Source organism: Stegodyphus dumicola, chromosome 2, assembly GCF_044657685.1.
Source record: "Stegodyphus dumicola isolate Sdum_Otavi_A_Nest chromosome 2, ASM4465768v1".
Lineage (NCBI taxonomy): Eukaryota > Metazoa > Arthropoda > Arachnida > Araneae > Eresidae > Stegodyphus > Stegodyphus dumicola.
Genome location: NC_140769.1, coordinates 80,250,072 through 80,322,160, shown reverse-complemented (window position 1 = coordinate 80,322,160; position 72,089 = coordinate 80,250,072). Strand labels below are relative to the sequence as shown.

General features: G+C 33.3%; 1 protein-coding gene across 1 annotated transcript; it reads right to left on the bottom strand.

Moving 5' to 3' along the window:
* Positions 1-23,594: 23,594 nt before the first annotated feature.
* On the bottom strand, positions 23,595-66,412 carry LOC118205139 (uncharacterized). The gene is made up of 14 exons (XM_035377427.2): positions 66,256-66,412; positions 60,864-61,077; positions 54,472-54,568; positions 47,767-47,900; positions 45,714-45,779; positions 45,486-45,627; positions 41,141-41,301; positions 40,842-41,014; positions 40,715-40,760; positions 40,446-40,510; positions 40,256-40,317; positions 33,323-33,382; positions 25,260-25,496; positions 23,595-25,170 (listed from the first exon to the last, which is right to left on the bottom strand). Exons 1-14 carry the CDS (start codon positions 66,285-66,287, stop codon positions 24,146-24,148), a joined length of 2,514 nt encoding a protein of 837 aa, XP_035233318.1. The 5' UTR covers positions 66,288-66,412; the 3' UTR covers positions 23,595-24,145.
* Positions 66,413-72,089: the final 5,677 nt, after the last annotated feature.

The following is a 72,089-nucleotide window of genomic DNA, read 5'->3' as shown; positions in this document are numbered from 1 at the left end:
TTGCATGTCCTTCCTCTTGCACTTTGAGCTCCTGCCATGGGACAAACCATCACGGCAAGACTGTACACTATTGCAGAAAAGTGTGCATTTCTTGATGCAGCTCGAATGCACGGGATAAGACATTTCCACGTGAAACCTTTCGTGAACTGAAGTAATATAGCAGGGCTGTGTGTTCAGCTCCCTTGTCCATGCAAAGTTTTTTGAAAAGTTTGGCTTTCAGCGCCCTAGTTCTTATGTAGTCTACGTCTCTGATACGTTCCAATACCAAATTCAATTCACAGCTCATCGATTTCGATGGAAGTCTATATAAAATGCAGTGCTTTACCTGCGAATAAGGGCTTGCAGTCCTCCATACCTGTCAGATATTGATCGAACGCCGTCAGCACACACATCGGTACACTTTCTCAATCTAATTTTCTATTACAAACTTGTCAAGAATTGTAAATAAGTTTTGAGTCTTTTAACCTTAATTTATGCTTTGACAGAAAAGGTCTTCAACAATTATATTATTACCTAGTGTTAAATGTTCATCTAAAGTGTCTTTTCCTCACTAGAGGGAGCCAGGAGTTCCATTAGTGAGAGAAATTAAAACTTTGTTTTTTATTATTCTTTTTTGTAAACAGAAGCTAGTTCCGTTTCGAATACGTGTGATGGACGGATAAATTGTTTCGTACAGCCATAAGAGAAAGAGAGGCTGTACAAGAAAATGTATTTAAATACTAATTTTTTTCCTTTTGAATGTTTTATGTAAATAAAATGTGATGTCAAGAAATAGAATTGTGGTTTTTCTGTAAAGAAGATTGCCAGCTGAAACATCACGTCAGATTCAATGAATTTAGTACTTGTTTTTTAATCATTTATATAAGTAGAACCTGTATACATCCGTGAATTCTGACAAATTCGATCAACAGTAGTTGATTAATTACGTAATACCTGGAAAACGTATAGCAAATAAGGGTATGCATCTTTATTACTGTCAGTAGCCTCATCACGTTGTAGACAAAATTCCTTGCCTTTCATTCTCTCTATTAATTGGTCATTCTTCGACTAATAGTGTTGTTAGATAAAGGTATCTTTGTAATTAGTTTTCCCGCCGATTCTCCTATCAGAATATTAACCATATCGAGAGCAGCCGTAAAATATGTTCTTCTGCGATGATGTGAGGTTTCGTGCACTTTGCCACATTGAAATAAAGATGCTAGCAGTGCATTGCTAGATGCACGGTTTTTTTGTTTTTGTAAATTTTGCAACTTCCTACTAAAAAATTTGCGAGATTTTTCAACCATAGTTAGGTGAATGGTCTCCAGATTTCGTTTTAGTTTACTTGGGAGCACTGAGGTTTTTTCATTATTTATTTCTACTGAAATAAAGCCAAAAAGGTATTATCATCGTATTTGCGATATTTCCACCTTTTTGCTTCTCCAGCCACTTGTCGAGGGTTGATCACTCTCACTTGAACTATCGACTTGCTTATTTAATAAAAATCTGTCCATTTTGTGACTAACATTTTACAAAAATACAAAACATACATTTAAAACAAAGCAACTGAACTGCCCACATATATATGTTTAAATAGATATTATAACGCTTATCTGTACTAGGTTCGTAAAATCACAACCTTCTGTATCACTACTAAGAGCATTTTATTACTACTTCTATTTACCTGCTTACGCTTACAATATACTAACTTGGAAATGCGGCCTACGGTGACTTATATACTACCACAAATGAGCGTTCGCGACAAATCCTGTCGATGCGATGTGACGGTCCATTGCGGGCTTCTCAAAATCCCTCGCTTCGGCTAGCAAAGAATTCGGCGTTCGTATGTGGGAGGAGAGCGGTGTTGTCGGTTTCCTACGCAATGAACAATTTATGCAGTGCACGCGATTTGAATTTAGATTCCGTAAAAGAGTTAACAGGAGCGTTCGCGGCGCCCACTTTGGGAACCCCTAGCTTACACTAAAAATATGATTTCATTACCTCCATGGGTATCCAGTGGACAGCTTCACCCATGGAGTTGTTAGGCATAACTATGAAGTTAATTTTTTTACACTAATAAATACGTTGTTAAGTGCATATTTACTGGCACCCACTTCCTAGGTTTTACATATAAATTACGTTATATTGCACTTTATATCTGATATTATATAACCACCATTATATGATATTTGAGCAAACAAAATAGATTTCTATTTTTTATGCGATTCCACCATAAATAAATTACCCCCCCCCAAAAAAAAGTTACTTTACACAAATATGATAATAAAAAAAACTTTTTTTAAAATTTAGATACGGCTAAAATCAAGAAAGAATGTGAGAAGTACAAATTAGCAAGACAGAAACGGAAAAGAGAATGTGAGAGAAGACGTGAACGTATCAAAAGCGACCCCAAGTTAGTATATGACGAAGCAAAGAGAAAAGAGCATTACCATGCTCGAAAAGAAGCAGGCAAAATAAAATCTATTCATGAAATGACATCAGTCCGAGAGCTAAGCGAAAAGGTTAGAAAACATGTTCAAAGAAATATCGTGCAGCCCCCTCCCCCCCCAAAAAAGAACAGTTACTGATATTAAGTGTGCATTAGCCTTGCCTTCTAGTCCTATATTACCTGTAGTACTAAATGAACCTACATAACCTCAAGACAAATTATCCTTTGTCGCTAGCTTAAAAACTATTCATTTTCTCAGCTATGAACCAAGTACACAAGATCGCATCCAAATGACGTTTATTTAATCGCCACACACTTTCTATCTGTCCTCTCATCTGTGATGGAAATAACCTGGAATTACAGTGGCATGAAAAAAGTGCACCAGATGGGCTTGGGAGGAATTTGTACTACTGATGTGACAGGGAAAAAGACATGCCATGCTTCAGTCAACTTGTCTCTGAACTACAGAAAAAAATTAAAAGTATTGAAATAATACCCATAAAAGAATACGAATTCAGTACACTTCGTGAAAGTCTAAAAGAAAGAGTAGAAAAATTTATAGGTACAATAGGAGTGTATCAAGTTTTGTGGGCCAGAGCAGAACCTAATGTTCTGCGTTTCAGAAGATTAAGCTGTTTTCAGTGTATGCCAACTGATATCTGTTCACACAGATATGATAATGGAGTCTTATTGGTATCTCCAAAACAACCTAGATATTCCAACTTAAATCAGCCTAAATCCTTGTGATAAGGTCACATAAAAGAAGAGGAGACTGAAGATTAATATGTACAAGGATGTCTCGTGAGAATAAGCTGAAAATTATTATTTTTAACTTACAAACACGTTTTCAATAGTTGTTAAAATAGTCTTTATTAAAATAATTAAATCGTTGGCAATGTTAAAAACGCAAGCTCGAGAGCCACGAATTGCTCTCGCACGTAAAATGTATAGAATTTGATTTTTGAAAAAGATAGGTTTTTCTCTGCAGAATTGTATGTAGCCTTTTTTTAGCATTCAATAAATTTTATTGTGCTGTGTTTTGTTTTCAACCTGATGTCACAACCCAGGGTTTGCATAGCAGTTTCGGCCACTACACCACAGCAGTAAATATTAAGAGTTGGTGGCAGCTTTTATGGATTGTTCCTGAGAGTAAATTTAGGAACGGACTTTTGCGCCTGTGAACAGTCAAGACTTTCTTCTCTTCAAGAACGATCTAATTTTGCGTGCAAGGACAGTTCGCGTGGTGAAGCCTCTTCAGTGACAAGTGACAGTGTGTCAGAAGGGAACGCCGGAGGAAGCGTGATCTAGTGCCGCAAAATAGTGAAATTTCCCGGAAGAATATCCAAGTAGTGCCAGAGAGTCAATCGAAGGCGTTTTCAAAATTGGTGAGTACCATTTTTGTGATTTTGGATAGGGGCACAGCTTTAGTATAGCCCACCCGGAATTTTAAACAAAAAAAATATCGCCAAGAGCGGCAATAAATGATATGATCTGGTAACCCATACTATTCGCCAAACGCAATGTAAACAAGAGTATGGAATTACGGTTACAGCTAATTTAGTAGTCAGTTACATTTATTCAATTTCAATACAAATTACCGACATATCCGTTTACTCAAAGTTTAATGCACGTGCCCTGTATTCTTACTTTTCCGGTATAGATTTCTCTTAAAATTTGTCTCACGCTGCGTTACAGGAGGAAATACAACATTTTAAATTAGAATTCTACTAAAAATAATATCTAAATACACAATTCGTAACACTGTTATTGGCGATTGTTTAACGCTCAGATACCGTGAATACTATTTTGTATATATATTTTTGGCTACTTGAGGTGATATTTTTGCGTTTAGTTATTGCTTGCTCTAAAACTGCTGTTAGTGATGTTGTAATTAAATATCAGGAGATTATAAAGGAAAATTTAAGATGGGAGTTTTCAAACAAGCGTAAAATTTTGGAAACAGATATTTTATGTATGAATTAACAATAGTATGAACTTTTTAGAGGATTTCTGATGGATTGTCGATTATTGAAGGATAATGTTTTCTGTGAAAAATGTAAGATACCATGCTGGTTAGTTAGTCTGAAAAAGTCATCGAATGGTAGTATTTGCAAGAAATGTACGGCTCAGAAATCAATTAGGCTAGGATCTTGATTCGCCTGTAGTAAACTCAATTTTTCTAGAAACTTTATTTTTTATTTTTTTTTTAACGCGAACCATTGGAGTTGCTTATGCGCGAATTTCTGCAATTCTCCGATTTCTTTTAAGTGAAAGCAGATTTCTTAGTATATGAGCAATGCAGAGTTTATTCAATTTCTGATTTTTAAGTAAAAAGAGATCGCCATATACACGGGCAAAGCCAATGCAGTGCGCAATGCCGAGGTCGTGCGCGGTGCCTAGTTTGTGCAATTCTAGGATGTTTTTTAAGTGAAAATAGATCGATGTGTACATGGGCAGAGCCAATGTAGTGCGCAATGCCGAGGTTGTGCGCGATGCCTAGTTTCTGCAATTCTAGGATGTTTTTTAAGTGGAAGTAGATCGATGTGTACATGGGCAGAGCCAATGTAGTGCGCAATGCCCAGGTTGTGCGCGGTGCCTAGTTTGTGCAGTTCTAGGATGTTTTTTAAGTGAAAATAGATCGATGTGTACATGGGCAAAGCCAATGTAGTGCGCGGTGCCTAGTTTGTGCAATTCTAGGATGTTTTTTAAGTGAAAATAGATCGATGTGTACATGGGCAAAGCCAATGTAGTGCGCAATGCCGAGGTTGTGCGTAGTGCCTAGTTTGTGCAATTATAGGATTTTTTTTAAGTGAAAATAGATGGATGTGTACATGGGCAGAGCCAATGTAGTGCGCAATGCCGAGGTTGTGCAATTCTCTGATATTTTTAAGGTGGAAATAGATGGATGTGTACATGGACACCGAGCTTTGATGTTTTTCGGGCGAATACGGATCGTTGTGTACAAAGGAAAACGAGATAATGTGTGATGATGAGCTGTAATGTAACGTATTTTATATGCAACGTTTAACATATCGTTTGTGTATTTTAAATTTGTATTGTTGTTTTAATTGTGAATTATATTTAAGACATCATTTTTCATTTAAATTGTATTTTTAATTTTTTGGTTTTGATATGTTTATAATGCTTTCCGACTTACTATATATATCGATAGCCCGACGATCTACTCAACAGTAGCAAAACTGTAAACTTTGACCCTAGAGGTAACTTTTACCTCATTATTATAATACGTAGTTTTTGCAATCGCAATCGCACTTGATAATATGTGTTCTTTGATAATACAGTGTCACAAAAGTGATGGGACACTTGTGCTTTACAAAAGGAAACTGTAATAAAATAAATTAAAAAAACATGTAAACATTTTTGTGGGTGTGTTTCATACTTAAATTTAGTAACAATTATTACATCACATACATTTTCTCAAAATATTAATTTAATAAAAATTTAGAACGGAGCAAAATATGGTTCACATAAGTGATGGGACACCATTAGATACTACTACGTACTATGCAACAAAAATCGTCTGAAGTAAGCAATAAAAATATTTTTTGGGTTTTTTATTTTTACTCAAAAGCAATTGGCAATAATTTATCGCTGTCGTCTGCAGTATTTCTCTCCAGTTTGTTTTGGAATTCTTGTGTTTTTTATCTCTGTGCAGCCATGAATGCTAAACGAAAAGAAACTTTGCCTGAAATTCAAAAATTAGTTATTAATTTGCATATTGAACGTGGAAATTCTATTAGAGAAACTTCTGAAACCGTTAACCTGAGTCATTCAACAGTTTTTAATATCATTAAACGATATAAAAAGAATCATATGATTCAGGATAAAAGAAGACCTGGCTGACCATCAAAGCTATCCAATGGACTAAAGCGAATTATCGTTCGAAATATTAAAAAAAATCCAAGAATGAGTGCTCCCAAAGTTGCTGCCTGATTTACAAGCATTATATGGAGTAATTGTTAATCCTGAGACTATTGGAAGAGTAATTCGATCTGCTGGATATCACGGTAGAGCAACCAGGAAAAAATTCTTCGTGAGTGAAAAGAATAGAAACCTCAGACTGGCTTTCGCAAAATACAACATAAATAAGAATTCTGATTACTGGAATGAAGTTATATTTGCTGATGAGAGTAAATTTAATATATTTGATTCTGACGGTAGAATCTTGGTGTGGAGAAAACCCAAGGAAGAATTTCGCAAACACACCATTTCTTCAAAACAACAATTAAAATCGGTGCTTCAAGAAGAATGGGGTAAAATCACTCCAGAAATCACAAAAAAATATGTCGAATCCATCCCAAGAAGATTAAATCATGTTTTAAAAGTAAAAGGAAATCCAACAAAATACTAAAACCTTTTATAAAGTAAAATTTTTGGATAAATATTTGAGGAAAAGTAAGTGTCCCATCACTTATGTGAGCCATTTTTTGCTCCGTTCTAAACAATTGTATTTTTATTAAATTGATATTTTAATATTTTGAGAAAATATATGTTATGTAATAATTTTTACTAAATTTAAGTATGAAACACACCCACAAAAAATTTTTACATGTTTTTTTAAATTTATTTTACTACAGTTTCCTTTTGTAAAGCACAAGTGTCCTATCACTTTTGTGAGACACTGTATGTGTGTGTGTATGTTAAGCATTGCTTAGTGTTCCTAATTTGTAGTATTTATTTTCTTATAATATTTTCTTTCATTGCGGGAAATTAAATTTTTTATTTATTTATGTGTAGAATTCTAGTATGCCTGCCTACAGAGAATATAATATGATTTAGAAATTTAAGAACCTGTTTTTCATTAATGTGAAGTTTAAAATTTTTAGAAAATAATGAAAATTGTCTACTTACTGGTATATAAGGGATTATGTTGTTACGTAGCAAAACGCTAATTTGTAAATATGATAAAATTGATATGTTCCAGAGTATTAATTAAAAAAAACTTTTCTATTTGTATAAATGCTAAAGCTTAAAAATCTTTGAAAATATGGAAGCTGTATGAAATACAAGTATGAGAGACTGCGACCTTCTTTATCGTTGTAATAACTGGTAGAATTCGCTTACTGTATCATGATAATTTTAAATATAAACAATTTATTATACTTATTTTCAGTTACGCCTAAGAAATGTAAATTTAAAGAATTTGATGTTAATTTACAATAATAAACAATTCATTATTTTTTTAAAGAGAAAATACAAATTACGCGTAGCATGGAGAATACATTTTGACGTCACACCAAATTATTTATTAAAGGTGAAATAGCTAAAGGTTTCCGGTATTGTTTTTAAAATTACATCCTTTTAACCTTAATCATTTTTATTAATCATTTCTTTCTCTTAAAATCGTGTATAATAGTCGTGAACTTATTTCTATTATCCACGATTTCTGGTGAAGTCAAGATGACCGCCATTTTTTGAAACACGGAGTTTCGTCGAAAATCTGGATGGCAACCATTTTTCAAAACAACGTATTTCATGTGCTTTGGCGCCAAACCAAATTCACCAAACTTTGAAGGTGGGCTATACTAAAGCTGTTCCTGGATAGGTTATGCCAGTTATTCGAGACTAGGCTTATTTTGGATATAGAGCAGGAAAAGGTTGCCTTTTAATTAGCATTTTTTATATACGCTTTGTTTGTAGGCATAGGTATTATCATTAAGTGTTGTAAGGCAATTTATGTTCAGAATTGTTAGGGAATTATTCAGTTTTGGAGAGATAGACTGTTGTTGTTTTTGTGTTATTGTATTTCGGGGTAGGTTATTTTTCTTTAATTTTCCATAATGGGTGAGTTTATGAGAAAATTTACTAGCGGAGGAGTTTGAAACAAATGTGTCTCAGGCAAATAGAGTAAGAGAAATTAGGCAGGCTATTATAAATGCCAAGGACTATGAAGAAGAAGCTGCGAAAGAATACGCGGCAAGAATTTGGGCTGCGGCTGAGCAGAGAAAAGCAGAAGAAATAGCCGAGCGAGAGAGAGCAGAGCGGGAACGTGAACAAGAGAGAGCAGAACGGGAAAGTGAATAAGAGAGAGCAGAACAGGAACAAGAGAGAGCAGAGCGGGAACGTGAACAAAAGAGAGCAGAACGGAACGTGAACAAGAGAGAGCAGAACGGGAGCGAGTTTTTGAATTGGAAAGGTTAAAACTGATGAATGTGGTTCAGACTAATAGCCTAGCTTCCACGGTTTCGAAAGTTGAACAATCTAGAGAAAAAAAGGCTAATTTGAAAGATCTAGTACCGCGTTTTGAACCGAGTAATATAGATATTTCATTGTTCTTTATGCTATTTGAGAAACAAGCTCAAAAAGAGAACGTTAATCAGATTGATTGGGTCTCGCAATTAATTCCTTTATTACCTTACGATGTAGCCCAGTTAATAGTGAAAGAACCAGCGGCTAAAGGGGATGATTATCAGCATGTTAAGAAATTACTCATGCAGAGATTCAGCTTAGTTCTTGGGCACTAAAAACAAAATTTGAAGAACATTCTAGAAAAAACGGAATGTTATGGGTGGATTTAGTGTATGAATTGAGAGTGTATTTAGAGAATTGGTTGGATTCAGTAGAAGTTCAAGATTTTGAAAGTCTTAAGGAACTTATGCTCACTGAGCAAATTAAGCGGCGAGTCCCTCTAGAAATAAGAGAGCACTACTTAGACAATTGGGAAGAATTTAAAACAGCTTCCATTTTAGCAGAGAAATGCGACAAGTATGAGGCTTTGCGAAGAGAGACGAGGAAGTTAGAACAGAGAGCGGGGTTAAAGAAACCATTTGAGAAAGATAGAGAGCGGTATATAAATTTTAACTGTAGTTATAATCAGAAAAGTAGTGGTCGTCAAAGAATTAAATCAGAGGAGCATAGAAAAGTGGAGGCTCCTAAAAAAAGCAAGTTTTCAATGAAGCAGGTTTCAAGAAACAGCGGAAATAAGGTGTTCCCAATGTGGAAAGGACGGACATATCCGACCTAACTGTCCATTGCTGGAAAAGAATAGGGCTAATCTGGTGAATAATCTAGGAACGGAGAGTTTAGGAAAATGTTTTGAGCCGTATTTCAAGAAAGCAGTAATTAATGGGATAGAGAGAGAATATCTGAGAGATACTGGAGCTGGTATAGATCTGTGTAATAGTACTTGGATTAATACTAGTGACTTATTAGGGGAAACTGTATGGGTGAAACAGCCTTTGGACACAGAGTGTAAATGTTTACCTTTGGCGAAAGTCACCATTGAAGGTGATTTTGGTGTGGTCACCACAAAGGCAGAGGTTACTCAGGTAGAGTTAGATAAAGAGTACTATTTGTTAGGGAATAAAAATGCACAGTTGATTGAGGAAATTAGGTAACGACCGGTTCTCTTGAATGCTGTGGAGACTCGTAGTCAGGCGCATGCGCGCAGGAGTCTAGAGAGAGCGAGTGCAAAAGACTTAGATTCCAGATCGGAAGAAAAGAAAGAGATAGAAAGTGAAAGGGCCGTCAATAATGAGCATTCGGAAGAAAGAAAGTTAACCAGTAATACGGAGGAGGCAATTAAAATTGCAGACATCAGTTTAGAAGAAAGGTCTAACCTTCCGGATGTTTCGCCAGCAGAATTCTTGGAAGCACAAAAAACTTGCGCTAGTTTAGCGATCCTGTGGAAGAAAGGGGAAAGCGAAAATGAAAAAGAGTATATAATAGTCAAGGAAAGACTATTCAGAGTGGCAGGTTCTAAAAAAGGGGGAGATAAGCGTCAGCTGTGTGTGCCTCTCGTTTTTAGGAAAGGGATCTTGAAGTTATGCCACGAGGAAATCTCTGGTCATTTAAGGGTAACGAAAACCAAGGATAGAGTTTTGACACACTATTTATGGCCTAATTGCTACCAGGAAATTGAAGAATTTGTGAGGACGTGCGATATTTGTCAGCGTGTAGGTCACAATAAGGATAAAAAGAAAGCCCCTATGAAGATTGTGTCTGTTATATCAGAAGTGTTTAGCAGATTAAATATTGATGCAGTAGCACCTCTGATCCCTAGTTCGCGTGAAAATAAATACTTAATTACGTCTATTTGTGTTGCTTCCAAATATCCAGATGCCATTCCTGTACAGAATTTATACTCTAAATGTGTGATTCAAACCTTGATACAAATCTTTCCTAGATCAGGTTACCCTAAGGAAATTCAGTGTGATTTGGGTAGATCGTTTACCAGTGAACTTACATCTGAGTTTTTTAGCAAATTCGGAATTAAGGTGTATCATTCTTCTGTGTGTCACCCTCAAAGCAATTCTGTTGAAAGGTTGCATTCCACCTTGAAAAGGGTATTGAAAGCTTTGTGCTTGGAAAGCGGGAAGGACTGGGAAGAATGTTTGCCATGTGCTTTGTTCGCCCTCAGAACTGTTAGACATGAGAGCACAGGTTTTAGTCCCTGCGAGTTAGTACATGAAAAAAATTTGAGAATGCCTCAAATGATTGTGTATGAAAACTGGCTAGAGGAAGAAAGTTCAGACCCCACTATGGTCGAGTATGTTCTAGACTTAATAAACAGATTAAAGAAGTGTCAGGAGCTGGCTGTAGAGAGGATGAAAGAGTGTCAGAGTAAAAGGAAACTCTGGTATGATCGCAACGCTGTTACGAGAAGGTTTAAGGTCGGAGATCTTGTGCTTGTTTTAGCCACGTCTAAACCACACAAAATGGCTCTGAACTGGATAGGGCCAGGTAAAGTAACTAGTGTGATATCCGAAACCAATTATACGGTAGAGATTCCGGGTAAGCGTAGCAGTGACACCATTCATCACGTAAATTTGATGAAACCTTATTATTAATTTGATTAACCTTATTATCTCCGAGTTTGTGAATCTTGTGATGGAGGAGGTCATGGAAGATATTGAGGGAGAAGTGGATATTCCTTATCCCTTGGCTGATCCAATTCAGGTAGATTTTTGGGAAATAGTTGGAGATAGTAAGCTAGAAGAAAGAGCTTCGGCAGAGGAAATAGGAAAATTCCGAGAAGTTATAAGGAAGTATGGAGCGGTGTTTTCGTCCGATCCCGGCTGTACGTTTTTGGTCGAAATGGATATTAAATTGTTGGATGAGACTCCAGGCCTAATCGAATGTCGGCGAGACAAACCGACATCCTAAAAGAGGAAATTAGGCGGTTGCCTGAGTTAGGAGTCATAGAAGTCGGGAAATCTGATTATGCTTCGCTATGATCTTAGCAGAGGTCACAGGTAAAGATCCTCGTCCTTGTATAGACTACAGAAAATTAAATTCAAAAACTGTGACCGAATTTTTCCCTCTTCCCAATATTGAAGAAGTGGTAGAAAAAGTCAGCGCAGCTCCATTTATCACAATAATGGATCTATCCAAAGGATACTTCCAGATACCACTCACAGAGCGTACACGGAGGTATGTCGCATTTGTGACGCCTTTTGGATCTTTCATCCCGAAAAAATGATGTTTGGGCTTTTAAATGCGCCTTTCTATTTTTGTAAATTTATCGCTCAAGTTTTAGGAGGGCTGAACAATTTTGTTCTACCGTATATTGACGACATCGCAGTCTTTTCGCCGACTTGAGACAGGCATATGAAGGATTTGGATGTGGTTTTAGGTCGCTTTCAGGAGGCTAAATTGACTGTTAAGCCCTCGAAATGCAAATTCGCACAAAGACCATGTGAAATTTCTGGCTCATGAAGTAGGGTCTGGGAAAAGGTCGCCTAGTGAGGCCAAGATTCAAGCAATCAGAGATTTTCCGATCCCCACTACTAAAACACAGATACGTAGCTACCTTGGTACTGTGGGCTACTATGCAAGGTACATAAAAGACTACGCCCGTATTGCGGCACCTTTGACAAACGCTTTGAAGGGGAAAAACAAAAAAAGTTATTTGGACAAAAGAGTGCGACGAGGCTTTCAATAAACTGAAGACCAAACTAGTAAAAAGTCCGGTTTTATTTGCATCAGATTATTCTAAAGAATTTATTGTGCAGACAGATGCCAGCTTATATGGTGCGGGTATTATGTTGTCTCAAATTCAGGATGGGGAGGAACACCCTATACTGTATCTTAGCAAAAAGTTTACTAAAGCGGAGCGAAATTATAGCACCATTGAAAGAGAACTAGCAGCCATTATTTATGGACTGAAGAAACTAAGTCATTACTTAGACGGACAAAAATTCAAGATCCAGACGGATCATAATCCGTTGACTTTCTTAAACAAAATGATGGGATCAAATTCTCGTTTGACTCGCTGGGCATTGTGTCTCCAACAGTACCACTTTGAAATTTTTCATAGGCCAGGCAAATTACACGGTAATGCAGATGGCTTCAGTCGTGCCCTAGTCTAGTGACTGAATATCACTAGTGGATACAAAGTAAGGTAAAAAGTAATGAAAATGGGTGAAAATGATTTTTGTAGAGTTTTGGAATTATATTTTTGTAGATTCAAAATTGTTTGCATCGTGTGTTTCATTTTCAAAAAAATTGTTAGAATTAAATGTTTTATCTTAAGTATTAGTATTGTGTAAAATTTGAGGAATGTGGCATGTTCCGTACTTGTAACTTTATCGTTTGGCTAACGGAGCACTTTCCCGTCGCATTTTTGTTATTGTGCATTTATTATGTTAATCTGTTACATCTGGTAACGATAAATAATGTAAAGTTTAGTCTCTGAGAATTGGCAACTGAGATATATGCTTCTTCTACGCAGTAGAACGCTAACGCAACATGTATTCGCTGAATTAACGCTGTCTCTGTTCTCTATAGAATAAATAATTAAATCATATTGTTAATTACGCATCTCATTTCTTACTAATCCAAACAACGCTCACTACATCGCACATAAGTGGTCCGTCGAGCCGTGAACCTATGGATTAAACGCTATTGGTTTGAAACCAAAAGTAAACAATGACGACGGATATCGCAACGTTAAAAAAATCGCAAACGCGGAAATTTTAAAGAACAATTAACAAGGATTGCGAATGCTGTAACAGCAGCAGAAAAGGAAAATGAACTAGATATCGCGCAGCTACAAGCTCATTTGGATACAGTGGTAAATATTCATGAAAAATTCGAACTGCTGAAAAATGACTATTACAGAATACTCGAGGATGATGAATTTGAAGAAGTGGAGGCTTTGCTGGCTCAGGTGGATGAGGATATTCAAGAATTAGAGGTAAGTCTAAAAACCTCTATTAATAAACTTAAAAATAACAGCTATGAATGTGTAACAAAAAAAAAAAAAAAAAAAAAATGCTGACAGCCCTACACACGAATGTTATTCCGTATGTAATGATCAGTTTAAAGAGGGCTTTAGTAAAACTGCCAAAAATTCTACTTCCGAATTTTAGCGGAAAATTTGAAGAATGGAATTTGTTTAAGACTCATTTTAATAGTTTAATCCAAGAGAATCTAGAACTTTCCGAAAATGAAAAGCTCCATTACTTACGCGCGGCTTTAAAAGGAGAAGCTAAATCATTAGAAACATCGGACGATAACTTTTCTTCACTTTTTAAAGCTTTAGAACAAAGATACGAGAATAAAAGAATAATTGTAGATTATCATATTAAAAATATTCTAAAAATGCCATCAATAAAACATGAATCTGTTAAAGAGCTTCGCATCATGTAGAAAATACTAAGAAAAATCTTAGATTTCGCAAGAGATAAACTATCGAATGTTTTATTATTAAATGTTATTCTTGATAAATTAGACCGCGAAACACGAAAACAGTATGAACTTACACTAAAAGATAACGAAGTGCCCGATTTTGATACATTTTTGGAATTCTTAGAGAGAAGCTATCAAATTTTAAATAGTATCAGTGCTAATATTCCATCTAAATTTAATTCGGAACGATCCAAGTCTCTTTTGGTTAAATCTAATAAATCGCCTAAATTGTGTATCGCTTGTAAATCTCAATCTCATGCGTTGTATCACTGCGATAAATTCAAACAGATGAAATTATCTGAACGAGTGAGTTTGGTGATAAAACATCGCCTTTGCAATAATTGTCTGAGCGAACTTCATTTATTATCTCAGTGTAAATCGCATAGTGTTTGTTATATTTGTAAGAAAAAATCCGATCATCACACATTGTTGCATGTATATTCATCGCCGTTGAAAGGTCCAGACATCACGGGGGCGACAGAGCTTCAGGAACCAAATAAACAAAACATAAACGCGTCAAGGTCAATGGATTCGCATTCGCCAGAAAATGCGCGTATTTCTTTCTTCTCAAACGGAAATAGTAAAAGCATTTTGATAAATACTGTAATAATTTATGTCAAAGATGCAGCTGGTGAAAGCAAACCGTTGAGGGCTATTCTAGATCCGGCCTCTGAAAGTTCATTTATGACAACAAGAGCAGCGGAAGCGCTGAGTTTGAAGAAAGAAAAAATAAACATTCCGATAAGTGGATTAAATGACACATGGCTAAATATTACAAAAAAGGTTTCAGCTTTCCTATCGAATGAAAGTAATGATTCACACTGGGAAATTGACTTATTAATTGTGCCTAACATAACTAATTTCACACCCCCAAAAGAATTAATGTTTCGAATTTTTACATTCCAAGGAAAATAAAACTTGCTGACCCATTATTTTTCGTTCCTCAAAAGGTCGATGTTCTTTTGGGCGCTGAATTATTCTTCTCAGTTTTGGGAGATGATAAAATAAAATTGGGAGACAATTTGTTCTTGCAATCAAGCTGTTTTGGATACCTTGTTTCGGGTAGTATTTCAGACAATAATTTGTGTTATACACAAAAACACTGTTTCTTGTCTAAAAATTTAGAAACTCTCAATAAAACCCTCACAAGCTTCTGGGAAATCGAAGAAGTAGAACCACGCAAAACTTGTAATGTCAAATTAAATTATTGCAATGAACACTTCGCGAAAACACATTATAGGAAACCAGACGGTAGATATATGGTTGAAATGCCACTCAAGCCAGAATCTTCGGAAACAATGTTAGGAAATTCTAAAGAAATCGTATTGAAAAGACTAGATCAGTTGTGGATACGCTTGGAACGGGATCCTACTTTGAAAACACTTTACGTAGAATTTCTTAATGAATATGAAAATTTTCATCATATGGAGGAGGTGAAAGAAGATATACTTATAGATGACGGGTATTATCTACCACACCACGGCGTATTGCGTCCCACCAACAAAACAACTAAACTACGTGTGGTCTTTAATGCGAGTTCGAAAACTTCTAGCGGGCAGCATTCCTTAAATGATTTATTGTGCAAAGGAGGAGTGCTTCAAAAAGACCTCTTCTCGATTCTAATTAGATTTAGAAAACATATTTTCGCCTTTACTGCTGATATCAAACAGATGTTCAGAATGAAGTTAATCCTTCGCAAACTAAGCTTCAAAAAATCGTATGGAAAGACAGTAAATTCGCACGGGTTTAATGTTTACCAGTTACGAACTGTAACGTATGGAACCGCGTCTGCCCCATACTTAGCCACTAAAGTTTTACAACAACTTGCCCTAGATGAGGGAAAGGACTTTCCTTTAGCTTCAAGAACAGTCCTTCAAGATTTCTACATGGACGATTGCCTTTCTGGTTCTTCAGTCATCAACGAGTTAGAAAAACTGATGTTAGAGTTAAGGCAGCTTCTCCAAAGGGGAGAAATGACTTTCCACAAGTGGTGCAGTAACAAGGCACCAACTACCGAACTGCAGGAGTTCACGCTTGATCGAAATTCTGAAGAAATAATAGTCAAAACTATAGGAATGTTTTGGAATAGTTTAAGAGATTCCTTTACATATAAAGTAAGCATAAGCGCAAATTCTAATTTCACCAAAAGAGATGTACTATCTCAAATAGCACGCATCTATGATCCACTCAGACTCTTGGGTCCTGTTATTGTTAAAGCAAAAATCTTTATGCAACAATTATGGTTGCTTAAGCTAGACTGGAATGAAACACTACCTCCACTTGTTGCCGAACAGTGGGAAAACTTCATTAAAACACTACCACATTTGGAACACATTCATGTACCAAGATGTTTTTTAAAAACCGATACCAATTTGGTAGTACTCCAAGGTTTCTCAGACGCATCTTCAAAGGTTTACGGTGCAGTGATATACATCCAAACTGTGTCCAGCACCGGTGAAGTAAACAGTACACTTCTCTGCAGCAAATCACGTGTTGCTCCTACAAAATGCATTACAATTCCACGTCTGGAGCTTTGTGCATGCCTTCTTCTCGCAAAATTAACGGAAAAGGTCCTAACAGCTGTTAAACTGCAAATAGACTCTGTGAAATTGTACTCTGATTCTACAATAGCACTAGCATGGATCAAGACTCCTTCAAATCTGCTTAAGACGTTTGTAGACAACCGAGTATCACAAATCCAGCAGATATCTAAAGACTTCGAATGGCTTCATATACCTTCAGAGTTCAACCCAACAGACATGATCTCCAGAGGACTGGAAGTTAAAGCACTTGCCGCTTGTGAACTTTGGTGGAAAGGACCAGATATTTCAAAATTAAATTTACCTATACCTCAGACTTTGCAAACTCCCATTAGTTCAACTGACAAACTTTATAGAGATGAACTCAAGACTGTTTCAAAAGTTACATTAAGTTTAAATAATGACTCTTTTTTCGATAACTTACTTAATATTAGTAACAACTTTCATAAACTAATTAGAATTTTAGCCTTTATTTTTAGATTTTGCAGAAGGTGTAAATCTCCAAAAACGCATACAGGAGAGCTCACGTCCGAAGAATATGAAAGAGCAGAAAATTATTTGATAAAACAGGTAAAGTATTTTCCTGCGGAGATATCAGCTTTAGAAAGGGGATCTTCAGTTCCACCTACAAGTAAGCTTAAATTTTTTAATCATTTTTTAGCTCCATCAAGCGGATTAATAAGAGTTGGTGGTAGACTTTCACATTCAGATTTAAATTTCAATCGTAAACATCCGGTTATTCTGCCAGCTGGAAATAAATTAGTAACTCTAATATTTCAATACTATCACAAACGATATTTTCACGTAGGCCCTCAAGCCCTACTAAATACTGTTCGTTTTAAATATTGGCCACTTGGTGGCAGAAGTACAGCACGAAAAGTCGTCCATGAGTGTTTAGAATGCTTTAAGAATAAACCAATTGTTGCAATCCGGATTAATAAGAGTTGGTGGTAGACTTTCACATTCAGATTTAAATTTCAATCGTAAACATCCGGTTATTCTGCCAGCTGGAAATAAATTAGTAACTCTAATATTTCAATACTATCACAAACGAGATTTTCACGTAGGCCCTCAAGCCCTACTAAATACTGTTCGTTTTAAATATTGGCCACTTGGTGGCAGAAGTACAGCACAAAAAGTCGTCCATGAGTGTTTAGAATGCTTTAAGAATAAACCAATTGTTGCAATCCAGATTATGGGAGATCTTCCCGCAGAACGAGTAACGCCTAGTTCCCCATTTTTAAATGTAGGAATAGATTTATGTGGACCCTTTGAAATTAAATACAAAGGTCAGAGAAAGGTACTTTTTTCAAAAAATTTATGTAGCTATATTTGTATGTATGGCGACTAAAGCTATTCACATGGAATTTGTGTCAGATCTTACTTCAGCAGCTCTAATCGCTGCTTTAAAGAGATTTTTTGCACGACGCGGCAAGAGTTCAATAATTTTTAGCGGTAACGCAACGAACTTCACTGGAGCTTCCACAGAGTTAAAACGTTTATATAAATTAATGTTAAACAGTGAGGACATTTCGAACCTGTTAGCCTCAAAAGGTATCAGGTGGAAATTTTTGCCTCCCAGAGCACCCAATTTTGGCGGCATTTGGGAGGCGGGTGTAAAGGCCTTCAAGTACTATGTAAAGATAGTCGTAGGCTCCGCTAAGTTAACTTTAGAAGAATTTCTAACAGAAATAGTTCTAATCGAGGGCATCCTCAATTCGCGACCACTCTCATCCTTATCTACTGATACAGATGATTTTCAAGCATTAACTCCTGGACATTTTCTGATAGGAAAACCGATAAATGTCATACCAGAACAAAATTTAATTGATAAAAGAGATAATCTTCTAAGTAGGTGGCAGAGAACTCAAAAATTAGTTCAAAACATTTGGAAATGCTGGCAAAACAGCTATCTAAGCCATCTGCAACAAATCTCTAAGTGGGTGCTTAAAAAGCCAAATATAACTCCTGGCATGCTCATTTTACTAAAAGACTCTCAACTTCCCATTTGCAATTGGTCTTTGGGTCGAATTATTAAGGTGATCCCAGGTCCTGACGGAAATGTCAGAGTCGTAGACGTACGTACTCCAAAGGGTGTTTTCAGAAGACCAATTTCGAAAATTTGTATTTTACCTATTATAGATAACGATATTTCTAGTGTTGGATATTTTTTTTTTGTTTAATTGAATTATTAATTAGTGTATTTGTTGTATGTTGTGTCATTATATGTTTGTATTCATACTTTTTCCTTTAAATTTGAGATAATGTAACATTTCAACGCCGGGCGGGATGTTCCGTACTTGTAATTTTATCGTTTGGCTAACGGAGCACTTTCCCGTTGCATTTTTGTTATTGTGCATTTATTATGTTAATCTGTTACATCTAGCAACGATAAATAATGTAAAGTTTAGTCTCTGAGAATTGGCAACCGAGATATATGCTTCTTCCACGCAGTAGAACGCTAACGCAACACGTATTCGCTGAATTAACGCTGTTCCTGTTCTCGCTAAGAATAAGTAATTAAATCATATTGTTAATTACGCATCTCATTTCTTACTACGCTAAACAACGCTCACTACATCGCACAAGGCACATATCAGGAGTAGTTTAAATTATTTTTGTATTTGTGCGGTTATTTTATCTAGAAATAAGTGCAGGGTAATGTAACTGGCTACTCTATTTTCACTTAAACGGTTACCACTTGTGTTTTGAAAGCAGTGAAATGTATTTAGAATTTTTCCTTCCATAGTCAAAATTTCTTTATGAGGGGAGGAGTTGTGATAAGGTCACATAAAAGAAGAGGAGACTGAAGATTATTATGGACAAGGATGTCTCGTGAGAATAAGATGAAAATTATTATTTTTTAACTTACAAACACGTTTTCAATAGTTGTTAAAAATACTCTTTATTAAAATAATTAAATCGTTGGCAATGTTAAAAACGCAAGCTCGAGAGCCACGAATTGCTCACCCAGGTAAAATGTATAGAATTTGATTTTTGGAAAAGATAGGTTTTTCTCCGCAGAATTGTATGTAGCCATTTTTTTTAGCATTCAATAAATTTTATTATGCTGTGTTTTGTTTTCAACCTGATGTCACAACCCAGGGTTTGCATAGCAGTTTCGGCCACTACACTACATCCTCTTTTAAGAGATTCAAAGTCAGTGATGTCTCCTCTGACACATAACAAAATTCCGAAAATGGATGAATGCAGTACAATGAAATTACATTTGACAAAAGATAGCTTAATAAATACATATGAGGTTGCAGAATTCACAGGCCAGGAAAAAAAACTCATCACTTTGTACAGATGATTTTAGAAGGTGACTGTCATCATGGTGACTTCATGTTTAAAAATGCAGACCTTTTCATTTTCATCTCAGAGATACTTAGCTTGGGTTTACTCCAGAGATAAAAAAAAACATGTGTTAATGGCCCTGTGCTTACCAACATACATATTTCTTTAAAGACTTATATTTTTAATTTTTTCCCAATTTGGAGTAAACTGTTTTAAAAAGATTCCCCCCCCAAAGCATCCATTTTCTATTTAAAAATCTATTCTGTGTTTAAATTGCACTGTAATATTTATTTATTAGACTCTATAATGTGAATTTTAATTAAGACATTTGGTTACACTGAAAGCGATGTTAAAGATGCTTAGTTTCATATTTTAATCCTAAATTTCAACAATATTCCATTATGTGTCTACTCGAGCAATGAAAGCATAATTTTTTCCTTGAGAAATATTTGTCAGCAATCTCGGCCACAAGCTGGAATGTATTAAGAATCATATATGAATTATTTAAAAATAAAAAAATTGGCATCTAAAAGTATTCCATTTTTGGAGAATGACCCATCTACATCAGAGAAAATCCATTACTAACTGCAAAATTTTGAAGAAACTATTGTTTTCTTATTCAGGCAGTTTCGAGGTTAATTGTGAAATTCTGTGGCCATAAAAATTAGTTTTTAGTTTTGAGAAAATGTTTGCAGCTATACAGGATTCACACTAAAATTTCTCGAGGGAAATCCACACAATACTTGGCAATCATTGAAATAATAATGCATAATTAAATATTAATTAAACTTTTTAACTTATCATATTTTGGTAAGGTAATCACTGTGGTTATTTAAGATCAAAGTTTGCACTTATGCAGACAGTAACTCAATGTATTTATCCTTTATTTTTTCAATTTAGAAAAATTAATTTAGTAAATTGTTTCCCCCTGCAGAAAAGCAATGTGTTTTACTTTATATAACAATCAAAAAGTAAGAATAAAACTCTCAAATTATTACCTCTTACTTAATAATATTAAGAGGTAATAATTGAAAGGTCTAATGTGGATTTTGATATAAAATTGCTTTCTTAAGACTTTTTTTTCACATATTTTGAAGGCAGGCAGCATTAAAATAAGAACTATAACTACTAAATTAAAAAAACCTCATGTGTACACCATGATTTCCTTATATGGAATATTAAATTATATGCATTTTTTCCTGCAATTCATTTAAACTTATTGATTTGAATTAAATCTACTTTATTGATAGCGCATAAACCACAATAGAATATATGCAGTTTTTAAAATTCACTATATTTACCATAGCACCACTCTGGTGCTAGATTCAGTTAAGAGCATCTCATTCATTTTATAACTCAGAATTCACTGGAGGTGCACAACTTCATATTATAGCAGTAATAAATACAAAATTTCAACGTTTTGAGGCTACTCATTTTAAGTTATGCAAGATGCATACGTACGTACTATGATTTATTTGCAGAAAAAGAGTACATTATTCTGTTCTCACACAGATGTCATGCAAAAACATCATTAATTTGCATTTGATAGAGATCAAAACGAATATTTTCATTTAATTATGTTACCCAGAATTTTTCGTGATTATAATACTGCCTTTACTTCGTACAAGGAAGTAAAAATAGTAGAACCTGAAATGAGCAAATAACTCAGGACTCTTAAATCTCCTACGCTTCAAGAAAGTATTTATGGAAAAAATAACCACAAAAAATTTTAAATAATAGAAATAAAAATATTTAAGGGGGGAAAAAAAACTCAAAAGCTTTTTATATTATGCCCAAAGGGGCCTTTTTTTCAACAATTTGTGTGTTCCCTTTATTTATTAAATATGTTCTTCACACTTATACCATAAAATTAAATTCAACAGCAATATGACAAAATATTTAAAAGAACAGATCTTAAGAATTTCCCACACAGTCTCATGAGCTGGAGATAAACATGTTTTTTTTTTTTCCTTTTGAGTTGCCATTGCTCACCTTGAAACAACCGAGTTTCTTAATCAAAAACTCATAAATGCTTTACAAAATATGAAATAGACACTAAAACAAATTCCAAATTTGGGCTTCCAAATGCCCATATTGGAGTGGAGACGTATGTTATTCAAAATTTTAAGGCTCTAGGTACCGTTGTTTTATAATTATGCGAGAAACAAACATACAATTATGCAGATTCTTTCTTACTTAACTTCTTTAAATATAATACAGGGCAATAATATTTGGTGGCAGCAATTTGAAAAGTGATTTGCCGTTTATAGTGAATTAACCCAAAATGCCAAAACTAAATTAACAGCTTAAAAATTTTTCTTTCCCTCTTTTGTCAATACATAAAATATACACTGAGTGAGCAAAATATCTGAGACACTCATTTTTTTCTGACACGGACTGATCAGCTACTGACAATGATGTAATTGCCTGAAATTGCACATATAAAGCATGCTTATCTTGAGAAGAAAGTGTGAAATACTGTGATTAAAATATCCAAGACAAAAGATTTTCATGACTTTAAATGAGGCATAACCATCAGTGCAAGAATCTTCCATCTCTGAAATGGGTATTATTCTAAACTTTTCTTGTATAATAGCACCTCTGGTATTTAAAGTAAGGGGCACACTGGTTGTGAAAAGCTGGGGCACGAATAGAGAAAAAGGCACCTGGCACAAACCATTCGCATTAGCATAAGGGCAACAACACAATATATAGCAGCTCAACACAATTGAAACGTATCACAAAGCACATCTGAACGTACTTCATGTTGAACATCAAGGATGCCTATGATATCACTGATAAATAAGAAATCGCAGCTATTGTGGGCTAAGAAACATCAAAACTGGATCTCATATGACAAGAAAAAAGTTATTTGATTTGATGGATCTCATTCTCTGGTTCCCTCATGCAGATGGCACAGTGCAAACATTTTTCATGAACTATTACCTAATGAAACTCTTCAAGCCAGTGTCCGTGGAATTACAATCTGGGAACTATTCTTCCTAGTGTAAATTAGGATCTCTTTTCGTATGGAAAAAGCTCTTGCCCCATAGTTTACACCTTAATGACAATCATATTTACTCCTAAGCCTGCTTTGCTACGTGACGCAGATGGTTAAAGTTTGCCATGTCATTATGTGTAATTGGTTAGAGTTAAGTTTGCTTTAATAGTTAGCTCAGTCCTTTGACTTCAATCCTATTCAGCATTTGTAAGACAGGTCAATTTAAAGCTTGGGAAACATTACTACCATCCAACCTAAATTAAACCTCAGCTGTCATTATTTTAACACTGTTTAATATTCTGCACAATATCAGCACTTTGTTGAATCCATGGCAAAATTATGAGCTGTCAAGTTGAAAGTGGAGTAATGCATTATTAAGGATTATTAAAGGAATGCCTTCACATTTTAACTACTCAGTATATTTACAGTTTTGAAGCGTTGCATATATTTAGAGTCATTCTTTTGTTAAAATAGTGTTCAGTTACGATGCAATCTGTAATATGTTACTTTGTATTAATGATTCAAATATAAAATAATATTGGAACTTATCTTCACAATGGCTTCAAATGTGATGGCAAGAATTCAGTTCTAAATGCACGAAGACTAAATTCTATGAGTAAAACTGATAAAATTAGAACTAAGAAAATTCTGATTAAATAAAGAAAATTACACAAAGTTAGAACATAAATTTTTATTGAAATGAATTTTGTGCAATTCACTTATTAAAAAAAGTTTCAACTTTCGATCTTACAAACATCAAGCTACTTTAGAAACAAATGTCTTTCAATTTTTTATTAATAATGGATAGTGGAATGATGAAAAAATATAGTTCCAACTGAAAAACATTTGTCACATTCTTACAGTAAAAAAAAAAAAAAAAAAAAAAAAGCTTTATTCTTCTGATTAACTAAAGTCTTCTGTTAAAATTTGGAGATAGCATTACAAAAAACCTTGAGATTAATTTTATGAATTTACAATAATTTATTTTATACCAAAACTACTATCAACCAAATTGAAACTACTGCAACAATTTTCAGTACTGATGGTATGTAAGACACATTAATTACATAAGGTTTAAAAACTGAATTAAAAACCCAAAAAATTTTCCCATCTACTTATTGTCGGAAAAGAAATAAATACGATATGAGCTATATACAAGATTTAAAATGTACGACAGACCAAATGCTTACTTCTGAGAAAATTATGACAATGGAGCTAAAACCAGAATTATTGATAATATCCACTCATTTGCGGAGGTGGTCCCATTAATGAGGTTTTGCCAGCCTGGGGTGCAGAACTGTTTGGTATTGGTGGTGGAGGTGGAGGGGGTTGGAACAAAGACTGCATAGTTTGTGCATTGGTCATTGCCTGTGTATTTCTTGAGGGACCATTCATCTGGACATTTGGTGCTGCATGGTGTGGAGCTGGGCCATTCATCTGCTGAGTATTTCTATGCGGAGGACCGTTCATTGGCATATTATGCCCTTCATAACGCTGTGGTGGAGGACCAGAATGGTGAACATTATTCATCGGCTGATTTCCACGTCTCTCAGCATTATTCATTTGTGGTGGATGTGCTCTTGATGGGCCATTCATATATTGGCCATTCATATTATGGTTGACTGGTGGTGGTCCCTGTCTTGCATGAGGAGGAGGAACATTTCCTTCAGATCTTGGATTTCCCCTTGGTGGCATTGGTGGATTTCCCCTTGGAGGTACTGGTGGATTTCCCCTTGGTGGTACTGGTGGATTTCCCCTTGGTGGTACTGGTGGATTTCCCCTTGGAGGTACTGAAGACTGAGATCGAGTGTTGTAACGACTGGATTCAGGATGTCCTCTTTCTTCATGTGAATATGCAGAATTATTTTGGGGTGTATTCAACAGACCACTTCGAGCTCCTGAATTATAAGGTGGTGGATCACGATTGTATCCAACTGACTGATCACCTCTATTGTAAGTATTTGCCTGATTATCTCGGCCATAACCACCACTTTGATTTTCACGGTTATACCCTGCATTCTGATTGTCACGACCATAGCCTGAGCTCTGATTTTCATGAGAATAGCCAGTACGCTCTGCTTGACTGCCACGATCAGGTCCACGATTAACTCTGCCTCTGTCCTCGCTCCGCATTCTGTCATTACGAGGGCCAAAATTATCTCTTCCCTGATTTCTACCACCTCTACCATCATCTCTTCGGCCTCCACGCATATCATGTCGGCCTCCCATGCCACCACGAGCTCTGTTACGCACTAGGGGAGAAAATGAATCATTTAAAAAATTACACATCAACATTAAACAAAATCATAAAGACATAAATCGCAAGTAATTCATAACTTACTTCTTCCTATACCACCTCTGCCCATGTCAGCCATTTCATACAGTTGTGGGTTTATGGCTTGATTAGCCTCCTTCAGAACACTGATCAAGTCATTCGCCTGCTTCATGTTGCCCGAAGTAAAGAAAGTGTAAGCTGTGCCACTTTTATTGCTACGAGCTGTTCGGCCAATCCGATGAACATAGTCTTCAGAGCAGTTTGGGTAGTCAAAGTTTATAACAAACTTAATATCATCCACATCTATACACAAAAATTAAAATTTGTTAAGATTTCTAATAAATTGCAACATTAAGTTTGTAAGCATAGAAGTATTTTTCTTAATATTTATATATGGTATGAATTTCTTTTAAAAATTAACAAATGGTCAAAAAATTAAAAGAGGCAATATGGAAATGTTTAAAAAAATACATCTACCAACCAAAAGAATCACTCAGAAGAGTCATACGAAAAATATGTAATAACTTGAATGACTGTATTTCCTTAAATATACTTTTAGAATAACTGTAATAAGCACTTCAAACGCATTAGAATTTTTATAAAGACACTTTTTTAAAGTAAAGACTCGCAAACATAACTACAGACACAACATATTTTATTGAACACTATTTCCCCTCTTCAAATAAATGTTATGAACTATGCAGTAATTAGAGATAAAATACTTAGATTCAAATGTCTATGGCTTTGTATTTTTGTGTGAATTTTTTTAAAATTATTTCATCTAGTTTGCTTTTAATCAATAAAATTCTTATGACAGATATGCTTGCTATATAAATGAGCATAAATAAATTTACATTACACAGAAAGCGTACAGTTTTATGGCACAAGATACATGATTCTCAGATAACACATCGTTCAATAAGTCCCATGACTAAGAAAACAACATCTATTTCACAAAATTCCCGTTTATTCATCAACACAATTGCCATCAAGAGCTATGCAATCATTCCAATGCTTTTCTAACTTTTCGATACCATGCTCGTAAAATGATTTACCCTTGTTCGCAAGCTTCAGTGGCAGCGATGACTTCCTCATTCGAGCCAAATCTTTTTCGCTGGAGCATCTTTTTCAGATCAGCAAGTAGTCGCTGGGGGCTAGATCTGGGTAGTATGTTGGGTGGGGAAGCAGAGTGAAGCCCAACTTATTCAATGTAACCAGTGTTTGCATTGTCTTGATGGAAGATTATTTTCTTTTTTTTCATGTGCGGTCATTTTTTTGTGATTTCGTCCTTCAGATGCACCAATAACTCTAATGGGTGCTATTAATAGATTTCCCCTTGATGTAAATTATACCTCGCACATCCCAAAACACTGATACCATGACTTTGTCATCTGACTTGCGATTTTGGATGCTTCGGGCGGCTCTGACCGGCTGCACTCCACCACTGACTGCCGCTTCGAATCCGGAGTGAAATAATGGATCCATGTTTCGTCCATTGTCACATACTGACGCAATAAATCCTGTTTATTGTGAGTAAACAGCTCTGTGAATCGTTGACTCGTTGTTGCTTTCGTTCTATTGTGAGCACACACAGCACCCATTTGGAAAACGCTTTTTTTCATGTAAAATCGTATATGTACTTCCAGTTGATACGTTTACCATCTCAGCTATTTCACGAACTTTCACTTTGTAGTCATTCATCCCGGTTTTCAACACTTGTTTCACATTTTCTGGAGTGACTGCTTCATTTGTTACACCCGATAGTGCTGCATCATTTGTATCCGCGCGATCGTGCTATAAATCAGCATACCAACGATAAACGGTTGTTTTCGATTGAACAGAGTCTGGATAACATTTTTAAGCCATTGCTGAGCTTGGACGGTATTTTTGGCCATTAAATAGCAATGTTTGATCAGCACTCGAAATTAATTTTTTCCCATTTTGTCCACCAAATGCACAAGTAGTGTGACTTTCACCACAGTAGCTTAGCCGTTTCTGGTCCAAATGCCATGAAAATCAGACACGTCACGTCATTTGAAAGTTAGATCTTTCAAACAACGAAGTCAAGTTGATATTACTACGCCATCTGTCAGTTAGTCCTGGGATTTATTAACGATGTGTTATCTCTCATTAGCAAAATTCATAAAGCAAAGAGTTACACACTGCGGGAAAACTTTGCACATAAACTAGACATCACGCTTATCAGTAATGTATATATACTAGCTTTTATTTTTTTATTTGAAAATTTCAAATTTGTTTTCAACAAATGTCAAATTTATCCTAAACTTTGATGCATTCTTTAAAAAAATCTGCAACATTAATAAATAAAAATATTTAAAAAATTTCATTATGATAAAAATATATAGTACAGAATATTACACAAGAAAAAATATGTGAAACATTATATAAATACATTACAGTCAATAAAAAAGAACGGAAAAATCCAAAAGCATAGTTACCTGGGAATGATTACCAAAGAGATCTAAAAAGCTTAATTAATTTAACACATTTATAAACAGCTTGGATGTGTGCAAACAGACAATATAAAAAATTGTATAGTACTTGTTAATACTCGGATGTCTTCAGAAATTTACCAAATTTCTTAAAGCATTCCAATTAAAATTTTGATAAGATCGTTATGAAAACCAAAAACCTTTTAAAGAAGATGCTCTTTGCACACATATACACATAAATGTGAAAAAATAAACCAATAAAATATATCAACAGTGAGCTAATTTACCTGTGGTTGGATGTTATCCAAAGGGTGGGCTCAACTTAGATAAGCTGCAAGCTACTTTTCACAGGCATGAAAAACTCCCATGTTGAAGCTCTCCAGCAATTTTCCCCTTTACTGGATGAATTCCTTCCTTTTGAGAGCAAACAACAGGAGCAGCCTTTTCAAATGTCTTACTAAGAGTCCTCAAAGTATGACATGGCTTACATAACTTGACTGAGTAAATTGTGTTGTGTGTTATGCCTTTGTGTAATGCAGGGAATGTTGTTATAAATGCAAAATTTTTTTTAAAATCAAAGCTAATTTATTTTTACAGCAAAATGTCAGAATACTAGAAAATTATTTTCAAGAAATTTCATTATGCATTTAAAAGGGCAGATAAATTGCATTTAAATGTTTTCCTGAAACCACATCAAAGGAAAACTGATTTTCTAGAAGAAAAGGGTAGAGATCATGCAGCAAAATTGTTTTAACTATAATTAAAAATGATCAAAGTTCGACATGAAGTTTTAAAAATACGCAGCAATAAAATTCTTTTGCAAAGAACACGGTTCACTGTACTGCAGCCATTTGAATGACACTTTCTCTCATTATTATTGTGTATGAAAAGCAACACAACTATAATAAAATATTCACTTAATAAGGAAATAAAGTTTTGTTCTCGCATTTCAAACTACACTTGCTGATACATCTTTAGCAAACATTTTAATATCACCAAATGATACACTGCATTTAAACAATTTTAAGATTCCAAACTTCTTGCAGAAAATGTATTTGCGTAAAAGAAAATGTTTCTATACAACTTTAATTCATCCTGACATTTTACTGTTTTGAAATGTGAAACTAAAAATGATTGTTTAAATGCATTTTAAAACAAAGTATTTACAGATTCAAAAGGGAAAACAGATATTATTGATAGGAATAATGAAATGGGAATTTAATTAAAGACTGCATGTTAATGAAAAAAATGTTTAAAATATCTGTATACTTTTACCTGAATTTACACTCTCATAATGATCAAAATGATTTAAGAGTTATAAATCATCGTTGACTTATAATAAAGGTACTTTGCTCTGTAACTCTCTTCAAACAGTCGTTCCCAACCACAGGTAACAGAAGCATGATTAGTTCATCATTTTCTTTTAGTACTCCCTCAGAAAAGGGCTGACATGACATTGCTTGACGACTTACATGGCGTATGTGTGGCCATGCATTGAGAGGGAGTGTTACAAAAATCTACGAGACGATGGCACCGTAGGCCTTCGCCTCCCGCATCCCGAACAGGAGGTGGACAACAAAACCCACCACCTCTCGGGGAGCAAAACACTCGTTGAATGCTTTTTTGTTCTGCAGAGGCACCACTAATGTTATAAGCCAATCATTACAGTGCCTCTGAAAAGAAAAAAGAAATGCCAGGTTAGTTAAAATGAAAAATTCCTGAATTACAGCACATATTACAAACTTACTAAATTAGCATTTCTAATTTGAGGTAATCCCCTTGTTTTAACAATGAAAAAATATTTTCAAATTTATAAAAGTAAGCAATAAACCATATACAAAAAAGTTCAAAACAGAAAACAAATAACCTACGCTAAAAATGATAATAAATAATCACGCTAAAAAAGATAATAAATAATCAGACTCGCAGATTAACCCTCTGGCTGATCATCCCACGATTTCCACAGGCAACTCAAATCTAGCAAAATTTGCACATCCAGATTTTTCTCCGTTTAACCATTGAAATAAATTATATACAGCATTAGGTGTTTACGTTTTGGCCATCAGCTATCGTTAGCTGTCCACTAAATCGCGGCATTTGAAGGCACGTGCTCAAACTTCACTTTTTGCTACATTTTTTCTTACAGAAATGGCTGCTAGAAAACGTTCAGTGATTATTTAATTAAATTATTAATTAGATTTATTGGATCTGATGCAAAGACTGTGAAGTTGGACTTTGCCTTGAAACCTGTTTTGAACTCTATCATACTAAACTGCATTTCTATGGTATTTTTCCCTCAGCGCTTTATATTTTCTTAAATTTTATACATTTTACTTTTTTATATTATGCAATAAATAGAAATTAACTGTAATTCGACTGAAATTTATTTTAAAAGATTTTTTTTTAACTTCTGAAATTGGTTTTTTTGGCAACTTTGCTTCTCATGATAAAAATCTATATAAAAAATACTTTCTAGTAAGAAAAAGTGTATTTTTCAATTCTCTAATATATATATAGATTTAATATATGCAATTTTGGAAGCGATTTTCAGTCCACAAATTGAGCAGTCAGAGGGTTAAAACAGAGATCCAGAACGACACATAAAAATTTAATAAGCTATAATCAATTCTTAATAAAAATGACTACTGCTTACCAATTAATAAAATGCTGCTATTAAAACAGGACTTGTAATTTTTTATCAGTGTACAAAACATTTAATAAAATTATAATTTATGAGATTCAGAACAATTGATTAAAGCGAATTTTTCATTTCACTTACTCTACTTTGTCCCTGCCACATATTTCTTGATCAGTACATCGTGGGTTTTTTTTTTTTTTTTTTTTTTTAAATCCTGCTTTATAAATTCTTTAGTATTTTTGGTTACCTCCAATCTTGGTTGGCTTTCTGGAGTCAAAAGATAAATACTCATTGCTATTTGCATTTATTTTTGTTTCCTACTGTATATGCAGCTTTTGTTTAACCACAAATATTTTTTTTGTTCCAGTTTTTAACCGCCTTTATGAAGCACTTGTCACAATCAGTTAACACTTTTTTTTTTTTTTTGGTTCTAGTAATTATATTCTACTACAGTTCTTTGCTTAGTAAATCAACTTTCATACACTTTTTACAATTTTACATTCTCTACATATTTTATGATTTTTCCTTTTTACAAAGCACAATGTGAAAATTTTGCACAAATAACTATACTAATCAACTATTCTTTCTAGTGATATTATAAGGTTCTTTTATAATAACAGATAGGCATAATTTAAAGATGCTGATTTTAAATGATTCTTAATACATTCAAGTATCTTATTACCCTGCATTTAACACAATAACTGGATTTCTGCCAGCAGCTCTTTATGCTGCAATGCCAGAAAATCTTAAGCCTAAACTTGTGTCATTTTAGCAAGTTTTTGTCTTGGAAGTATATTAAGCTCCTAAAAACCAGCTACAGCTTCTACATCCATCCATGGTAAATTCTTTATACTTATTTCTGGTTGTCATAAATGCTTAACAGAGAAACTGATGAAAATGCAGTTTGTAAAAATGATATGCTCAATGATTTAAAATAGAAACAAGTGATGGTCATAGGGGTAAAAACACAGAAAACAAGTAAACACAAATAACAGCAAGCCTCTTTAGCTGCCAGAAAGTCAAGAAGAAAATGCAATCAGAGATAACCTAAAGTACAATATCTGGGTAATAAAAACTAACTTAACTAGTCATAACTTTAAGTCAATGTACATATTTTTATATACATTATATAAAGCATTTCTGATTAATCCAATGGTGGGTTATATGAAGTGATTATGACAAATACAAACGCACACACATTATTCATGAAACCAGACGAACTTCTTTCTCCCAACGACATTTAAAAAGCACGAAAATCAATAATTCAAGAATTTTAGTAAATCTACTAATGCAAATAAATTTTGAAAAACAAATGTGAATTTTATTATGTTAATGATAAAACAAACACAGCTCATTATTCCCATTACCATGATAGATCAGATTAATTCCCTCAAACTACATAGCGAAGCTGACAATATTAACATCACCAGCTATAAATTACCTTTTAAAAAACAGAATATATTCTAATGTAAACCAAAATTAAGTTTTTATGTAAAATATTATTAAGACTCAAATAATTATTTAGAAATAAAAATGCTCATCTGCATCTTAGAATAAATATTTAGTCTCAAGTAATTCTAATCTTTAGTGGCAATAGCAAATGAAATTCCCTTCTGTTTATACAGAGAAATTAAATTTAAATAAAAACTGTTCAAATTTTATTTTAAGACATTTTTCCCCTACTAAAAATTTAACATTTTAAGCAAATTTATAAAAAGCAAATAAAAATTTCTGAATACGAAGCTAATTGAAAATGTGAAATGTTTAAATACTAGCAATGTTTTAGATGTTACATCTGCGTTAACATGCAATCCACACACATATTAAATAGTATGCTGAATTACTAAGCTATACGGCTTCTAGAAGCTATTGTTAATTTTTTACTTCGCAAAAACATTTAAAGCAACAATTTTCATATAAAATATATTTTACTTCGGACCTCAAATTCACACCAATCATTTAATATTACATTATAGAATGAAGAGTACTTTGGAGTATTGTAGAATGAAGAGTATTTTGAGATATTTTAGCTTCAATCGTCAATACTTAAATTCATACATAGATGCTAAAAGAAATTTCTCTTTAACAGTATCACTTTTAAATTCCTAATGTGAACTTTCTGCATAAATCTTTTCTTTCAGTCACATACATTGAGAAAAAATTGGAATCTGCTATATTCTATGCAATTAATAATACCAAAATAAATAGTTAAATCAATACCGGTATTTTGCATTTATCTTTTGAGCTTTCATTTAAATACAATCTGCAAAGCAATATTTCTTAATGTTGTAGTACCAGCTGCAAAATATTAAGCTATTTCAATTTGTTATCTTTAGGAGAACTACAAAAAATGGCTTTTAAATTTGTGCACTTCAAAACAGATTTAGTTCATTATTTTTAATGCAGATTTATTTGTGGGATTTTGAATTAATCTATTTTAATCCAAACATAAAAAATTAAAAAAAAAAACTGTTAATACAATCAAGAGATTTTGAATGCAATATCACATATACATATAAAATTACAACACATTTCATCAATACACTTAAATTTCTTTTAAAGATGTTAAATGTGAATAGCAAGTCCTTTATCTTCACAATCAACCCTTATAATAAACTTCATAAATATGTGAATGTATTTTCTTCAGTTTTTTTTAATATGAAATGAATACTTTTGGATTTAAATGTTAATTTTTCATGACATCTGAAGATAACAATGATATTTTGGTAGTGGCTATTGCTCATTAAAATTTCAAACATCTCAACAAAAACTTGATACTTAAATTTTGTACTCTAATAAAACATCCCTGCTTTATGCTAATGAAAAATTACATTTAATCACATAATGCTTACTTTACTTAACTGTAACTATTCTATCAACAAGGGGTTACCCAAAATTACCAGAAAATAAAAAGCATCCATAATTTAAGGTACCTCTCGTGTCATGCCACCCAACTACGAAATTTTTCATTCAGCTAACGTTACAGCACATTCCATCACACAGAAAAGTACTAATTCAACTAATTAACTTTTACGCACCCAATCCTCTTGCTGCAACATCAGTAGCAACTAAAATAGGTGATCTACCAGTTCGAAATTCTTAGGAAAAAAAAGAAAGAGAGCAATTATTTTATACATAGAACAATAAAATTCTGCATTTTACATATTAAACAAAAGTTCATAAATATCAAATTGTTACATTAAACTTGGAAATATATGTAACTAAAAAAACTCTGTTCGTTAATAAAACTGTTTTACTAACTCTTACAAATTGCGACTTCGGAACATCGGAAAAAAGTTGTGACTTTGGATTAAAATCTAGCAATGCAAAAAATACACAAGTGAATCTAAAAATGTAGAGAAATAAAAACAGATTGATAGATAGAATTTGAGGATAAAAAATTAAGCTTAACGTAGCTGGCAAAAATTTTGGGGATTTATAACATTGATGTATTGGTACATAATGTAAATATATAGTCATTAACATTCTATTTATTTCTTACTTCCTTTAAATGCATCTGGAGTCATTAATGGACCATGGTCAAATTCTGAAGCTGATGAAAGTCATATTTGGAAATAATATCAGGGTTCTTACAAAATATCCCACTGACTGTGAGATTTGGCTATTATTAAACTATGAAAATTTGATGAGATTTTCTTGAAAGAAAAATTTCCGCGGAATCCTCTGAAGGAACTGACGCCTCTTTATTTAATAAACAATCACAATTTCATCCACTTTTGGTTTTTTGTGATTCATAAAATATTGTTGACTTCTACTATTTTGTTAGGCTCTCTTATTTTAATGGCATCTGTTTACAGTAAAAACGTCCCATAGATAATTATTTAGATCTAATTGTTTTGTTGGCCACATTTAGCTGGCCTACTGTGTTCATTAATAACTCTGAAAATAATCCACTGCTTGCTGTTTTTTAGAAGGCAGGTCCAAATTTTGAATCAGTTTTTCAAAATGTATGAAAAAATACAACAATAACAGTAATCCTTGTCCATAAAAACAACACGACTTATCCAGAATCAATCAGGACTACACCAAATGAAAGGGCAGATGTTATGACTGCATTATGTCGTGAGAGGGAGAAGGCCATGACACTTAATAAACATGGCAGAGCTTTCTGTCCGATGTTATCGTCGGAAAGTCACCTGAAGTTTTAAATTTTCGTTGGAAATATAGCTTTATCATGTTGCTTAGTTAACTAAAATAGCTGAAAGAAAGGAGGCTTTATATACATACACACTTTTTTAACTTTTTACAGATATTTTAATTAACTTAGCACACAAATATAATTGAAAGAACCAAAAAACAAACATTTTACAAAAATTTAAACGCTGATTGAAAATTGTGACTGTAATGATAAATTGGGAAGGGGTTCTTAAGGTAATAATTAATATTTTACCTAGGTTCAAGTATTAATTTATTCGCGTTTCAGAGCAAAATATATAACCATCAACTTCTACATCTCCAGCGTATGTAAATGAAATACTATATAATTAGCTAATAAATGTGATAAAAATATTCTTACAAGAAACATACCTAAATCTTATAACAAAAAAGCCTTCCAACATTCATATTTGAAATGAAGTAACCTAACAAACAACATGCACAACTCGCAATAAAAAAAATAATAAGCATATAAATGATAATCGTAATTCCTATTATCCTAAAATTTAGAAACTAAAAATATGTATATACATGTGCATATGATTGAAAGAAATGGTGCTAAGAAACATCAGCATTACTACTAAATATTGTAATCCATAATTAGTGCATTTTAAAATCATATAATATTTAAAAAACATTAAATTTTACATCAAGTGCAAATTGCAGATCTGTTATTTTTTTCCTTGAATTTGTAGTACACCTCTTGGTATGAATACGAATGTTGCAAGTTATGTTTTTTAATTATTACATTTGAATACATTCCATTTTCATTGTTAATTTTTGTACATGCTTGTGACAGCAATAAAATTCATGATGAATGGGGAAAAACTTTTTATTGTGTGCTATTTAATGAAGAGCAGATTTAAATGTGCAGTTCTTACTATTGTGTATATTATTCAAATCATTTCTGCCAAGTATACAAGGGAAAGTACCCAAAGGAATGTTATTGATTTGAAAAAATGAATAAAATTTCCGTGAGAACCTGCCTGAACTTAACCTTGTCTAAAACAAGTGTATATAAATATACTTACATATGATAGAAAGAAATGATGTTAAATCATCAGCATTGCTACTAATTATTGTACTTTAAACAGCTTGCTATTTAAAAAACACTAAATTATTTTTTTAATTAATTGGAAATAGTAGTTCTGTTACTTTTTCCTGGTAACTTTTAAACACTGCATAGTTTATGTGTTTTTTAAAACATTGCCACATACACTAAATATGTCAACATACACTATTTAAAAATATTTAAAACATTTTTTTAATATTTTAAAATAGTGTGTGTTGTTTGTTAGGTTATCTCATTTCAAACATGAATGTTGGAAGGCTTTTTTTTTTCTATAAGATTTAGGTATGTATTATTTTTTAATCACATTTATTAGCTAATTATATAGCATTTCATTTACATACGCTGGAGATGTAGAAGTTGAAAGTTGATGGTTATATATTTTGCTCTGAAAAGCGAATAAATTAATACTTGAGCCTAGGTAAAATATTAATTATTATCTTAAGAACCCTTCCCAATTTATCATAACAGTGGCAATTTTCAATCAGCGTTTAAATTTTTGTAAAATGCTCGTTTGTTTTTCGGTTCTTTCAATTATATTTATTCACAAAGTTAATTAAAATATTTGTAAAAAGCTTAAGAAGTGTGTATGTATATAAATCCTCCTTTCTTTCAGCTATTTTAATTAACTAAGCAACATGATCAAGTTATATTTCCGACGAAAATTAAAAAATTCAGATAACTTTCCGACGATAACATCGGACGGAAAGCTCCGCCATATTTATTAAGTGTCATGGCTTTCTCCCTCTCGAAGGTCACGATTATGTCATGCTTACCCATTAAATGGTGCTAAATCATGCTGCTTGGTGAAAGTTTCATGACTAATGAGATAATACATTAAGTACCAATTATCAGTTCAAGAAACACAAATATAGCCTGTTTGCTTGCCAAGTCATAAGGAGATACAGTAAGACCCCGCTTAACGCTGTTTCGTTTAGCGCTGTTTCGGTTTAGCGCTCTTTTATTTCAACCCGGGGATTCCACGAAATCGCTCGCAGCATACGGGTATTCCCCGAAATATTATGCAGCGATAGGTTTCAAATACATATTCGAAAGATTGTACTTGTATTTCTTGTTTGGTGCGGTATTGTACAGACATATTTTGAAGGGGTAAATGTGGAAGATGTCGAAGAAATAATTCAAGAAGCAGCGGCTAGTCTTTCTAATGATGAGCTCAAGGAATTAACTGAACAAGAAGAAAACAAAAATGTTGACAGCAGTGATTCAGAAGAAGAGCAAAAAGAACTTTCGATGGCGTTTGTAAAAAGGAGTTTGTCTACCATAACTGAAATAATGGATCAATTCATTGAAAATGATCCGAATTTTGACAGAAGCTCAAAAGTAAGGTGTGGTGTTAGAGATGCTCTATCCGTTTATGAAGAACTTTTAAGAGAACAACGCAAAAGAAAAAGGCAAACAACATTAGATGCTTTTGTCACAAAAAGGCAGAACACTGAAAACGTGGAAGGCTAACTAAATATGACTGACTGAGAATTTTATTTGTTTTTTTTTTAAGAATATTCGTTTTGTTATTTATATTTTGTTTTTATTTTTGTAAGAAATAATAATGTGGTATTAATTTGGGCTTTAAGAAATAAATGTTTGGTTTTATTTTTATTAAAAAAACATACTTTTTAAATTTAATACCTAACCAATTTCCTAGCCATCTTCCATTAACCCCAATATTTACATATAAAGATAGCCTCGTTTAGCGCTGTTTCGCATTACTCTCTACTTTGATTGAACGTATCCCCCGCGTTAAGCGGGGTCTTACTGTACTGAGGTCCCTTAATATAGAATCTACAGTCTGTAGAAATACATTTCATTTAACCCCTTAACTGCCTCGGGCATATATATACACCTTGCTCAGCCGATACGTTAACTGCCATGGGCGTATATATATATGCTCTTCCAAACTACTATCATTTGCTTTGCGCTGCTACCCATAAAATTATTCGCAAAGCTTTGGAATGCAATACCACAATGACCTTGACAAAGTATGCAAAGGAGGATGCTATTTCAGAGAAGTGTGGGGAGAAATTAGAGAGAGGGTTAAAGTAATGACTGCATGGTATTGGCTAGTGTTGTTTGAGTAAAACTTTTTTTTTTTTCTTTTTTTATTCTGTGTCCTCCATTTTCATTTACATTTTGTTGTAGGTTCCAGGAGTAAAGAAAGATATAACAGATGTTTCAATCCCATTTATCTTTTCTGAACTGCTCGTGCTTTGTACTGTTACTGAAACACTCCGTTTTGTAGACGAGTATATGAACCAACACTTTGCAAACGAATAATCAAGAACAAAATCGTGGTCATTCAACTAGTCCAGAAGAAATATATGTTTTTTAAGCATACCAATTTCACAAGGTATAACTGATATTACACTTTACTGGTGTAAAAATGAGTTGATCGAAACTCCATTTTAGGGATATTTTTTATCATAAAAACATCATTTTTATTATACTTACATCTTTTAACTATACTTTTATTCAAAACATTAATTTTTGTGCATTCATTTTTTTATAATTATTCTTTATTTTGTGAAAGTAAACAGTTTTCAGAAAATAAAATTTCACTTATTTTTCCCCTAATACATCACATAACTACGCTCGCCAGTGTGTGGGAGAAGACCATGGCACTTGGAAATAAATCTTGTACGTTTCCCGCGGCAGTTAAGGGGTTAAAGAAACATTTCAACACGGTCTAGCAGCTAAGTGAGACTGGTTTTTATGACTTTCAAAATAAAAATGCTGTTGATCCAATATCTGTTACCTAAATGGCCAGTCTCCTAACTATCCTCCAGCAATATGCCAATGCCATCCTTTCATACCATTGCATGAGATGTACAACCCTACTTAAGTATAAATTTTATATTTAAAAACTAAATTGTCTGGTCTTTGAAACATGTTATTGATTAAACTACATACTCTTCTTAATAAAATGGCTTCATATCTTCCATTATTCTCAAGTTCATATATTTATTTCAAAAAAGTGAAAATATTATTTAAGATAAATCTAAGCCAGGACATAAAGAGTTCCATCAGTAATACAGTATTCACTGCAAACATTAGAAAATGCTTACAGGAAAACTGTATAACTGTGACAATAGAAAATGAGTCTGGAAATGATTTAAGAAATTTAAGTTGAAGACAAGTGCAAGGAAAAAGTAATTTCCCAGTTTGTACCACAATCTTTGTTTGATCAACAAAAAAACATATTCTGTACAACATGCAAGAGATTCTTTAAATTTGGCATGGAAGCCAAAAATATCCAAACCATACCTTTATAACAATTACAGCTGATGACTCTACTCTTATATGCACACACAGGTCAGCAAATGCGTCGATATGTGTCGTGCGCTGGATCTTGTTGCAATTGCATATTCCGCGATGGTGGTTTCTATGGCAACCCTTTTTACATGGAAACTTGGATTTTACTACCGTAGTGGTTTTAGTTACTAGTTGGTTCCTGAGGTGTGTGGTTTTAAATGATTTATGATGCAACCGAGGGCGTACATGTAATGAAAGACGTGTTGGCAAAATTTCGTCGCGTGGCCTGGTACAACTATTTTTTTGGGTGGAGGGTAATTCTACAAGTATTTAGGAGAAGAACATTTATTTGTGAAACATAGTATCAATTTTGTGGATAGTGAGGCTGGCTGTCATATAAATACGATAGACATTACATGGCAGCATGTTAAAGCTACGTTGCCAACTCGTAATCGGAAATGCGATTTGGAGTTTTATTTGGTGGTTTATACATTTTTCCATTGCTGTTCTGAAACATGAGAAGGTGCTTTAACAAATTTGTGGTGAAATTGTTCTGGTGATGTTTGAAATTGGTACTTCTGCTGTTTGAAGAAGCATTCATTCATGGTAAGTGCATTTTGTTTTATTCTTGTTCTTATTTTGTAGTCATTTTTTTAGTATGAATTTCTGTTGTTGTTATTGTTTTTTTGAATGTTTGAATTTTATTTTAGTTTATTTTGTTGACTAGTGCACAATACCTAGATTGTGCAATTTGTAGATTTCTTTTAAAGCAGAATGCTGTGTACACGGTATTCTTGAAATTTATTGTTAATTTATTAAAGCGAGGTTTGCGTAATTCATAGATTCCTTTGGATGCCTAGATTGTGCAATTTGTAGATTTTTTTTTTGTTGAAACAGAAAGCTGTGCACATGGTATTTTTTGAAATTTATTGTTGTTAATTTATTTAAGCTAGTTGTGCATAGTTTGTAGATACCTTCGCTGCATAGATTGTGCAATTCTGTGATTTCTTTTTAAGTTAAAACATATCGCTGTGTACATGGATTCTTGTCAAATATTTTCGGTTAGAAACTAAGTTTTTGCTATCTAAACGTGTTTCCCCCCGCCAGATTTTTAGCTTAAATTGTGTGTTCATTCAAAACATGGTTTTTGCATGTGTGAAAATCGTGTTTTTGTAGACATTTTAGGCTTAAATGTAGACAAAAAATTTCAGTAGTAATATGGCAGCGTGGGGCGAGAAATTTGTCACCAACCGAGGGCGTATATGAGAGTAGTTCCCAGTTGATATTTAAGACAATAATTTAATTTTTTAATTTGACATTTAATGGGTTCAATATTTTAACCTTGTAACTAAAATAAAATTATCTTGCCAGGCATTGATAAACTTTTAGAAAGTACAATTTTTCTTTTCAATTATTCAAATGATATAAAATGGAATTTAAAATTTATTTTCCAACTCACCATTCAAGACCCAGTCTCTTTCAGGTTGTGATTTGTCACCATGAATACACATAGCTGGCCATCTACAAAAAATTATATACTACTTATTTTACAATTTTCTACATCTGTTCACTAAACAAAATGATATATTACTCATTTTTCTTTCTAAATTTGTCATTCAACCAAAAATAACAGAAGTTAAGCAACATACCCATCTCTGCGCATACGTCTAGTTAAATCATCTACTTTCCGTTTTGTTTCAGCAAATATAATGGTCTGAAAGAGATTTCCAAAATTGAATTCAGAAACCATGAAAAAAATTTTTTTACATACTAAATGTTTTTATCTGAATCTTTATGATTAAATTTTTTGTGTATATGCAAAACTTGATAAAATGATGAAAACTTTTATAAGCATGTTATGCAGTTTTTCAAACAAGCAGAAAATTAACCATGCAATATTAAAAATATAAAAACTCACTTTATTATCTTTCTGCCCCATTATTTCTTCAAGAAGTTTAAAAAGCCTATAGAAAAGGGGGAAAATGAAATTAATGACTGACAAAAAATTGCATACATAATCTAAGATCATACACAAGATCCCATACTTGTTTTCCTTCTCATGTTCTTCACAGACATCTACAATTTGTGTGATGTTATGATTTGCACACAAGCTCAAAGCTCCTATATTGATTTGAACATAATCTTTCAAGAAATCTTCAGCAAGAGCTCGCACTTCCTTTGGCCAAGTTGCACTCCACATCAATGTTTGACGATCAGGCTACAGTTTATTTTAGAAGAAAATTTTACAAGAATATGTATTACTTTCTCATCTTTAATTATGTGCAATAATGTCAACATTAATTGTACGCAATGAAATTTAAAATACTGAAAGGAAATTAATTACTCTGATCTGTTCTAAGATTTTTCTTATTTGAGGTTCAAAACCCATATCTAACATGCGATCAGCTTCATCCAATACAAGATATGTACAGCGACGAAGATTTGTTACTCCAGCTTCTAAGAAATCTATTAAACGTCCAGGAGTAGCAACACAGATTTCAGCACCTTAAAAATGAAAAATTGCATGTAAGTGCATATTTCTTACAATTTAGTAATTTCTATCTAACTTAGTAAAAATTAATACAAACATTAAATTTCATAAAAAATTTTCAAAAATAAATCTATTACAGTATGTTCATGCTTAATTAAAAATAAATTCAGTAATATGCAGTATAAAAAGTTTTGATACATATTCCAGAAAGTGAATACATTCCTTTTCAAATCAATTAAACTTAGTGTCTACAAACTCAGTTTTTCTTTAGAACCTTCAAAAACTTCTTTTTAAAAATAAGGTATCTTTTCATTAAACACACTTGGTTAACATCCCTTAAGAAAACAAATTTGCAATTCAGATACAAGTATACCTAACTCACTGGGTGATTTTTGAACTTATTTAAATGAAGCATTTTGGAGGACTACATTTTCAACATCATAATATCTTTGCAAAAAATGAACTTGTGACATATCTTTCGAAGAGATTTTATTTAGAAAGTGAAACAAAAATAAAAGAACTAAGAAGCAAACTATTTTTATTACATAAATACCACCACAGAAACAAAAAAGCAATGACGAACAGTTTTTTGATTTTTAATTATTTTCCAAATGGATCGGAGAGGGATGACCATTTCTGTAGCACTGAAAGTGGTACACGAATTTTCTTTCAGATAGTGATCCTGATACGGGTCCCGGGTACATGTGCAAAACATGCAATATTGGGTTGTGCGTTTTCAAAGATGGTGTCACTTTCTTCGAAAAGTACCACCATGAAAAAAAATAGACTAAAGTGTAAATATGAAATGTAAATATAGTATATCTAAGTTACTTTTTTTCCTCATTCATACGCATGTAATCATCATATAACCAAAAAAGAGCTTTTTAGGGGGTATAGAGTAGCAGGTCTCCCCGTGGCACACCCTGGGGTAATGCTAAATCTGCTACAGTATTCAGAATCTAGTGTTTTTTAATTGTAGGCAAAATCGCTTGTTCTTTTACGTGCTTGCCAGCAATGCTCATTTCAGCACTCTTTTTGAAGTTAAATTCAATCAGTGTGCCCGCTTCGGGCATACCCACAGAATTAACCACTTGCCTGATTATCCCCAGTTATCTTGGGTTCGTATATATATTGCAATTTATTATCCCGAGGTGAGGCAGAATTTGTTAGTATGATTTCTTTTATCACGGTTTTACTTGGTCTGGAGGAAATGAAAGGAAATATTTAGCTTTGATTGGCAGTTTGCCAAATTTTGTTGGTTGCGCGGTTCGTTTGGAGGGACTGGTTGCGTGTTTCCCTATTGTATAGTATACATTGGCTTGTGGATTAGTAATGTATAAAGAAGGATGCATGCGTTGGAAAAAAATAAAATATTGGCGATGATGGAAGATAGCGAAAGTGATGATTTTTCAGATAGTGATTATGAAAAGGTTGGGGGAAAAAAAAAAAAAATCAAATCCAACGAGACAGTGTACTCTGTGCTCCCGTGAAAGAGATTCCAGCAGTAAGCCAGTAAGAAAAGAGACCAGATAAACTATCATACAAAGATTAATATTTAACTTTTTTTCGTTTGCCCGAGATAACTCGGGATAAGTAAACGAATATTAAAAATAAATGCTTTTACACCTTTAAATAATTCAACTTAAAACCTACATATTTTGGTTTGTTTCGTTTTGTTGTACTTAATAATAAAATAAACAATGTGATGATTTTTTGCAATTTTTTCAAAAAAATTTGTAAGGGAAACTGTTAAAACAGTAACTGCTATCTTCACAAAATTTTACTTGTGTACTCCTCTAGGTCTAATTAGACTACCTACCTTTCTTTAATCAAAATTCCAACTTTAAAAGGTAGCATGCCAGAAAGGGTTAAAGAATTAGCAGGAAATTCCAGGTTAGCTAAACAACATGATAAAAGAATTTATTTTGAAACTAAAAGGAAAAGGAGAATAAATAAATAATAATAATAGTGATAAAGCTTTCTGGGCAGAGAGCAAAACTTGTTTAACACTGAATGGCATCAACAATTTAAATCGAAAAGAATGTGGAGTATCTATAACAAAATCTTTGTGAGAAACAGCAACAATGAAGAACTGAAATATTTTGTCATGACTATATGTAAATTTTAAATTATGCTGTAAGCATATGTTATTTGAAATTCAAACGATGTAGTACAGCACTCGAGTACATTTGAAAGGAAATATTACATTCGAAGATGCAAAAATAATGGAGACTTTATTCCTACAATACATCCTGAACTAGAGAAAACTCAAATTTAAATATCATAAAAAGAAATTATTCAGTTCCTTTTTATTCTCTGATATTCCAATAACTTACTTGATTTTTTTTTTTTTTTAAAGGAAAGAGGGCAGTCTTTCTCTTCAATTTAAAATTCTATTTAATATATACACAAAATACTCAGTGTAGCATAGCAAAAATATTAATAATTAATGCAATTCCACAGTACTAGACGTAAATGTAACATTTAAATCAGTTACATAAAAATTTTACTTGTAATGAATGCAATTAGTAACTAAGATGTGTTCACTCCCTGCTTTATTTCATTGAAAAATACATTTTATTAGAAAAATATAAGGGCCCGCCAGTGGCCGAATGGTAAAAGTCACTGAGGACTGGGATGTTTGCATGACGGTCGCTGCCAAGTGTTAATGATGCAGACTACATTTTGAACTAAGCTCTAGCTCAAATGTAATTTCTTTTCCAATTTCTACCTTCAGCCCCTTCGCGAAGTATGTTATATACGCATCAGTCGCGAATGTAGTTAGCACCTGGGTAATGCACTGGTGCATCTCCACTTGCATTTATGTTCCAGACGGGTGTTGCATATATGCATTTTCAAGCCTACACATTCTTTTAGATTTTTTTAAATCACTAGGTGTCGCTCTGCTTCCCCTGCAGTTAGTTTATTTGAATATATACATTGTTGACCTTGTGTCCCTGAAGTATTTTCTGATTGAAGATTCCTTTTGATGTAGGAGCAGATAATATAAAATAAATAAAAACCAGATGACACACAGTTGGCTTCTCATAATAAAAACATTGAATAGTTTCCATTGCTTCAATTTCCCCCCCCCTTTCCTTTTCTGTGGGAAGATTGGGAGTAGTACAGCTGTGGTTTTAGGAACTCATGTTTGTATTCAGTTTGTATCTTTAGATAGCAGATGTTAAGTTTTGGGTAACAGAGTTAAACTAATAGTGCGATGTCTAAGAGAAAGAAGTTTTTAATGGAAGTGTATATTTGAATCGTAAAGCTCTCAATTGACTATTTCAACACCAAAAACTCTAGATTTAAGTAAGAAAGCAATTTTGTTAACGAAATTTTCTCAGAGACTGATTTGGAAGTTCGTCTTGCTTGCACCTCACAATCCAGCAGAACAGTGGCTACTGTCATGAACTCGATCTGTTAAGTATTTGAAGCCTTATGAATTTACAGGAATTGCAGAAGTAAACGTAATTCAAAGTCATGGAGATAAAACTGATTTTCTCACCATTACCTTTGATAATGTAACGAACATAATAGTTGAAGAAGCTAATAATTTCTATGAGCAAAAGATGAGTGAAAAATCCATCTTCATCCAAAATCAACATATTCTTCTAGATGTGCTTAAAATGAGGGGATTCCTATGACTAACTATTCTGCTGGGATGGGATAATTAAAAATTTTGACCTGAAAATGTGTTTCATAACTAATGAAACGATAGAAACTAGATTATCACACACTGTTTCCTTTCTGAATCGTTTTTTTTATGCTATATTTTTTCATATACTTTATTATTTCTTACCTATATTTAGATATACATTTAAGCAAGCTTTTTTACATTTCATCGAGTCAAACATTTTATTTTGCATTTAGATTTTAATCTATTGATATTCTGTATTTATGATTATATTACTGTTGAATACTATTACAGAAAAAAAATCAAAAGAATTGATTAAAAAAATATTTTTAATGAATTTTTTATTAAAGTTAGGCTTAGCCACGTAAAACACCCAGTCTTGCGAGATCGTACTACAGCAACAAAACACCGTATCTTAAGGTGAATTGTGCTAAGCAGCAAGCCACCTCGTAAGAGGATTAACTGCTGATGCATATGTGTTACACCCATCCTGAAGGGATTAAAAAGACGTTGTAATTAAGAAATTGCTAAAACTACCTGTCAACTACTTAAAATTCTTACCTCGTTCTAAATCTCTTATCTGAGGACCCTTGGGTGCTCCTCCAAATACACAAGTATTTCTAACTCGAGATGTGTGACCGAAGTCATTGGCCACTTGCTGGATTTGTTGAGCTAACTCTCGAGTAGGAGCTAATACAAGGACCTATAAAGCAACAACATATTTAATTAAAAAATTTCAGAAAATGACCAAAAGGAATACAAAGGGTTAATCAAAGCAAATTAACTTACAATAGGGCCATCTCCTCTTTCCAATGGTGGCTGGTGATTAATGTGAACAATGGCAGGCAATATGTACTGAAAAATTGACATATTTGAAAAAGCAATCCACAGAAGCATAAAATTATAAATTACATAACAGCAGCTTTAAAATATATAAATACTCATTTAAAAAAGTAAATAAAACTCGAAATTTAACCTTCCAACACGAACGCTTGGCAATTTTACATGAGCATGCGCGCATCAGTTTTTTTTTTTTTTTTGGACATCCATTATTTTGCCGTTTCGGGCACGAAAAACAACAGAAATGAGTGAATATTAATAATACATTTGTTAAGAAATAAAATATTAATCTTATTATAGCAAAATACAAATGATATTTTATTGCATTCAAAAATGAGTAAAAGTTCTTATGTTAGTGAGAGGGAAATGCAATGCAAAACTGAATTAGTCATAAATTTTGGGCACGAAAAATGACAGAAATGAGTGAATATTAATAATACATTTGTTAAGAAATAAAATACAGTCAAAAAAGTCGTTAATCTGGACACCCATAATCCGGACCTCAAAGCTACAAACTTTCTACGCATGCGTCAACGCATAGTGCTTTCATGCATGCACGTTTTATGTAGAACGGAGGGTATCAGCTAAGCTAAAATTATCTAATTATCTATTTCAGTTAATGTTGCAGACTGCGTTGTTCCTTAATCTTTGAATTGGACCCGACTTGTTATTTTTTGCAGACTGTTAGAGCAATTTTATAAAAGTAAGCTTGAACTTTCGACTATGTCAAATAGAATTTCCGATGCTGGAGCTGCCTAAGGATCTACAAAGTGAAAGTATGCTTCGATGTCCATCGAACAAAAAGTGGAATTGCTGCAAACAATGGATAAAGGCATATCCTTTGTTTCTCTAACCATTCCAAAATCTGTTTAACAAGCGGGGACGTCGCGGCGTGCAATGAACTGGAAATTGATCTGTCAGCACTATCCTTATCTTCAGAGCAGATGTTTTTATTTTATTCAGCTTATAATTCCTTACTAAATGTAGTATTTCATCTCGATGTATTCCGTCTTTCACGATTTAAATCAAATTCCTCGTTATTATAAACATCACGAGTACATATCAAATAGTTTTCTGGTTGCAATTTTCTAATTTTGACTATGCGTAATGTATGCTTTACGCATGCGCACGTTGAAAGAAATGTTTAATAAAGTAAACAAATAAATATTAAGCTTTTTTTTTTTTTTTTTTTGTAAATTTTGATACCCTTTAGATCATAATTGCTCTTTATTTCATAAATTACGGTTTCATATTTTTAATTTTATAATTTCTGCATGCCAGCTTACCAGATTTAAACTGATGATCTATAATCCGGAATCACCGAAGTCCGGACGTGTCCAGATTAAAGATTTTTGACTGTTTTAATCTTATTATTGCAAAATACAAATGATATTGCATTCAAATATAAGTAAAAGTTCTTATGTTAGTGAGATGAAAATGCAATGCAAAACTGAATTTGTCGTAAATTTTGCACTTACGCACGTCCTGGAAGGTTAAAGGATGGCAATTTTTTTCCAATACATAAAATGAAAACAAAACATATTCTTACTCACTGATAAAAAAAACTGACTAAAGAAATTTTCTAAATAGATCTGACAAATTCAAGATTGGAACAGAAGTAAACAAGAATAATATGCTTAAAAAATAAAATTTAAATAAATAAATTCTTCAGGTTTACTGTGGTGATTCAGATTTTTTTTTTTTTTTTTAAATTAGGAGCACATAATAGTTTGAAAAGCACTATACTTTGATATTTTATAAACTCAAATTTGAAGAACACGTAATAAAATATATAAAAAACTGAAAGTATAATTCAAACACATGAATTCATTTATATAAATCTGAATTTAATGACCTTGTAAACACCGAATGCACAAAAATACTAGCCATTTTATTTAATTTCAATGCATAGGTTCCAAGCCATAAAAATTAGTTTATTATAAGTACAAAATCTATAATAATGGTAAATATTGCAAGTCAATAAACAGGAATTATTACATACTGCAAGTGTTTTTCCAGAGCCAGTCTGGGCTATACCAACTAAATCTCTTCCACTGAGAGCAATAGGCCAACTCTGAGCTTGAATTGCTGTTGGTTGTTGATACTGCTGTTGCCGAACAGCTTCCATCACATAATCTAAATACATTTCACAATAAGTATATCAAATTTCACTACACACACATTAATGAAAAAGAAATCTGAAAGGGTTCAGATTTTAATGATAGCCTAAAATGGCTCTTATTAAAGTTTAATATGGTTTCACAATAGATCCCAGGTGGAACAATGAAACATTTCATAGAATATTAGATGAATATACACTTACACTAACATGGGAACGTCATATATCTCTTGTACGTTAAAAAGTGAAAAAATTTGCAATTCTAAAAAATTTTTTAATTTTTTTTTAATTAGATACATCATGAATTAAATGCATTTTAATTTAAATCCTAAATCAGACTAAAAAGTAAAAAATATTAAGATATGAATCAATCACTTTTAAATAATTCAGTTTTTTACTTGTTAATGTGTTCTAAGATTTAATAATTATTATAAAAAACTTCAACATTATTTGCCTAAAATTTTATTTTAAAATGTGTGCTTGGGTAATTTGCCAGCAATGTAAGAAACTAGTAAAATTTCTGCCAGAATACAGAATTTTGTTGCAAAATCTCTAAAGAGAAAAACGAGGAGATGTGCTTAGTAGAACAAAGGTTGTTTGAATAATGCCTGCCAAGAGCCTGGAGACATTAATCCTGTTCAGAAGTTAGATGATGATAATAATACCAATTCATTTGATGTACAAGCAGTTGTGCCTGAAGTGTAAGAAATGTCATCAGAAGAAAGCGAGAAGGACAATATTTTTCGTTCACTAAGAAACAAAACATACCTTGGACACTACAACATCCAAATTGACTGGTTTTACAAAAGCCATGAGCAAAGTTGAGCACGAAGTTACCAGGCATTTAGGCTTCTATCTTTATCAATGAAATACACACGTAAGGTTCTCCAAAAAAAATCTGACATTTTTTCCAGTTACACTTGAGTAACTAATGTAATATTGTTATGCTTTTTGTGATGAACATGGATAATAAACTGTAGTAGATATTTACATATATATTGTGAATGGTTAATGTGAAGAAACATGTTTTCAAAATATAAAGCTGGCATCCCCAGCTAAACAAGAATTTTTTTCAACACTTTTTTGGACTCTTGATGTTTGTATTAATGAGGGTTTGCTGTAATTGTATTTTAAAACTATATTTAATAGTTTTAAAAGTTAATTTTAAAAGTATACTGATAGCAACAAATGGGAAAAAAATTACTTTAGAAGGGAAGAATAAGGCAGTCCACAGAACATTCGAATTTATAAAGCTATTCTCCAACTAGAAAAAAGTCTGCAGAATACTGCTCTACGACATATACAACAAAAAGGAAAAATGAGCCATTAACCCTTTCAGGTCTGGCATTCCATATGCATTTCTTCACAAACGTCTCTCACAGGAGTTTCACTCATGCATCAATGGAGAACTAATGCAGATAATGCATATATGCATTTTACGCTAAAACAAGTTTTAAAGACCAGAACCAATGCAACGGACAGATAGCACATATGCATTTTAAGCTAAAGCATGTTTTAAAAACCACTAGATGGCTTCCTGTGTCCATTACTTTTGAACTGAATGCAGTTTCAGGAACCTGACCTTCAGTTGAATCATATTCTGTGTAACACTGCTGTCAGTTGTTGCAGGGCAGGAGCAAAGCAAAATGCAAATAAAGCTCTGCTCTTTAACTTGCCAGGTAACAAATATTCGTGTCTCCTATATCTCTTCAGATGCTTTTTTTGCTACTATGTAGGATCTTTCAGGGTCACTATGTGGAGTTGCATTAAGCTTTGCATTGCTTTTATTCCTTATATTTGAGTACTTCCCTTTTTATTTTGGAAAGCCTTGACATCAGTTTATTATGTCAAGAAAGTATTATTTATAAGAGGAAAGAAATATTCGCATGGTAAATGAAACGATTAATGACATGAACTAGAGTGATGATTCATTTTCTAAAAAGTTAGAGAGCGATATTTCTAGTGATTCTCGTATGGACATTTTATCACAGACTGAACTCACCAAATGTCAGCCTTCTACTTCCCGTGAAAGATTATGTTACTTCTTGAAAATAGGCTTCCTTTTTTTAAAATTAATTTTGGAGTTTATTAATGAATTTTGTCAATAAAAACTTGGGAATCATTTGAAGAGCTTCCAAAAATTACTTCTCAATGTAAGCACTTTGTTTTACATATTTTCATGTACAGGAAAAAGATTAAATGCTCGTTTTAACATACAAGGCGAGATTGAAAAGGTGACTGATGTCATGACAACTGTATTATATATTTATATAAAAATGCATCACTATCCTTCAAATTAGTTCCTGCCACCTACAATACACTTCTGACAACATTCATACAAGTTCTGGAAGCTTTTGAAAAAGTCCTCCTGTGAGACTGTGTTAAGTTCCTTGGTAACAGCAGCTTGAATGTCTCGAGATGCTCGAAAATCGGCGTCCTTTAAGTGCCAATTTAAGTCGTGGAAAGAGGAAAATCACATCATTTTCGAAAGGAGGGGCGAGTCAGCTTACTATTCGGTCTCACCTTGAACTTCAGACTTTTTCCTCACTTTCGAAAATGTCTCATTTTTTAAAGGAGGGGTGAGTCACGTTACTTTTTGGTCTCACCTTGAACTTCAGACTTTTTCCTCTTTCCACGACTGAAATTGGCACTAAAGGGATATCGATTTTCCAGCATCTCAGAACATTCAAGCTGCTGTTACCAAGGAACTTGACACAGGTTCAAAGGAGGACTTGTATGAACGTTATCAGAAGTGTACTGTAGATGGCAGGAACTACTTTGAAGGACAGTGATGTATTTATCTGTAAATATGTTATACAGTTATTATTATGACATTAGTCACTTTACTTTTCGGTCTCACCTTGTATACGATAACTTAAGTAATAATCCAAAATAGTACCAAAAATTATGACATAAACCTTTTTGTGATTTTTTCCCTACAGTTAGATTTAGTAGTGCAAAACCTCTGTTCTGTGGGATGATTCCTTTTGATCAAGATGCAATGTCTTAAATAATGGCACGCTGTCTCAAAAAGGTTAACAAAAGTAATGAATTATGCCCTAATTGAGCTAAATGCTGCAGTTATTTAATGGTAAAGGTTAACAAAAGTAATGAATTATGCCCTAATTGAGCTAAATGCTGCAGTTATTTAATGGTAAAGTACACTGAAAAGAAACTAAGCACACTGCAAATAATGGTTAATTAATTTACCAGTAATTACAATCTGTGCTTACAATACAAATGCATTTCCATGATACATCTCATACATTGTATAGAACACTGCAGTGATAATTTAACTGGTTGTTTGATGTAACTCATTCTAGATACGGCACCTTTTTGTTTTTATGAATAAGTATGTAAATAAACTGTTAATGCAATTTATCCCCTTGCATTTTGAAATATATATATATTAAAATATGGAACAACACAGCACATAGTGGATTACTTTCAAGTTATTGGATAGTACCATCAAAAAATGACAATATGCTCAGCTAGCTGAATACAGTTAATAAATCTTGGAACAAATAGTTGCAGGAAGCTTGTACTCTGCATTCTAAACAAAGCTACCGGTAAAAATGGAGAGCCTAACACAACACTAAAAATCAACAAAGTCTTTTTATGAAGCATTAAAATGAGGTAAGTCAAATATTAATAGCTTATTAAATAAACAGTCATCACTTTCTTCAAAATTCATCAGCAATGATTGGCGCAACTTTGGCAGAATCTCCACCAACTTTCTTTCAGACTTCAATAGTAACCAGCTTCTTTCACAATTGATGGAGTAATATGCTAAGTATCAAACTTTCTAACATTATTCTTCATAAATATAAATTCTAAAAATCTGATGATATTGTATATGAATTTACTCAATCATTAAAATGAAGAATGATTGCATATGAATTCACTCAATCATTAATTCTTAAATCCTGAACATAGAGAAATGAGGTAGAGTATCCCAGATAGAAAGTTCCTTATTCTTCTTTCTTTTGCAGATCGGCATTATAATTTATATTAACTCAAAATATTCTCTTAAATGTCCTTCTGGACATTTTTTATATCTCTAATTACAGCGTGGATTTTATATTCCATTTTCCATCTGTTTATCATTTTCCAATAAACTTCAATTTAAAACATCATGCACAGCACACACCTGCATGTAAACTAGATTAAAAACCTTTATTAGGAGGTAACTATAAAAATAACTAAAAATTCATTAGAGGAACACCTAAAGAAAAATCCAACAGAATTCTGATAACCCATGGCTACTTAACTCTGTGAGTGGCATGGCTTTCTGAATCTCGTGAAGATCCTTATTTAAACAACATTTATTAGCTAAACTTTGCATAATTATTAGTCTGTTTTCATAAACTTCCATTTATTAATAAGATGATATTTACATCTTTAAAAAAAGAGAAGCAAAATATTTTAAATTTTAAACGGTACTATTCAGTTTTTGGGACCGTAAAAGAATTGCAGCGAAAATGTGTGCGCAAAAGCACCAAATCTACCAAACACACTCATTTAACAGCGCGCCAAATCTAGCGTATGCGCTGATTTCAGATTGCGTAAGTAATCATAATAGGAAGCTGGCTATATAAATTTAATTCATATTATAGAGTAGAAAGGAATGCTCCTCATCTACTCCTTTCCACATGCACATCTCTAAAGGATCTATCAATTGCTCATGGCAAATACACCAAGTTTCATCAAAGCATTGAAGCATACTTAGGGATTATCTGATACTGCTGAAACAACTACTAAAGTATGCCTCGAGCATAATTTTCAGTCATATATAATTAATTGCCTCTGGATGCTATAACACTCTTGACATTTGTTAATCAGTTACTACATTGCTTTGTAGTAACTCTTAGGATTGGCATATCCCAAAAAAAGAAGTCATTCTTCACATACTTTTATCATTACATTTTCTAAAATGGTTTTGAAAATTGTGAAACAATCTGAAATATACGCATATACGAGTTAGTAAATATAATACAAGCAAGTTTAACAAACAAGACGAGTGGGTTATTTTTTTCCCATCCAAATTCCTAAAAATTCTTAAATGAAACTGTAATTTTATAATTTCAATCTTTCCATATAAGGGCAATCACTGCCACTGCATATCAGGACACTCTCATGAAAGATCAGTGTTAGATCACAAAAGGTTGATGATATGGTGAATAGATAGTCAATTCTTCAAATGTTTGAATTATGACTGCCTTTAATAAATGCTGATGAATGATAAAATATATCAAATAACATATTCTAATCCAGATGCTCCTAACAGCTTTCACAGAACATTTCCAATCCAGCTTCACATCTTCTCCTGTCTTGACATACACATCAATGAAAATGGAACTACCCAACTGGAATTTTCCGACATATTCACAAACATAAAGGGATCTACACAATATACAACAGTGATATTTTGTGCCACAGCAAACGATGAATCCAGACAGATTTTGTAAAATGCTGCCTCATATGTGTTCTTCAGATGCTACCATATTGAGACACATAAGTATTGCTGACACACAACTTACAGAAAAGTTTATCACTTGGTAGGTAGACAAAAATTTAACTCATCAATTTAGCAATAATTACTGTGACTCAGATATCTTGCGTAATTTATAACTCATGATTTTCATGCAAATTTAAAGACATTACTTTATGGGATAGACCAGTGGTCTTCAAACCGAGTCAAAATAAAAATTAGGTAGCGTTTCGTTATCAGGGCCAAACGCAGATATATATATATATATATATGTATGTATGCATGCATGTGTGGATGAAAGTGTTCATGTACATACATATGTACCTGTGTGTGTACATATACACGCACATATATATATTATGTGAATGTACATACTTCTAAATCTGATCCTGATAACACAGCAGTACCCAAAGTAATAAACCACTCAGACTAGATGACTACTGTTCATCAACTTAAAAATATAAAGATACATTTAGTGATTGCTAAAATGGAAGCATATACGAGTTAGTAAATATAATGCAAGGGAAATGATACTTGGGTGTGTGTGTGATTATGGCAAAGCCTCGAGGGCTATCTGCCTAAGGGGAGGGATGCCTTCATGGAGGACTTTCTAAGGGAAACTGGCTCGTATACACGTTACACATGGGGAAAACCACAAAAACGCCCATGCAGCCAGCACGTTCGCGGGATTCGAACTTCGGACCGAACTACCAGTGTTCAGCTTCTTTACCGCTCGGCCGCTGGTGGGCTGAAATGATCCTTGGAATACAAGTTATCCCAATTAATGAGTGAACTACACTAATTTTTAAATTTTCTTTTATAAAAATATAATACTTTTTAAATAATCTTTATACAAAATACCTATAAACAAACTGATTGATTTAAAAAATTATTTTAAGATACATTATTCTAAGGGCGGACTGGATGCTTCGAAAAAACATAGTTCTAAGGATCGCATAAGCTAAGTTTGAAGACCATTGTGACAAACACTTAATTCCGGCGAATAATAACATGAATTAATAGACATTTTTACAAAGAAATATTTCAATTAATAACATGAATCAACATGCATTAATACAGCAGAACTATCTACAAACCTGGAAAACAGCCTTCATCAAAATTGGCAACTGGTTTTGGAATATTCGGTCCACGAATAGTTATTTCAAAATGCTGGCGATAACTATCTGCTTCTTGCTAAAGTGAATGAAATGAAAATATTATGTTATTTATAATACAGCATTTTCCAATAAACTTCAATTTAAAACATCATGCACAGCACACACCTGCATGTAAACTACACTCACGTTTGTGAAAATTGCAACACCATGAAGGACTTACGCAAGTGAGCTGAAATTTTCAGGAAATGCAAAGTAGCGCATGATATGCAAATGATTAGAACTGCAAATCCGTAGCGCATGCGTATGCTGAGCAGCGCCCTCTGAACGGCTGATGGATCCGAATAAATAGACGGCTGTAGTGAGGCGTGTATGGTTATCGGTGGTTATCTGCTAGTGGTAAACGTTAACTCAACCTGTACTTACGCCTCGTCGACGAAAGAGAGCGAGATTTGAACAACTTACAGAGTTTGAACGAGGGAGAATCATCGGCCTTCGTGAAGCTGGATTGTCGTATCGTGCAGTAGCCTCTCGTGTGCAGCGTAACAGCAGCACAGTGATGCGCGTTTGGAAGCAGTAGACGGACGAGTGTCGGACAACTCGGAAATCCGGGAGTGGACCCCGAAATGTGACGTCAGCTCGCGATGATAGACACCTGGTCCGCATGGCGCGGACGGACCGTACAGCTTCCTCTAGACAATTGGCAGCACTGTGGTCAATAGCTACAGGTGTTTCATTGTGTGCTTCATCAATTCGTAGACGTCTGCTGCAGTGTGGACTGCGTGCACGGACTCCTTTATACAGGATCCCCCTAACGCACGACCATCGCCGCCTGCGGCTACAATGGGCCAATCAGCATAGAGACTGGCGTGCTGATTGGCAGCATGTCGTGTTTTTTGACAAATCCCGCTTTAATTTGTGGTACCATGATGGCCGCACTCGTGTCAGACGCTATGCCGGTGAACGCCACCTTCCGGAGTGCATTATTGAACGCCACAGTGGACGAACACCCGGAGTTATGGTCTGGGGCGCCATAGCATATCATAGACGATCTCAATTGCTACGAATTGTGGGCAATCTGAACAGCAACCGGTATATCCATGAAGTTCTACAGCCCGAAGCTGTTCCCTTCCTTCAAAGCTTGCCAGGCGCTGTATTTCAACAGGACAATGCCCGCCCTCATACTGCTCGGATTGTTAAATCCTTCTTTGCAGCGCAGCAGGTACAGCTTCTTCCTTGGCCTGCGTGTTCCCCGGATATGTCGCCAATTGAACATGTGTGGGATGTCATTGGTCGGCGTCTTGCTCGTGATCCTCGTCCTGTTGCGTCTGCAGATGAATTTTGGGTATGCGTACAAACGATATGGAATGCTCTTCCTCAGTCAGACATTCAAACTTTGTTTGACTCCATGCCACGTCGTGTAGCAGCACTTATTGCAACGCGTGGTGGCCACACAAAATACTGATTCTGATCTCTTGTTCTTGTTTGTTTGCTTTGAACATTTAATCATTTATTTGTACCACTACCACTCAACTGTGTATTAAATTGCATTCAATTATGACGATTCCTTCTTGGTGTTGCAATTTTCACAAACGTGAGTGTAGATTAAAAACCTTTATTAGGAGGTAACTATAAAAATAACTAAAAATTCATTAGAGGAACACCCAAAGAAAAATCCAACAGAATTCTGATAACCCATGGCTACTTAACTCTGTGAGTGGCATGGCTTTCTGAATCTCGTGAAGATCCTTATTTAAACAACATTTATTAGCTAAACTTTGCATAATTATTAGTCTGTTTTCATAAACTTCCATTTATTAATAAGATGATATTTACATCTTTAAAAAAAGAGAAGCAAAATATTTTAAATTTTAAACTGTACTATTCAGTTTTTGGGACCGTAAAAAAATTGGAGCGAAAATGTGTGCGCAAAAGCGCCAAATCTACCAAACGCACTCATTTGACAGCGCGCCAAATCTAGCGTATGCGCTGATTTCAGATTGCGTAAGTTTATATAGTTCTATATTTCTTAAGCCGCCATTGAAATACTAGTTTAATTTTTAAATCATTTTTTGATTTAAAATTCTTTTTTGATATCCTATGGATTTAACAATTTGGGAATTGCTCATGACGAAAAGTGTGCAATAGAATTTTGGGTAAAGTGCAGAATCACCCACTGCTTGACGCGTTTTTAAGAATCGCACATACCCATGGACATATCCACCTATTTTTACTTTTTTAAACAAAATTCCCAGAATTGCACAAAAATGGCACTGTGCACACCCTTGACTTTATCTATGTACACATCGACCTATTTTCACTTAAAAAGTAAAATTTACAAAAATTCAATTGTTTTTGCCTTTGTAAAAAGCAGTAAACAAATAAGTGGGCGATTCTGTACTTTACCGAGAATGTTTTCAAAGAAAAGGCATCATTCATTATAGAAAATTACGTTTGAATAACCAATGAGACGAAACTATGCTTTAGCGATAACTCAGTAGCGAAATAGCAATGCAGGCATCCATTCAGTTATGTTTAGCAATTTTTATATAAATTATAATAATGATATAAAATAGTTATTTACTCTTATGCTTTCATTCAGTCATGTTTAGCCTTTTTATATAAATTATAATAATAAAAAAAGTAGGTTAAAATGCGGTTTAGCCCACTGCTTGGCGATTGTTTTTCAATGGGCAATAAACGTGCCAACATGGCTAACCCGATGTTTTGAAGCTGTGTTGTTATTCTGTTGCCACTAAATGCTATCACCCTGTGTTATATTTAAAGAAATTAAATATTGAAAAATCTGCATAAATGTTTCTCGCATTGTGATAAAACAACGGTACCTAGAGCCATCAACTTTTGAATAACATACGTTTCCAACCTAATATGGGCATTAGGAAGCCCAAACTTGGAATTTTTTTAATTATCTGATTGATATTTTGTAAAACTTGAACGAAATCTTTATTAGCAGACTCAAAGATTTCAAAGCGAGCAACTGCAACACAGTACGGCGGGGGAAAAAAAAAAAAAAAAAAACATTTTTACAAGCAGAGCGCAAAACTTTGTATCAGAAATTCTAAAGATATCATTTTAAAATTATTTTGCGATATTGCTGTTGAACTGAATTTTATGGTTTAAGAGTAAAGAACATTATATGATAAAGAAATGTAACGCACAAAAAGTTAAAAAAAAAGTCATTTGGGCGTAATGTAAAATCTAAAAGCTTTCATTATTTTTATTTTATTTTATTTATTTTTTTTACTTGTTAATTCTGTTGCGGTTTGAATGTTCTTTATGTGGTTTCTTTTTTTAATCGAGTGTTTTTCTTTTTTTCTGCATATATTACGGAAACAGCGTATAAACGTTTGTAAATTTATTCAAAGATGCGGGGGGATCCAAAAGGGTTTCCCCGATATAGATTCATATATAAAACCCCTCAAAAAGACTTTACATTTTTCTTGAAAAAGGGTAAGTGAAAAAATTTTTCTTGTATGGTTCGTTTTAAAGTTGGTTATTTTAATATTTTGTATTTCGTTTTGGCTCAATCCTAGAAGATTGGAAAAGCTAACGTTGTGCAATTCTCTGATGTTTTTTTTAAGTGAAAATAGATCGATGTGCACATGGGCAAAGCCAATGCGGTGCGCAATGCCGAGGTTGGTGTGATGCCGAGTTTGTGCAATTCTGGGATGTTTTTTTAAGTGAAAATAGATCGATGTGCACATGGGCAAAGCCAATGTGGTGCGCAATGCCGAGTTTGTGCAATTCTGGTATGTTTTTTTTAAGTGAAAATAGATCGATGTGCACATGGGCAAAGCCAATGTGGTGCGAGATGTTGAGTTTGTGCAATTCTGGGATGTTTTTTTAAGTGAAAATAGATCGATGTGCACATGGGCAAAGCCAATGTGGTGCGAGATGTTGAGTTTGTGCAATTCTGGGATGTTTTTTTAAGTGAAAATAGATCGATGTGCACATGGGAAAAGCCAATGTAGTGCACAATGCCGAGTTTGTGCAATTCTGGAAATTTTTTTAAGTGAAAATAGATTGATGTGCAAATGGGCAAAGCCAATGTGGTGTGCGATGCCGAGTTTGTGCAATTCTGGGATGTTTTTTTAAGTGAAAATAAATCGATGTGCACATGGGCAAAGCCAGTGTGGTGCGCAATGCCGAGTTTGTGCAATTCTGGGATATTTTTTTTAAGTGAAAATAGATCGATGTGTACATGGGAAAAGCCAATGTTTCAAATTGTGGCCAACAAATATTATCGCCCTGTATTATATTTAAAGGAATTAAAACGATTAAAAATCTTCATAAATATATGTACGTTTCCCTCATTTTGATAAAACAACGGTACCTAGAAACATCAAATTTAGAATAACGTCATCCTCCTGTGAATATGGGCATCTGGAAGCCCAAATTTGGAATTTGTTTTATTATCGTTTTCATATTTTGTAAATTTCAAAGCAAGCAATGACAATGCTCTACAGATAAAAACATTTTCATCTCCAGGGCGCGAGACTGTGTATCAGAAAATCTAAAGATATGCTTATTTTAAAATTATTTTGTGATATTGCTGTTGAACTGAATTTTACGGTTTAAGTGCGAAGAACATGATATTTAATTAATAAAGGTAACACGCAGTGTTAAAAAAATGCACCTTTGGGGCGTAATGTAAAATCTTAAATTTCAGATTTTATTTTGTTTTTTAATTTCATTATATTTGTTGTCTTTTTTTTAACTTCCTATCGTTGACAATATTACCTATCATAACTTTAGATATCGAAAAGCCATAGCTTTCACAGCGCTTTTTAATAACTAGATACATATAAATTACTTCGGAGAGAGCACAAATGTCCGAAGACAAATTGTCAATTAGCAGACCATAATTTATGCTTTCAAAACTATACTTGCAGTTAAAAAGAATTTCCAAGCAGACGATTTCTTTTAGAATTTTTACTTCGTAATTTGAGCAGTTAATTCATTTGCCGTTTGAATGTTCTTATGTGGTAGTTATCAATCGAGTGGTTTTTATCTGTGTGTTTTTCCATTTTTCTGCATAATATTTCGTTAAATATACAATCGCTATGGATTTATCTGTGATGCTGAGAGAGGTGAGTGAATGTACATGTAAATTTATTACTTTATTGGAAATGCAAGGGAAACGTGCCGTCATTGTCAAAAAGACTTTTTATTTTCCTGAAAAGGGTAAGTGAAATTTTCTTTTTAAAATTGCTTATTTTTAATATTTTCTTAAATTCTTAATTAATTAAATTCTTTCATTGTGAGAAATTAGATTTTTTAAATTTATTAATGTGTAGAATTCTAATACGAAAGTATAGAACGTGGTTTAGGAATTTAAGAAACATGTAAATGAAAGCTGTGTATGATGTTGATATTCAATAATAAATATTTTCCCTTTATTAATATAAAGCTTAAAAATTTTTAGAAAATAATGAAGATTATTTACTTACTAGTATGTAAGAGATAGTGTCGTTACGTAGCAATAAGGTAATTTTGTAAAGATGATAAAGTTAAAATGTTCCACAATATGAAATTAAAATTTTAAAAAATCTGTTTTTATTTGTATAAATACTAAAGCTTAAAAATATTCACCCTGTATGAGAGACTGCGACGTTGTTTACAGTTTTAATAACTGTTACAATTCACTTACCGTATTTAATAGTTTGAAATACAAAAAATTTACTATACTTATTTCTACGTCTGTAGAGAATACATTGTAACGTCACAATCTTAGTCCCACCCATTTATGAACGTCACATAGCTCTGCCTTCGCAACTTTGTTTATACAACGTTTACTGGCGATTTTTAAAAAATCGCCGCTACTGAAAATCACCAAGCAGTGGGCTAAAGCACATTTTCACCAAAAAGTATTATATGAAATTAACCTTTCATCTAAATTAAAACATTAATCTTAAATATTTATTTACTATTATACTTCCTTTCTTGCATTAGAGTTGCCGCAATTATTTTTGACAGCACTGGCATCAACAATAGTTTGGCGATTTTTTACGCCCTTAAAACTGAATAGTACCTTTTAAGCTAATATACACCAAATGGCCAAAAAATTTCAAGCGGTCATGCACTCAGGGGGTAAATTTACAAATGCCTGTAATCTGTACATGAAAGGTACAGTCAGTCTCATTAAGATAATCAAATAACTAATTATTACAAAGGTGACAAGATGTTACAAATACGGAATACTAAAACAGAAATCCAATTAAGATATACAGTATAATTATTAGAAAGCTGACAAGATGTTACAAATATGAAATACTACAACAGAAATCCAATTAAAATATACAGTAAAATTATTCTTACTTAACCAGATTTATAAAATAATGATAGGTACTTACAGTAGAACGCCTTTGAACATTAGGATGCTCCCGATAAAAATTCTTTTGAAATGGCAAAAGTTTAGACATATCCCATCGGGGGCGGCGCAATTTCTCACCAGGCTGTTTCCCTTTCAAAGAACCACGTCCACCTCCACCTCCTCCAAAGCCACCACCTCTGGGACCACCAGCTCCACCACCCCGGCGACTACCAAAGCTATTCCGATCACCACCACTATAAAGATTAAAAATCTACACTCAGTTCACATTACATATAAAAATTTTCAGTTACCGGAACAGAAGCTTTAATTTACAATATCAAATTTTGTAAAAATTTCACGCTTCAAACGTCTTTGCAACATTCTAACAATTATAAAATAATACATTAATCTAAATTAAATGAAAAAAAAAAAAGAACTGTAAAACGAGTAGCACTAATAAAAAACAACACTCCCGGTGTTGGGATTCCCAATGAGAAGCCTAGTTTACAACCCTCAAACCTTCAACCAAATTCAATTAGCTAATGACCTTAAAACTTCAATCTTTTCTTATTTTTTAGCAGATAAATCATATTCATTTTACAATTCTATTCTCTATTTTATTTTATTTTATTTAATGTTTGGGAAAAATCAGGAAGTACAAGATCATGAGCTATCTTATAGGACTAAATCAAGATTACACACTAGATTATCAAGAGTCAAGTATATTTAGCCATCTTCTTCCAATCATTAAAAAAGCAAATTTTTGAGAAACTAATATATACTCTTAAATCTGAAATGGCAAATCCTGTGTTAACATTTAAGAACAGTTGCAAAAAGTTTTGTCAAAAACCCGACAAAACCCCGTGATGATCGAAACCTTGATTAACAGAGTAAATTTTAAAACATGACAATTGTTTTCAACTTTTTTTTGTGTATTTATTTTAAATTTCAAAAATAAATATTAATATTAGTATTTTAACAAATTCCTTAGCATGTAAATAAAACTTGTTTCTTCCAATTCAAAAATACTTAACAAAGATTTTATTTCATAATAAAAGTAATGAAGAATTAATGAAACTCAAAAAGTACATGCATGCAAAATTTATGAACAATGAGAATTTCTAAATAGTCCTATAACCGGAAGCACTTCTGCAGAGAACCCAGTAAATGTAAACATCACCAACTATGGCGATAATAGTTCAAACCTGGTATTGCGTGTATTTAATTATGGCAAAGCACACTAGGGCTATCTGCCTAAGGGAAGGGATGCCTTCGTGGAGGACTTTCTAAGGGAAACTGGCTCATATACACGTTACACATGGGGAAAACCACGAAAACACCCATGCAGCCAGCCCGTTCGCGGGATTCGAACCTCGGACCGAACTACCAGTGTTCAGCGACTTTACCGCTCACCCGTTGGTGGGCCTTTCAAACCTGGTAACTTACTGGATATATCCTATTCGCTTCTTCGAAGTTTGCAACCATTCTTCTTGCATTCATTTTTGTTGAATTATCACTGTAGTTGTTCGCATTTGCAGATTTATATTATTCTTCTCTTATTTATTATATTTTTTTCTGAATTTTTTAACAACGAATAGATAGAAATATTTTCGTAGATAGATGCCAGCTCTCGGTTCGGGATGAAAGGAAGAAAATACGGCGGGAGGGGTGAATGCTAATTTGTAACACGGCTGTTCACGTTGTGTTCTTAATTATTAACAGCTTTAAGAACCATGAGGTTTCCAACTTCTATAATAATTTGTTTTTGTAGGACGCGAAAATGTGCATTATGAGAATATCGCCAAGTTACCATAATCCGAAGATTAACCGAATAAATCAATTTTTATGCCGTAAAATTTTAACAAGATAACATATTATTAATGCTTTTCGGTACTTTTCCGTTTCGTCGGCGCAAATCTCGCCAATCTGACTTTGTCGGCGACAATATACAGTATACACACAAAAAATGTTAACAAATGTTAGTTCTAAGAATTTTTTATTTTTGAAGGCATAAACATTTTAATATGGTTTATAATTTTGTAAAAAGCCAATAAATTTGTAAAAAGACATTAAGAATTTACTATGCTATCCTGGTTCAACATCCTGATTCGCCGGTTCGTATAACGTGACCCCAAGTGATCTCATCTCACATAAACTACGATACAAAAACATAATTCTCTCAGTAATTATCTACATTAATTTAAAGTTAAATCTTAATTTTGAATACAAGTTTAAATGCAAGAATTATTTCAATTCGTACGAATAGCTTACTGAGAAATTATATAAAACCGTAGTGCTTTACTTCGCTAGTGCATTCTCATTAGAATTGATAAATTTAACACTTGATTTTGCATTTCTATATTTTCGCCTTCGGGTGAGTGGTGTAATTGCATCCTAATCGACTTAATTACCGCGAATGCTCTTGGGGCATAAAATTTGATTATCTTTGTAAATATTCTATGCAGTTGTATGCCAGTATTGAAAGAAACAATCTGGTAAGAAATGGCTGCGACTTGTTTTGAAAATGAGGTGTAAAAGGTTACCAGCGAAGCTATTCCCTTTGGCATTAGTTGTACCATTATTGGCGACTTTATCGTTTGCGCCGGCAAAACGGAAAAGTACCTGCTTTTCTAACAATAACCTTTCAGATGATGGCAGGTGTGACATAAATAGATGATTAAATTGAAAGGAAAACTATTATTGATTATCTAAGATAGCAGAATAGTTTGATGCATCAAAATTAGCAAACCACTGCTGGTGTAAAGAATAATTTGTTTTCTGTGTTAACAGGAATTTAAGACAATTTTTTTCGTATATCACGTTTAACCTGTTAATATGAGTATATTAATACTAATTTATATTTTTTAAATGAATTTTTATTTCCGTTATAAATGCTTATATATTGTCTTACGCTTAATATATTATTTTCTGTGCTAACTTGAATCTAATACAAATTTATTTTCGTATATCACGTTTAACCGGTTAGTTTTACATCTACATGTGTATTATCTGTGAATTTTTACTACCATATGCTTAATATATTGTTTTGTCTGCTAACTTGAATTTACATGCACTAAAAATCACGTTTACGGCTCGGCTCATTGTCGATGAACGGCGTGCTCTGCGAGTAAAAATGCAATGGCACCAACGGGTTCTCTGCGGATGAAAACCCCTATAACCCTTATCAGACATCACACAATCATGCACTTTTCATCAATGATATCTACAGGAAAAGCATCAAGACTTTGCTGACTTTAAAAACTAAGACTTTAAAAACAAGGCTTTAAAAATTAAGTATTTTCTATATTCAACCATTTCTAACCAACTTGAAAAATGCCTTCACATCCTTTTTTCTATCGGCTAAAGTACAGAATCGCCCACTTATTTGTTTGGCGCTTTTCACAAGAGTAAGAAGAATTAGATTTTTGTCAATTTTCTTTTACCTTTTTAAGTGAAAATAGGTCGATGTGTACATGGATAAAGTCAAGAGTGTGCGCAATGCCGTTTTCGTGCAATTCTGGGATATTTTTTTGGTTAATCTTTGGATTATGGTAACTTGTTGATTTTTTGTCGAAAATCTGGCGACCCACCCTGCTACAGCAACCTGCTAGTTTTGTTTTGGACAGCATTTTGTTTTCACAAAGTAAAGGCATTTTTTTTTAACTCAACATTTTTTCTAACAATCTGCTAGCCGAATTACTCTTATACTAGAACTTTTATGGAACAAAAATGCTTAATCATGACGATGATTAGGAGCGAAATTGGGAGAAAGTGCAGAATCGCAAACTTCTTGCGCATTTTTAAGAATTGCACATACACGGTACCATCCATGTACACGTCGACCTATTTTCACTTAAAAAAAATCCCAGAATTGCACAAAAATGGCATTGCGCACACTCTTGACTTTATCCATGTACACTGCTAAAGTCCTAGCTAGTAACCTTTATCGCCTTACCAAAATGTCGCCAAACTACCTGTTACCATATTCCAAAGATTAGCCGTTTTTTTAAGTGAAAATAGGTTGACGTGTGCACGGATACCGAGTATGTCCAATTCTTAAAAACACGTCAAGCAGTGGGCGATTCTGCACTTTTCCCCTTTTTATCTTTCTACTCATGCCCGTATAGTATGTTGTTTGGTGTCATACTATTTTCACCACTTTCACTCTTTAATCAATATAATAATCACAATGCACAACACTAAAGCCATGAAATGACCTATGTCTGATAAAAGACACCTGTCACTAATATATGAATATTACCAACTTTCGTTGTGTCTTTTAGAATATTACATTTTCCCAGTGATTTCTGAAAGGTAAATTCCAGCTTAGCAGAAACCTTGGATTACAGAGGCTCAATCAATAGATTCTACCATAGCCTTTGGAAAAATTTACAGATCAGAATATCACATTCATCTTATAACTCTTTTTGCTTGATTGGAGAATGTGTTATTCCTGGTACCTTCATTATTTTCAGTGAACTACTGAGTAAATTTTATCATAAAATCATTAACCATTTCATGAATAAATGATTACACAAATTGACTAATAACCACAATATGGAACTAAAATTATTAAGAAGTTATTGCTGAAAAGTATAAAATTTTAAATCAAGCAAAATTATTTGCCTACTTTCACATTTGTTACTGATGCGCATCTCTTCAATTTGAGTATGAAACTGCTCAGTGAATTTCTGACAACTGATATACTGTTTAAAAATGAACATTTTTGAACATATGAAGTAGCAAAATTTTGCAGATTTTACAATAAACAACATTAACTTAGCATAATTCTGGATGTGACTGATTTATTAACTGAGACTTGAAAATAGAAGAGATGCTTTTACACCAAAAATGGTAAAATATTTACAGAATTAATTTACACATATAAATGACAGTAATAACCCAGATTTTTAAGTCAAAAGGATTGAAAATTTATTTATTTTTTACATGGAAGAGATACAGAATTACTTAATAAGTTAACAGTAAACTTAGGTTTAAATTTGAGATTCTTCACTTTACCTACCCGCTACTGTACAGAAACAGAAACATGCATATTTGGTAGAACAAAAAAATTCAGCCGTGAATTTTTACATCGCTCCAATTATATACTGAATTTAGTAAAGAAAGAAGAAAAGCATAAAATATTACAATTGTATTCAAAGACTACCATTTAACACTAATCATATAGCCGCTTCTGGCATAATCAATAAATAACAGCAATCACACATGTGCTATTAATCCTTTAATACATAAGAGATATCAACATTTTATTTTATAGAAAATGATCTGTTTTTAATACATCAACCACAAATTAATCCATCGCAAATACAAGGTCAATTAGGTTTAACATTTCCGAATATGATGAGTAATATTGAGAAAGTTATTTTAGTAAACACATAATAAGAATAGTAAGAATTTTGAACTAAACTCACCCTCTGCGTCCCATTCTATCTCTGTTTGCCATTACTATTTATAAAATGGGGCTTAGGATATAAATACTAAGGAATATAATACTCTACTTAACTTAGCACATTTAACAGTAATGGCGTAGAAACGTAAAGAAAAATCTAGGGATGACGGCAACATAACTGTATTCTTGCGCAGGGATACATTAGCTTCATAATAAATATTTTGTTGTTTGTTAAATAAATAAAATGATTTAATACATTTATTCTTATATTAACATGATGGATATTTTGATGGGGGAAATGTACTGCAAAGAAAACTGAAAATTAATTATAAGCTTAGAACTATATTGCATGCGAAGTAATATTGGTGAGATAAGAACACAATCGGCAAATTGCTCACTGTAGTAGGTTGGTGCGTACCTGTACACTTCTAACCCATGCAAATAAATAATGATAAAAATTTATCAATATGTTTTTAAAATAGTGAGAGGGAAAACCGTTATTTAATATTTAATGGAATGATGTAAATATTAGAATTGTGTTTGCAATATTCCTGTGAATTTAATTTTGAATATTCTTTTATAGAGGGCAGGTCACATGTAACTTTGAGAAGATCAGCAGTAAAAACTCTTTTTCGCTTGTTATCTGAATCCAAATTCCTTTTGTTTTTCTAGAAAAATCACCTTGTGAAATCGATAAACGTTTATCCTAAAACTATTTTATATTAGATTTGTCAGAAATGTAATATAGCCCTCCTATTTTTAATGTCAAAAACAAATAGTAATTAAAAAAAATAAATAAAATACACGGTTTCTTCATGCAATTCTTATCATTAATAATATCAGCTCCAGTAAATTGTAATTCTAGCCGAAGTGCTGAGCCTTAAATTAGAGAGCTCCGGCATATAACTCAATCACATTTCTTGCATGGTATTAACTTTCTTTTATGTAAATGAGCCATAATTTCAGCAGAAAATACTTTTGATCTCGAAAGTTTTATTATCCCAAAAGGAACGTTACTCCCGAATGAGATGTCAGTCTCGAAACGGCATTTTGAGTTGAATCATTAGAAAAAGGTGTGCAACTTTCCAAATTGTTGCCACCAAACATTATAGCTCTGTTATTGAAGAAATTAAATATAAAGTAACATATGTAATTAAATACATATTTGAAGAAATTAAATAAGAAGAAGGATCTACATGAATATATGCATGTTGTGGAAATTATTTTGATTAATTGATAGATGGTGCTAGTGTCGCGTGTTAAACGAGACGAGACTCTCCACCGGCAGCTCGGTAGATAAAGATATACTAGATGCTTCGCACACTAGTTGATCACTTCAGTTCCTATTTAAAAGATTTCGATTTTCGATTGGAAAAATATATAGATCTTTATTAACCACTGTTATACTGAACCACCGAATGCTGTAATTAATGATGTTGTTGCGTTTTTCTTTTCTCCTTCAGTTCGTACGGGGTTCGTGTGGATTTGCAGTAAATAACGAAGACACTTGATGAAGTATAGAAACACTCTTTATTTGCCAGTATAGTCAGGACAGCTCCAAAACACGCTTTACAGTCGTCGATGATCTACTGTAAACACGCTGATACGATCCGCGACACAGCCTTCAGGTTATCAGTCTATAACGGTAGAGATGTGGAGCAATTCATAACGGAGGTGATGAGGCTGTACAACTCCGACGTTAGTTTCCCCCTCACCCCCGCTAACTGTGATTGGACTTGATCCAAAAAAAAAAAAAAAAAAGAAGGAGAAACATTCTCTCCTTGTATGACTCACTTCTCGCGTTATGCAATGGACAGTAAACAACGCTTGTAATCATCGCTATATTTTTTTTTCTTCATATACCTAATAAATATGTTATTTTGTGTTTGCTAATATAATGATCGTGTTCCTTACATCGGCAGTTTGGATTACACTTTATTAAGGTAAGAACTTTAATTCTGTTTTATTCATCTGCTCGTCTCGATTTAGCGAAGTTGTAACAGTAAACAAAAATGAACCACGAATACCTTCAAAAGATTATGAGACCGAAAATATGTTTACTTCAACTAAACGCATGAAATATATCGAGATAAGCCATTAAGAATAAAAAACAGAAAAGATACCTTGCCATAAATTATCGCTGGATAATCCGAAAAAAGGAAAAGCCAAGCCTGTCTTCAAAAGCGAAACAAAACTGCATAGTTGCGTACTGCGCATTCGAAATAGAGAAGCAGAAATGGCTACTAGCTGCGAAAATAAATATTCGATCATGAAACTAAACAATAACAACTATCCAGTATGGAAATACAAACTTGAAATGATCCTGAAAAAGGAAAATTTATGGGATTTAATAGCAGATGATACACCAAAAGAAATAAACGTCGAATGAAGAAAACGAGATGAACAAGCACAAGCTACACCATTAGTTTACTCGTAGAAGACAACCAAACCTTACACATAAGAAATAAAACGACAGCCAAAGAAATATGAAATGAATTAAAGAAAATACATGAAAGAAAGAATCTTTCCAGTAAACTTTACCTTCTGAGAAAGCTGTATACTATAAAATTATGAGGGTACACTTTTAGCTATTAGAAACTATTTATTTACAATCTTAGAATGTATAATCACAGAGAACTGCAATACCAGCATAGTTCTATTTTCAAATCTGTATCCAAAGTGTTGCCAATTACAAGTTACTAAACATTAAATGTTACCATTTACAAATTATTAAATATTACATCTTCCGTTTTTTTAAAGAGTTCAAAAGTTTTAACAGTCTAAAATCAGTCAAAGTACCTTGCCGGCTTTCTAATCAGTCTCCCACTTCTAGTTCTTAGCTCACCGTTCCTTGTTTCTGAGTTAGCAGAGTTTGGTAGTTGATCTTCTAAACTTTGCCCTTGAGAATATCTGGAATCATATCCTTTTACATCTGTTTTCTGTGTATTAACTCCTTGTTCTGTTCCTCTGATATTCTCATCAACAGCTGAACTGTTTCCTCTAATATCTTTTCTATTTCTTCTCAATACTGATCCACGTGATCTAAGTATATATGATCTAGGCGTCTTATGCACTTCTTCTACAACTGCTGGTTTCCAGCGATTATCTTGATATACCCGAACACAATCTCCTTTATTTAGCAATGGTAATGTTTTTGTATGACGATCATAATATAACTTCTGTTTAGTTCTTTCTTGGTTGATTTTTTCTTTTACATTTCTCACAACTTGAGGTTTAAGTAATTCTTCAGATGTAGGAAGAATCGTTCTTGATCTTCTACTCATAAGTCGTTGAGCTGGTGATCCTAGCATTTCATTAGTTGGAGTGTTCCTGTGAGCTAACGATGCTAAATAAGGATCAGCATGATCTGCTTGAGCTTTCTTTAACAATTTCTTCGCCGTTTGTACTGAACGCTCTGCTAATCCGTTCGACTGTGGATGGTATGGACTGCTTGTTATATGTTTAAATTGGTATTTCTTTTCAAATTCTGAAAATTCTTTACTTGCAAACTGAGGTCCATTATCAGATATCACTATCAATGGTATACCGTATCTTGCAAAATGAGATTTCATGTAACTGATCACTGTCTGACTTCGAGTATCCGGTAGTTTAGAGATTTCAAAAAAGTTGGAATAGTAATCTACAATTAATAAATATACATCTTTGTTAATCTCAAATAAATCTGTCGCAACTTTATACCAAGGTAAATTGGGAATTTCATGTGGTATCATAGGCTCTCTTATGTTTTTGTTCTGGTATTCATTACATATAGAACATTTTGAAATTTTATCTTCTATCTGCTTGTTCATAAATGGCCAAAACAAAACATCTCTAGCTCTTTTCTTACATTTTTCTATACCAAAATGACCCTCATGAATTAAATTTAACATTTCCTTTTGCATAGATAAAGGAATAATTACCCTTCCTCCTTTGAAAAATAAATCATTTTCCATTGTCAACTCATCTCTGTAGTCCCAAAATACTTTGACTTGAGGTTCTACCTGATGTTTCCTTTCTGGCCAGCCTCTCAAAATATATTTCTTTAAGTACTGTAGTGTAGCATCACATTCACTTTCTTTCTTTAATTCATAAATTTTGTCATCAGATGCTGGAATCAGTGTGCAAATTTCGGTATCTTCATCATTATCTTCTTCTGTTGTATTCAAATATGCTCTACTCAAAGTGTCTGCTATTAATAAGTCTTTCCCCTTTCTGTATCGTACATCTAGATCATATTTTTGTAAATTTAACAGCATTCTTTGCAATCGCTGTGGTGCTTTAAAAAGAGGTTTCTTAGTTATGCTTTCTAATGGTCGATGATCAGTTTCAACTGTAATACGTTTGCCATATATATATTGATGAAATTTAGAACATCCAAAAGTAATAGCTAAAAGCTCTTTTTCTATCTGAGCATAATTTTTCTGACTTTTTGTTAGAGCTCTGGAAGCATAAGCAATTGGTTGGTTTTCTTGTAGTAAAACAGCACCTAATCCTTCAGAACTTGCATCTACTGAAAGAGTTACATCCTTATTAACATCATAGAATTTTAATACGGGTGCTTTTGCAATCAGTTCTTTAAGTGTTTCGAAAGCTTTTTGATGCTTTTCAGTCCAGTGCCAGAGGACATTTTTCTCAAGTAACTGTCTTAATGGTGCAGTAATAGTAGTTAAGTTAGGAATAAATTTGGCTAAATAATTAATCATTCCCAAAAATCTTTGTAGCGAAGGCACATCTGTAGGTTCTGGCATTTTAACAATTGCTTCCACTTTAAAAAAATCAGGTTTTAGTCCATTTTCACTTAACTCGTGTCCTATATAATTCACACGATTAACTTTTATTTTACATTTAGCCTTATTGAACTTCAAATTATTTTCTCGTGCTCTCTGGAGTACTTTTTTAAGTCGTAGCTCATGTTCCTCTTCATTAGATCCCCATATTAAGATATCATGTATAATACATTCAACGCCTTCTAGACCTTCTATTATTTGGCTTAATTTTCTTTGGCAAATTTCTGGAGCTGAACATATGCCAAAAGGTGTATTGAATGTACACAAATTACTACTTTCTTCGTCAAGCTGGATTTGCCAAAAAGCACTATTAGCATCTAAAACAGAAAATATTTTTGCGTTAGGCGTTCTAGTGACAACTTCGTCAATGGTTAACATCGGATAATGTTCTCGTTTTATAGCTTTATTTAAATCTCTAGGATCTAAACATATTCTTATTTTGTTCGGTTTGACAACTGTGACCATTGAATTTACCCATTCAGTTGGTTCTCTTACTTTCTCAATAACATTTAAATTTTCCATTCTTTGTAATTCTTTCTTAACTTTATCACGTATAGCTATGGGTATTTTTCTTGGAGGATGAATGACTGGCGTTACATCTTGTTTTAACTGGATTTTATATTCTCCATTCAAACAACCTAAGCCTTCAAATACATCTTTGTATTCCTCCAGTAAGTCTTCAGTGTAAACAGACATTACTTTCTGAATCAAACCTAGTTGCAAACATGATTTTAATCCTAATATAGAAGGTACTTCTTTGTCAATAACTTGGAATTCCACGACATAATTATTTTTTCCATATTGGCAGTTAAGTACTACTTTTCCTAAAGTATCCATTTTATTCCCAGAGAATGTAACTAATCTTTTAATTTCAGACTTCTGTATCGGAACATTTAGCAATTTCAGATTGCTTTTAGAAATAACATTGCACATTGCTCCAGTATCTAACTGCAAATTTAGTTTACTTTTATTTACATTAACGTCAACAGTCCATTTCTCTTCCTTGTTATCTGAATTAAGGTTTAATGTGCCAACATAAAATTCTAACTCTTTCTCAGAGTCATGATTT

Excerpts from the sequence above, each read along its gene's own strand:
- LOC118205139 (XM_035377427.2), bottom strand. The coding sequence starts at position 66,287 with ATGGCAAACAGAGATAGAATGGGACGCAGAGG. Across the intron at positions 40,318-40,445 it reads AGACGTATGCGCAGAGATGG|ATGGCCAGCTATGTGTATTC; the intron begins GTATGTTGCTTA and ends AATTTTTTGTAG. Across the intron at positions 33,383-40,255 it reads AAGAGACTGGGTCTTGAATG|AATTTCGAACTGGTAGATCA; the intron begins GTGAGTTGGAAA and ends TTTTTTCCTAAG.